Here is a 72089-nt window from a genome sequence, read left to right as displayed (position 1 = left end):
CCAAACCATCAGACATGTTGATGATTGAATGTCCACCGTTAAAAATTTATTAGTCCCACAAAAGTTTTGGATCAAGTTGATATTTTTGTTTTCTGCTCATCCAAGACGCATAAACTTATCAGCAGGTTGGATGGCAAATGAATGTGGATCATATAGTGACATAGCCAGCGGTGACTTGCTACTAGACGGTGCTCATAGGGCCCACTATGATAGATAGATTTTTATCCATTTTGCTAGCTCATTTTAGTGCATGAATTCAAAATAAAGCAATCCAAATATAAAATATTTTTTAATCAAAAACATTTTTCATAACAGTTTGAATTAGAGTTGGGCATTGAGTCGAGTCGAACCGAGTTAGGGCTGACTTGACTCGATCCGGTTTTGAAATAGGCATGACCCGAACTCGATCTAACTCGATACCGAGTCCAACATGCTTAACTCAATTTGAGTCCGGTCTGGCCTGGATTGATTCGCACCGAGTCTGATTCAGTCAGAAGTACCAAGTCGGGTCATGTTGGCACCGAGTCGGATTGACAGATGAGGGAGGGAGAAATCGAGAGAATGGGGAGGAGAGAGAGGAGGAGGAGGGTGAAAGTGGTGAGTGGTTGTCGGGCTTGGAAGATGAGGAGGATGAGGGAAGGAGAGAGAGGTTGGGCTTGGAAGATGAAGAGGATGAGAGAGGGAGAGAGATTTTGGGATCGGGTCAGGGTAAGGTTAGAGAGTCGGGTTTCGTATTGAGTCGGGTCTAGCCGGATCGAGTTTTGGATCGAGTTACTAGGTAACTCGAACTTGACTTGGTTTGAGTTCGGATTGGGCGAAGCCTACTCGGTTCGGACCAACTCACCCATTCGGTTCGGGTCGAGTCGGGTCGAAACGAGTCAGACGAGTCAAGTTAGCCGAATCGAGTCATCTGATGCCCACCTCTAGTTTGAATCATGAAAACATGAAGGATGTCTATATGTCAAGATAACACAAGCATGGAAAAGAAGAAAGTCCTTGGTTCTTTTATAGACCTTTATATAAGATGAATTATTTTGATGGATTTGTACCTATGACATAAAACCCATCCTACAATATCTCCAGCCATGAAGTTAAAGGATGTTTTGTGTCTAAGAACCCTAACACTAGCCAGTTAGTTAGTGTCAAAGCTTTATAAGTCATTTTTATAATGTATAAGTTTTATCCACCCCATCCATCCATTTCAGTAGCTTATTTTAGGACATAAGCCTAAAAATGAATTAGGTTGATGTTTAGGTGTATATGATTTTTTAAACCATTGGTAATACATTGCAAATGAGTAATAATGATTTCTTTTGGCAAATACCGTATTCCTACCAATGTTTGATTTGACGCTTATTTTTTTAGCATTAAAAATGAGGACACTGCCAAATATATGCGGGGCCCATCGTGATGTCTGTGGCTTATCCACACCGTTCATCTGTTATATTACCTAAATGTAACGCTTTGACCAAAAAATGAGGCTGACCCAAATCTCAAGTGGACCACACCATAGGATGTAGAGAATCAAACACCTACAGTTAAAATCTTCTTGGGGCACTGTTTCCTTTGGTGTGGGCCACTTGAGTGTTTGATCTATTTCATTTTTTGAGTCATGCTTCAAAATGCTATGCTAAAATGGATGTACGACATAGATACATCATATATATATCACGGTGGAGCCCACAAATTTAAATAATTCATTTTGGACAGATTTTCAAAACGAAAATAGAAGTGCATTTTCAACTAGGATGGTGGAATAATGATTTCTTATTTACATGAGATTTACATAAGATTTGGAAAATCAAACATGCCATTAGTGAATCAAATCACAAGAAATAGTGGGGATTGAACTATCAAGAACTTTTGAGGGCCACAAAAGTTTTGAATCAAGCTAATATTTATATTTTTCCTTTAACCAGGTATGTGTGACTTCATCAACAAGTTGGATATCAAATAAACATGTAGTGGACACTAGGAGGTTTTTAAACTCTGGATGTTCAATCAAAGTTACTTTCTTATGGTGTGTTCCACTCGAGATTTGGTTCTCCTTTATGTTTTTTTTTGGCTAATACTTTAAAATAAGCTGGCAAACTAAATACTGGTAGGCCCAGAGCTTTGACACAAACTAAACTAGTGCTTAGTGCTGAAAGAAATAGTTAGATTTAACCATCAGGTGGACCATCACAAATTTATAGATTTATGGATTGGTGCCTATTATTTTTAAGGTGGGGCCCACCTAACAGGACTACTTTCAAGTTCATCCCTTTTATTGTGTCATGGCTCACATGCAAGTGTATTAATTGGTCCCCACCTAAGAATAATAAACACCCATCCGTAATGCAAAGGTTGTATGCCACACATGCATCTCTGGTGGGCCCCACAATCGCCACAACACGCAAAGCTTAAACAGAGCAGGGCTGTCACCATTTAAAGGTGGTTGGCAGGAATCTAACAGTATTTTAAAATTTGAATTTTAAAAGGTTGATTTAGACATGGATATCATGATTCCCATCCATCATTTCACCGTTTCATGATTGGTTGGAGACACGTTTACTAGCTTCCAGCGGCAGTAAACCATCGTTTTCAAAGTGAAATCGGATTGGGCACTGACTACTGAGTACCTAGATAGGCTTTTATCTACCGAATAAACTCTGTTGGGCCCATCCACGCCGTCCATCCATTTTTCCAGCTCATTTCAGTGGTAGAACCTAAAATTGAAGCACATTCAAAACTCAAGGGATCCACACCATTGAAACCTTCCTACGGCATACAGTGATGTTTATTTGTCATCCAACCTGTTTATAATATCACAGACGTGGACGATGGAAAAACACAAATATCAGTTTAATATAAAACTTCTGTTGCCCCCAAGAATTTTTCAACATATACGTTCAATTCACATTGTTTCCTATGGTGTGGTCTACTTAAGTTTTTGATGTGCTTAATTTTTAGGCTTGATACATAAAATTATCTGATAAAATAGATGGATGGACTGGATAAAATTTATAAATCACAGTGGTCCCATAGAGTTTACTAACTATACAATCAGCTTCCTTTCAAAGTGGTGGGGATGCGACCACCTTACATGTGGTTCACATGTATGGTTATTCAGATCATCCAAATTTTGGGACACAATTTTGATGGAGCACAGCTCTGAAATTACATGGATCTGACAATCCTAGCCATTCAATTAATGGGTTTTAAATGGATGGTTAAAAGCAATAATCAACGGTTCAAATTCAGTAAGAAAATGCAGTTGGTTACTATCATGTTCTCTGATTGATTTTTGGGTCATGCTCCACTCACAAATGGATCAGCTATTTGGATGGTTTGGATTTTGACATGCATTTGCCATGTGTGGCATGATGAGCCACGTGATGTTTTGTTACCTTTTGTTGATTGAAAGTAATTGTGACATGATTGTATATATGGCATATATGCCACGTGTTGCTCATGTAGATATAGTTTTTACTGCTGTTTCTGTCTGAACGGATATAGAAATAACCGTCATAGGACAAAAAGTCATGTCCTTTCATGAGAGACAGTTGTTTGCTTGTACTGGGTATGGATTTCTTGAAGATGCACATTGGCCTCTCTTCAGGAAGAAATCCATAATCTTTCAATTGATATAAATCCCGGATACTATAATCCAAAAGTTAAACACTCTTAATTCTTAAGATTATATCACCTTTTGTGCAATTACTCTTGATCTGACCTCTTGCTAAGTTTTTTCTAAACGTCTTAAAAGCATATCGGTGTCAAAACTAGAGATTTATTCAACACTTAAATGTGTAAATTTTCGTGTTAAAATTCGGATTGAGAGTTCATTGTATCTTGAAGATAATTTGCAGATTTCTTTTGTTTGCACTTGCTAGAACTTCGAGAAAAAGGATAGCAAATTTGTCTTGAGAAATTGACTATTTAAGTTAAGCCCTGAACCAAATAGATCTGATCGTCTCGTTATCTTTTTCCTTTATCCACTTTGTGTTGTAGATTATTATTTTTCTAACATGGGTAAAGCACATATATCACAGTGAGCCCTGAGCTTGGGCTACGTTGTACCACAAGGACATCCTGTGGCGGTTGTTGTATACCGTCCCCTTTCGAAAATCTTGAGAAAAAATCTCATCAAATGGGTGGGAGAGTGACGTCTCATGATGTGTGCGCGCGCGTGTATAAAATCTACTCTCATCATTAGATATGTAATACCTTGTTAGGCCTATGGTAAGAAAATCACGCTAACTAAGGATTTAGATGAGCCACACAAAAGGAATAACTTAAGAGAGAGACATGTCACAAAAACATTTAAGCCTAGGGCTCAAAAGTTAGGACAATCTCTAATTCAAGTAGGCATATCGAGGGAAACAGTTTGGAGGGTGGGCATTGCACTTTATACTATTTTCAATTGTATGGTCCACTTGAATCAAGGATGAGGCTGGTTTTTTAGACTTGTGTCTACTTTTGGATTACGCAACAGGTGATCAGGTGAATTTCATAGACACATCGAGTTAGGACACACATGTAGTCGTCTTCATAGTGGTGGAGATTTAGATTCTGCTGAGTACTTCTAAATGTGAGAATTTAATGGCCGTTCTTGAATTACTATGGATTGGGAAGAATTTTTGGATAAAACTACTTATTTTTAAGCTTTTCTCTTTTGACTAAAGACTTAACACGAAATAAAATGGTGATTTTTGGTGTAAAGTTTTATGGCCAATTATGCTGTTGTTGTGTTGAGGTTGCCAAGTTCTTTGGGCCATCATTATGTAAGTGTCGTATCCACTCCATCCATCCATTCATCTTAGGATATGAGAGAAAACTTGAGGTAGACTCAAAGCACAAGTGGACCACGCCGCAGAAAATTGTGGGGACACAAATATCAACCTCGATCCAAAACTTTTGTCAGTTTTCAATTGTATTATCCAAGCAGTCCATCCATTTTGCTCGCTCATTTAGATCCAATTCTCAAGTGGACCACACTACATAAAACAATGGTGATTTAACGACCACACCTGAAATTTGGATCTACCTCAAATTTGGGCCATGCCTTATATATGAGCTGGCTAGCATGAATATAAAACATATACATCACGGTAGGCCCCATGGACTTGATCCACCAAGATCGATGGTGATGGCTCCTAGATCCACCAAATGGGTGTCTAAAAGGGTCATTGGGGGAGTGTGGATTTCATACCCCTTGGATTCCATAACCCCCTAGATTTGAAATCCTCTTATTGTGTACGGCACCCTAGATTGGGAATCAACTTTAATCCAAAAGAACTATATAGGATATTGTTACAGGGGTTTGAATTTAATTTCTAAATTAACTTTAATATATCTAATTAGTGAAAGTATGTAATGTTTGACAAAATGGTTGTAATAAGCCTACTGAGATATATCTACTTTAGCCAAAAATGATGAAATTTTAAGTCACTTATGGGCCACAACCACAAGGTCATGTACGAGTGACTAACCAATGATTTTTAACTGTAAATTTGGATCAAGATGATGCTTGTGTTTTTCCTTCATCCAAGTGTGCAACGCCTAATTAATATGTTCGATGGCAAATTAACATAGACCTTATGGAGTTTTTAATGGTTGTCGTTCAATTACTACTATTTCGTTTGGTGTGGTAGTGCACCTGAGATTTGAATTTGTCTCATTTCTTAGTCATGCCCTAAAATAAGCTGGCATAATGGATGGACGGCATGGATAAAGTAAACAAAGCATGGCAAGCTTTTCCAGCAAAACACAGTACTAAGGTTGTGAAATCCGGAGCAGATTAGCTGTTACCAGGGTAACTGCTTAGTGTTATCCCCTTACGGTGTGGGGCCCACCTTGATGAATTTCTTTAATATCCAAGCCCCAAAAGTGCTGAATGATCATTAGGGGGCGTTTGGCGCATGGTATTAGATGGGATTAGGTGGGGGTGGAATTGCATTCCGTCTGTGCCAATTCCACTCAATGTCTGGGAAGAATGGAAACGTTTGGAATTATATTAAGATGGAATTGCGTTGGGCCCATGCCAATTCCACTCAATGTTAGCAAGTTGTGTAGGTCCAACCATGATGTGTGGGCTATATCCACACCTCCCACCCATTTTTCGAGATCATTTTAGAGCATGGGCCAAAAAATCGGGTAGATCTAAAGCTCAAGTGGACCCTACCATAGAAAGTACCGGGATTGAATACCTACCATTGAAAACTTCTTTGGGGCCATATAAGTTTTGGATAAAATGAGATTACAAAACAGATGAACGGTTTGGATATAACACGTGTTATTCTCATTAGTTTCAAATGATGGTAGGTATATTCATTCAATGTACCACTGTGTTACAAATATAGCATGGAATTAAGGTTATCCTACAGTAACAGGGATAATCCCTGCAATGTGTAATAATTACGTTTTTTGAATCCCATCCCACCTAATCCTTCCCAATGCAATGCGTCCAGAGCTCTAGATCTACCTATTTTTTTGGCCCATGCTTTAAAATGATCTCAAAAAATGGGTGAACGGTGTCGATATAGCCCACACATCATGGTGGGACCTACACAACTTGCTAACATTGAGTGGAATTGGCACGGGCCCAATGCAATTCCATCTAATCTAATTCCAAGCTTTTCCATTCTTCCCAACCTAATCCCATCTAATACCATGCGCCAAAGGCCCCAAAAGCTATTTTTAGGCTACTAAAGTTTTGGACCTAGAGATAACAATTGTATTTTCATTTCATCCCATTCTGGTTGACCTTATCAAGTGGTGAGATGACAAATAAACATTCCAGATCTCCTTATCGTGGGCCTCGGGAGGTTTTTAATGGTCACCATTCAATCATCACTGTTTCTTGTGGTGTGGTCCACCTGAGATTTGGATATGCTTAACTTTTGGAATTTTCCCTAAAATGGGCTGTAAAAATGGATGGACGGAGTGGATATACAACATATGATAAAGGTGGGCCATACAGTAAGGGTAACACTCACTAAGTTGTTAATCCGCGCTCCTTACTCACACATAAGAGTGGGCCACGTGTTTTAATCCAAACATATCAATACTAATCAGAAAATCACATCCCAACCGTTCAAAAAAAACAAAAAAAAAAAACAAAAGCAATCCTTAAAAAAAAGAAAATACGATTTACACGAATCAACACAAACCCTAACGACAAGCTCTGTGCCCCACCCAAGGGGCGCACGATTAGCCATCACGGCCGCGATTGCCAACTCACGAACCGCTGGACGAGTGATTGTATGTTTACACTGAGGGGATCCGAAGGGTGGTTCCATGACTGTATCGTCCACCATGATGTATGTATTTTATAATCACACTTTCCATCCTTTTTGCTAGCTCATTTTATGGCACGAGCCCAAAAATAAAGCAGATGTAGATCTTAAGTGGACCACACCGCTTAGATATAAGTGGTGAATGAACGTCCATTGTTAAAAATTTATTGGTCCCACATAAGTTTTGGATCAAGTTGATATTTGTGTTTTCCACTCATCCAAGCGGACCAAACCATCAGATAATCTGATGATTGAAAGTCCACCGTTAAAATTTATTAGTCCCACAAAAGTTTTGGATCAAGCTGATATTTTTGTTTTCTGCTCATCCAGGACGCGTAAACTTAGCAGCAAGTTGGATGACAAATGAATGTGGATCGCATACTGACATAGCCAGTGGTGACTTGCCACTGGACGGTGCTCATAGGGCTCACTATGATAGATATATTTTTATCCATTTTGCTAGCTCATTTTAGTGCATGAATCCAAAATAAAGCAATTCAAATATACAATATTTTTTAATCAAAAACATTTTTCATAACAGTTTGAATTAGAGTTGGGCATTGAGTTGAGTCGGACCAAGTTAGGGCTGACTCGACTCGATCCGGTTTTGAAATAGGCCTGACCCAAACTCAATCTGACTCGATACCGAGTCCAACATGCTTAACTCAATTTGTGTCCGGTCTCGCCTGGATTGATTCGGACCGAGTCCGATTCGGCCAGAAGTACCGAGTCAGGTTTAGTTGGCATCGAGTCAGATTGACATATGAGGGAGGGAGAAATCGAGAGAATGGAGAGGAGAGAGAGGAGGAGGGTGAAGGTGGTGGGTGGTTGCCGGGCTTAGAAGATGAGGAGGATGAGGGAGGGAGAGAAGTTAGGCTTGGAAGATGAAGAGGATGAGAGATTTTGGGACCGGGTCGAGGTAAGGTTAGAGAGTCGGGTTTCGTATTGAGTCTGGTCTAACCGGATCGAGTTTTGGGTCGAGTTACTAGGTAACTCGAACTCGACTTGGTTTGAGTTCGGATTGGGCAAAGCCTACTTGGTTTGGACCAACTCACCCATTCGGTTCGGGAGAACGAGTCAGACGAGTCAAGTTAGCCAAATCGAGTCGTCTGATGCCCACGTCTAGTTTGAATCATGAAAACATAAAGGATGTCTATATGTTAAGATAACACAAGCATGGAAAAGAAGAAAGTCCTTGATTCTTTTATAGGCCTTTATATAAGATGAATTATTTTGATCAATTTGTACCTATGACATAAAATCCTACAATATCTCCAGCCATGAAGTTAAAGGATGTTTTGTGTCTAAGGACCCTAACACCAGCCAGTTAGTGTCAAAGCTTTATAACTCATTTTTATAATGTATAAGTTTTATCACCATCCATCAATTTCATTAGCTTATTTTAGGACATAAGCTTAAAAATGAATTAGGTTAATGTTTAGGGTGTATTTGATTTTTCAAACCATTGGTAATACATTGCAAATGAGTAATAATGATTTCTTTTGGCAAATACCACATTCTTACCAATGTTTGATTTGACGCTTGTTTTTTTAGCATTAAAATTGAGGACACTGCTAAATATATGTAGGGCCCATTGTGATGTCTGTGGCTTATCCACACCGTCCATCTGTTATACCTGCTGAATGTAACGCTTTGACCAAAAAATGAGGTTGACCCAAATCTCAAGTGCACCACACCATAGGAAGTAGAGAATCAAACACCGACCGTTAAAAACTTCTCGGGGCACTGTTTCTTTTGGTGTGGGCCACTTGAGTGTTTGATCTATATCATTTTTTGGGTCATGCTTCATAATGCTACGCTAAAATGGATGGACGACATAGATACATCATATATATATCACATATATATCATGGTGGAGCCCACAAATTTAAATAATTCATTTTGGACCGGTTTTCAAAACGAAAATATAAGTGCATTTTCAACCAGGATGGTGGAATAATGATTACTTATTCACATGAGATTTACATAGGATTCGGAAAATCAAACATGCCATTAGTGAATCAAATCACAAGAAATAATGGAGATTGAACTATCAAGAACTTTCGAGTCACAAAAGTTTTAAATCAAGCTAATATTTATGTTTTTCCTTTAACCAGGTATGTGTGACTTCATCAACAAGTTGGATAGCAAATAAACATGTAGTGGATACTAGGAGGTTTTTAAACTGTGGATGTTAAATCAAAGTTATTTTCTTATGGGGTGGTCCACTTGAGATTTGGTTCTCCTTTAAAATTTTTTTGGCTAATACTCTAAAATAAGCTGGCAAACTAAAAACTTGTAGGCCCAAAACTTTGACACCAACTAAACTAGTGCTGAAAGAAATAGTTAGATTTAACCATCAGGTGGACCATCATGAATTTATAGATTTATGGTTTGGTGCCTATTTTTTTAAGGTGGGGCCCAACTAACAGGACTACTTTCAAGTTCATCCTTTTTATTGTGTCAAGGCTCACATGCAAGTGTATTAATCGGTCCCCACCCATCAAGCTTGCACGTAATGCAAAGGTTGGATCCCACACATGCATCTCTGGTGGGCCCCACAATCGGCACAACACGCAAAGCTTAAACAGAGCAGGGCTGTCACTATTTAAAGGTGGTTGGCAGGAATCTAACAGTATTTTAAAATTTGAATTTTAAAATTTAGAAATGGATATCATGATTCCCATCCATCATTTCACCATTTTAAAAGGTCGATTTTACTAGCTTCCAGTGGCAGTAAACCATCGTTTTCAAAGTGAAATCGGACTGGGTACTGACTACTGAGTACCTAGATAGGCTTTTATTTACCGAATAAAATCTGTTGGGCCCATCCACGCCGTCCATCCATTTTTCCAGCTCATTTCAGGGTTAGAAGCGAAAACTGAAGCACATCCAAAACTCAAGTGAACCACACCATAGGAAAATTGGGAATAATGATCTCCACCATTGAAACCTTCCTACGGCATACGGTGATGTTTATTTGTCATCCAACCTGGTTATGATATCACAGATATGGATGAAGGATAAACACAAATATCAGTTTGATCTTCCCAAGAATATTTCAACGATATACACGTTCAATTCACATTGTTTCCTATGGTGTGGTCCACTTAAATTTTTGATGTGCTTAATTTTTAGTCTTAATACATAAAATTATCTGATAAAATAGATGGACGGAATGGATAAAATTTATAAATCACAGTGGACCCCATAGAGTTTACTAACTATACAATCAGCTTCCTCTAAAAGTGGTGGGGATGCGACCACCTTACATGTGGTTCACATGTATGGTTATCCAGATCATCCAAATTTTGGGACACAATTTCGATGGAGCACAGATCTGAAATTACATGGACCTGACAATCCTAGCCATCCAATTAATGGGTTTTCGATAGATGGTTAAAAGCAATAATCAACGGTTGAATTTCAGTAAGAAAATGCAGTTGGTTACTATCATGTCCTCTGATTGATTTTTGGCTCATGCTCCACTCACAAATAGATCAGCTATTTGGATAGTCTGGATTTTGACACGCATTTGCCATGTGTGGCATGATGAGCCACCAGTTGTTGCTGTGGTGTGGGGTCGATGAAGAAAGAATATAGCTGGAGGAGCTGGGGCCCAGCCCCCGTGATCCATGTGTGCTTACATCCAGATCGTCCATCTATTTTGAAAGGTTATTTTAGGGCATGATTCCAAAGAATGAAGCAAATCCAAATTTTAAGTGGACCATACCACAGGAAATAATAGTGATTGGATCCCCACCATTAAAAGAAATTCATGAGGCCACCGCAAATGTTGTGTGAATTCCTACGGTTGAAAACTTCTTAGGAAATTAACCTACTATTTGTGTTTTCCCTTTATTTCAAGTATATGTGACCTTACGAACATGTTGGATGGTAAATCACCATCATGGAGGGCCCTAAAAAGGTTCCACGGTGGGATGCGGATTGCGTCCTACCACCGCCGATCTCTAGCCATGATCAAACGGTTTTGTGGGCGGGCCCACCGCGATGTATCTATTTATCTATGCCGCCCATTTCTGATCATTTTAAGGTAAATGCGCAAAAATAAAGCACATCCAATGCTCAAGTGGACTCCATAAAAGATAACTCTTATATTTAGGGCATGTTTGGCTGGGTGCTGGATAGGGGATTAAGACGGATCCCATGGGTTATACTGTTTACATCCTCGTAAACATTGCCAGGATGCCGTCAATCTTGAGATATAAGTTTTCAACCCTGTGTAGGGCTCACCAAGATATCAATGAGATATCTACTCCCTCCATCATTTTCACCTGCTTTCATTCAGTCATAAAGTTGTTTTGAGGCAGCTAAAAAGCAGTAAATGGGGCACACCATGAGAAGCAATGGAGATGCAAACCCATCCATTTGTGACCATCCAAACACCCTGCTGGATATCCCATGGGCTATCGCAAACCCATGGGATCAATAGAAAAACACTGACACCACCGTCATTACCTTAAAATCCATTCCATCCCACCCAAATCCCATGGGATCGGTCCGGCCAAACACGCCCTTAATGCTTTGTGCATTTAATGCAACCCAAGTTTATTATTTGGTGTGATTTACTTGAGCCTTGGATTTGTTTTATTTCTGTGCACGTACCTTAAAATTATAAAAGAGAAGAGATGAACAAAATAGATAGACAGATACATCACGGTGGGCCCACTCACAAAACTGCCCGTTCATGGCTGTAGTAGGACTTGTCTTTATCTCCCCTCTTTCATTAGTATTGTTCACTTTACATTTGGATTTTACTCATTTTTTGAATCATGCCATAAAATGATACGATGAAATAAATGGACGTCCCGGATAAAACACACATGTCACGGTGGGCCCTACAAAGTCGGATTACCAGGCGCCAGGCAATCTGCGTCCGCAACAAACAAAGGTGTGAGGCATGCAATTTGATATCAGGCCCACTTATTGATTAGACGGTTAGGATTGACTCACCCCATAATTCAGTAAAGATGTTACACGTGATAGATAATGATTGATTTGCTGCCGGTAAAAGTGGATTGCCCACTTGGTAAATTCTGTGGGCCAATATTGATGTAGGTGTTTTATCCACACCGTTCATCTGTTTTAGCCCTCATTTTAGGGCAAGAGCCTGAATTGAATCATATCCAAGTGGACCACACCATAGAAAATTATGAATTGAACACTTACATTTGAAAACTTATCATATCCAAGTGGACCACACCATAGAAAATTGTGAATTGAACACTTACTTATTTTTTTTGTTAGCTTGTTAGTATATACACGGTCAGTTCACACTTCATTGTTAGCCACCCCCACTAGGGACTGATACCGAGACCTCGGTATTGAAACGAGGTATTTTTCACTCTGTCTACCAAGACCTAAGTGAATTGAACACTTACATTTGAAAACTTCCCAAAGTTCCACAGTAGTTTTCAATCAAGATGATACTTGTGTTTTCCCTTCGTCCATGTCTGTATTACATCATGAATAAGTTGGATGACAAATAAACATTTATCCACCCTGATAAAGTTTCAACGTTGGAAATCATTATCCCACTGTTTGAAGTGGTGTGCTCCACTTGAGCTTTGGAAATGTTTCAATTTTGGGCTCATGCCTGAAAATGATATGTACTAACCTATAGACGGAGTGGATAAAGCAGACATATATGTGGTCCCTACTCATGCCTCAGTAATAGACTCTGAGAGCTTCAATACCGAGAATATGAGATTATAGGTTCGAGCATTCATTTGTAGTTTGCGTGGGTAAAGCAAGAAAAACTTTAAAAAAAGAAAAAGATAAGACACTTACATCTAGTGGGCCCCACGGCTTTCCTCATAACAATTCGATTCTTTTATTATTAAGTTCTTGTGACATCCAATCTTCCTAATAGGCTAGCCTCACTGTGTGGATCACCCAGTCGAAAAATCAGTACTATCCACTCATCAAGTGAGTCACATCATAGAAAACGGTGTATGGCCATTGATAAATAGAAAAATACAAGTGTGGTCCACTTGATGAGTGGATAGGTCTGATTTTAGGATATTGTGTTCATCACGGTGGGGCCAATCTATTGAACAGAGTGGATTTTCCATGCACATAATAAATTAAAAGTTCTTGATGGGTATACCATAACCTGTGGTCCAATCGGCTGGACTTAAGACCATTTCTAGGATTGCCTTTTAACGGATATTTAGGGAGGAGAGCTACCGGTGCAGGGCCCACGTGAAATGTGCATCAGATCTAGATGTGGCTTTTGATGTAGGGTACGAGCGGTATGAAAACTCAGGTGCACCGCATCACAAAATACATTTGGTAGGGGATGCACATCCAACCGATAAAACCTTCTGTGGAGGTGTCCTGGACTGGGTATGGACGTAGATTTCCTGGAAAGCCTTTCCCATGAGTTTCTACGCTGTGAAACTCATGGACGTAGGTGGGGCTAGCTATGATGTTTGAGAGAGATCCACACCGTCCATCCATTTTTCGAGAACATTATAGGACATGCGACCAAAAATGAAGCGGATTCAAGACTCAAGTGGGCCACAAGAGTAGAAATTGGGAAAAGAAATGTCTACCATTGAAACCTTTTACATATTTATGCCATCCAAACAGTTTATGAGGTCATTTCCCAATGGGATGAACTGAAAACACAGGAAAACTTAGCTGGTTATAAAACATTTATGGTGATACAAATGTTTCAATGGTGGTCATTCAATCCCCACTATTCCTCTCATGTGGCCCACTTGATTTTTTAATCCACCTCATTTTTGTCAGAATATCCTAAAATGAACTCTCAAAACCGATGGACGGGGTGGATTTCTCACAAACATCATGGTAGGCCTCACCTATCTTCCAATTGCGAGAACTTACATATTACCATACGTGGAGGAATTTGATTGGATGGTTGGATTTATCAGGCATCACCCATGCAAATCACGTATGAAAGTTGTCTATTTCATAGGCCATGCAACCAAAGCTTATTTGAAAACTCAGCTGGGCCACACCACAAGTAAAATTTTATATGGGATGCACATATATCAAACCAATAAAACCTTCCCCACTACTCTTTTAATTAAATATTTCCATACACCGGTGTGGGGCCCACATCAACGGTCCATCAGATCTAGATGTGGCCTTTTGATGTTAGGCTGGTATGAAATCTCCAGTGGGCCACACCATAAGGAACATTTGGTAAGGGATGCACATCAAGAGCATAGAACCTTCCTCACTATTCAGCGTTCGGTACATGCCATCTAATCTATTTATAAATTCAGGTGGACCCCACCATGTGAATTTGAAAGTTCTAGGCATGATTTTACGTTGCTCCTTATGATAGAGGACGGACATCCAACCATTAAAACCTTCCCCACTCTTCTTTTAACTAAATAAGCAAAGCTAATAGGGCACCAGTGTAGGGCCCACCTCAACTGTGCTTCAGATCCAACGGATAAAACTCAGGTGGGCCATACAGCAAGGAACATTTGGTAGGAGATGCACATCAAATCCAACGGATAAAACCTTTCCTAGTATGTTGGGGACATGCCATCTAATCTATTCATAAATTCAAGTGGACCACACCACGTCAATTTATAAGTTTTAGGCATGATTTTATATTTTTTCATATGTTATGGGTTGACTACAAGAATAACACTTTTGCTGACGAAAAAAAAAAAAACCGTACGAAAATTTTTTTCATCGGTAAAATTGCACTTTTACCAACAATATATTTTTTTTTTCCATCGGTAATAATGTTTTTACTGACAAAAATTTTCATCAGTAAAACTATTTTAATTTTTAAGATAGAAAATTTTTGCACTGTTTTGAAATTTCCGCGAATTTTACTGAAAATTTCATACTAAAAGTTTTGGATCAGCTGATTTTTTGTTTTTATGGCTCATTTTGTGGACATCCTAGCCATTCAAAAGGTCGTTCTTATTGTGAGATCACCTGTTGTGAAAATTCAGGCTATCTTGCTTACTAGGTGGGCCCACGATGAGAAACATTGGTGATTGAATCCCCACCATTGAAACATTTGTGGGGCCATAGAAGTTTAGATCAGGCTAATATTTTAGTTTTGCCTTCATCCCAGTGAAAATGGTCTTATGAATGGTTTGGATGTCGTATTAACTTCATGGTAGGTTCCATGAATGTTTCACTGGTGGGTGTTCAATCCCCAATGTTTCTTGTTGTGTGGCCCACTTGGGTTTTGGATGTGGTTCGTTTATGGGCACATGTCCTAAAATGACCCTAAGAAACAGATGAACGGGGTGAATTTATCATGAACAAGGCAGTGGGTCCCACATAGCTTCCATCTACAGGATCTTCCTGTAGCTGGGAGGGCTGGGCTGGGCTTGGGCTTGATATCTAGGCCAATGTTGAAGTTGGGTTAGGTCGGGACAATGGTAGAAGGCTCAACCAACCCTGTCAGGCGCCAATTTTCCCAATGTATACTTAAGGGATTACCAAAGTATCCTAGTATATTGTTTTTCTTTAAAAGAAATAAATTTGAAAATTGTGGGGCCCATGTGGTACGTATATGACATCCAACCTATCAAATACACGCATTCAACTATGATAATCTTGCTGACTTTTTTTTTTTTTTTTTGGGGTATCAAAATCATTAGATGAGTTGAACATGCATTTCAAAAATTTTAAGTAGTGTATATTATTTTTTATGGTACGGATCACCTCATTTTTAGATCAACTACATATTTTGGTTCTTTTGAATCCCCCGAACCCCCCTCGCCCCGCTTCCTGTATTCATTTGTGGGTCAGGACTTGAGGGCCTTTTTTTTTTTTTTTTCCAAAGGTGATTTTGAGAATCAACCAACCGGACATCTGTTATTGATTGAATATCATACAAATATCACGCAACTCAATTCTCTACTCCCTCTTTCTAAGGCAAAAGAGCAGTGGGAATTGATATACTTCCCTGGTATTTTAGTTGGTAGAGTTATTATATCATAAATTCATAATTAATGGTATGTTTCACCCACAAAATAGTGGGAACAACAACATCCACCATTGAAACCGTCCTGGTGTTGACCGTGATGTTTATATGACATCCAAATCATTCATAGAATTATTATCACTCAAATATATTGTAGGAACAAATATCAACTTGATACAACTTCTGTCATTAGCAGGAGTTCAATCCTCACTGTTTTGTGTGGATTAGCCCACGTGAGTTTTGGATCTACTTAATTTTTAAAATCTTATACTATTTTGGTCTTTCAAAACAGATGTATAGAGTGGATTTATCATAGACATCTCTATGGACCCCACGCAGCCCCGGGATCACATGAGTGCAAAGTTATCATGTGTGATATAAATCACCTCTTCAATAAATCAATGTCAATCTTTCACCTCATAATACTTTTATTGAAAGAATTTATCATTGTTGATGCTTTTTCTCAATGTTGGCCACTGTATTTTGTTGGCCATTGAAGGCTTACATGATACTAGCCCAAAGATATTGGACACACACTACTCACCTCAGCGGTGTGTTCACATGGCAAAGTTTTGTGGGTCCACCATTATGTATGTGCTATATCCACACCATCTACCCATTTAAGAGACTATATTTTATAGAAAATATAATTGTAACTTTACATTGATAAGAATGACAAGAACATAAAAAAGAAGTGGGAGAATTGTAAAATTTTGTGAAGATCCTAGCATATGCACATGTATCTATGCATATAGCTATCTATAGTATATACGGTTATACATACATATCCTACGCTTCAACATATTCTAAAGCACTCCTCAATACATATAGCTCTGTGTTTAAAACCCCCAAATATTCAGTTATAAGAACTGAAAAAAAAAAAAAAAAAAAATGTTGATTTGGAGCATTTGGTGTCAACATGGTGTCATTGTTTATAAAAGAAAAACACTTTATGTTTCAATAAGATATTGATCGAAATGTTTGAGGAACTTTTAGATATTGGTTTAGTATGTCATTTGATCTCTTCTTGCAAATGCCTAACTCGTTTATAATAACTTTGACAAATAAACTTATGAGTGCTTGACACATAAACTTATCAATGTCACTTTAATGATATGATTCTTCAATAAAGCATTCACACAACAAACATCCAAGAGAGCAATTTTTATGAGATCCAACTAATATATTTTATTCGTTTTAACAATTAAAAATTGTACATGATATTTCATGATGAATATAGTGGTTGCATAATCTACATCAATAATGTGCGTAGTAGTGTAATATGTGAATATTTGTGATGTAACGTGCATGTGGATGTAATACATAAATAAATGGGGTTGACCATAGGTTGGAGTTTACCCGTACTCACCCCTCTATAAATTGAGCTTTAAAAAAAAAACCCTAAACCCATACCTAGGCAGAATTGGGGTATTCATTGGCCCACCCAGCCAAACATGGTTTGTAAATCGATTTTAGCATTGAGAATCATTCACCACTCATATTACGGGTTGTATTGCACTCACATTGCCGTTGTACTGGGTTATTTCGGGCCAATGCGAGTCGATAAGATCATTATGGCCTATAGTAATACATATTGGGCAATATGTACCGCTATCGGAACTTTGATTGGACTTCTTTTTTTTTTTTTCCTGAAGAATAAATATTATTTTGATGACTAATCACCATGATTTCTATTATACAATTACAATTTCCCAAAGAGGTTTGCTTAGATACATCCGGCGTATTGCACTATTTAGGGGCTCTGTCCTTTGAATCTGGATTGTCTTCTCAGTATCCAAATCATTTATACCATTAGTCTCAACATGTGTGGTGGATGTACAACAAATAAAGTCTCTTAACTCTGATTATTTCAACCATTTGAAATTTGGTTCTTTTACTATGATAGTGGAGGTTCACTATAACCTTTGTGTAATTAAATATTTGAAACATTCAATTTAGTAAATTTCTTGGGCATTCCCCTATGAAAGGAGCCCTATCACACAAATGATTTGGATTATAAAAAAAATAATTCAGTTCCAATATATAAATCTTGATGTACCATATTGCAATGTGTTGGGATGTACTCGAGCAAACCTCTTAACTAAAATGGATGAACTTGTATCTAGTGGCAACTGAATAGGGCCTTGCCATCAAACAGATTACCACTTAAAATGAGTTTATCTCATTTTAGTTAACAGTAGTTGTTATGCATTAGAGATATAACTGCTCGCCTTTAAGGTCATTAGTTTATAATCTCTTGATTTTTAAATATTTAAATTAACAAGCTTATGCTTTGCAAATACCAAAAAAAAAAAACAAAGGCTCCCATCTTGTACTTTGACCATCACTGAGTCATGAAAAAACTCCATTAAGGTGTGAAAAAAAAACATATTTACCCCATGTCCTTTAATTTTCACATTTATACCTTACTACAAGGGGTTGGGCATATAGAAGATTTGATGAAGCCCACCTTTTATCTGTGTGTGATTGACACTATCTATCCATTTTTCCAACTCATTCTAGGCCATTAACCATCCTTCAAAAAAGTTATTAGGCCATTAACTCAAAACATGAGTTAGATCTGAATCGCATGTATATCCCATCACACAGAATAATGGTGATTTAATGCCTACCATTGTAAACTTTTTGAGGGCTAATAAAAGTTTTGGATCAAGCTGATATTTATGTTTTCCCTTCCACCAGGTCTGTGTGACCTTATTATAATTGAAAACCAAACATGCCCTAAATTCTTTCCCTAATTGGAAATCCCTTCAATGTCTTTTAAAAATATGTTCATGCTTTTTTTTAAATACTATACATGGGTAAAATTGTCCACAGCAGCTTGCAATATATACAATAGAGACAATTCACAAGCAATTTTAACATATAAAAAAGGGCATAGTGTATTTAAATATGAGATTTAATACACTATACCTTAATTAATGCAGTGATATGTTCTTCAAGACTATCCCATGAATCAAGGGAAAACATTCCATTATCCTAATTGTTGATATGACAAGATATACCCTTGAAAATCTTCAAGTTGGAAGACTTTATACTTCTGATTAATTACTCACAAAATGACTATTAAGGGTATAATCCATGTTCAAAGGAAAAGAGTTAAATAATCCAAAAACAATGCACATTCTAATATAAAGTGTTTTTTGGAAATTATTCTTATTTATGAAATGGTTTCAAGTCCACTAGGTTGGACCATAACTAATGGTCCACCCAGCAAGTAATTTCCAACCTTTCATGGGTGTGCAACATCCAACCGTCCAATAGGTTGACACAACCATTGGAACTACCTTGTTCAAAAATTAGACACATCCACTCACCGAGTGGGCCACACTTGCATCTTATTCTTGATCAGTGGATAAATATTTTTTTCTATGGTATTTCCCTGTTAACGAGTAGATGGGGCTGATTTTTGCACAAGTTCTTCCCAGTATGCACTGTAAATTATGGTCCAGCTGGTTGCATTGCAACCTCCTGCAGTTATCTAACTATTAGATTCATGGACATTTATTATACAGTTCAAAATAGATAACATCAAATGGTCTTTAAACAAAAAAAAAAACCAAAAAAACAAACAAAAAAAAAGTGTCCTTGAATCCGAAGCGGATTGCGTGTAAGTACGCGACAGGGTACTGAGTAAACCTTGTGGGCCCTACTGTGGGAAACGGATTGGCTACTCCCCCTGACAGTCAGTGCACCCTGGTCCCCACCATGATGTATGTGTTTCATCCATGCCGTCCATCTAATTTTACAGATCATTTTATGCTATGAGACGAAAAACGAGTTATATCTCGATCTTAATTGGACCACATTACAGGAAACAGTGTTGAATGAGAGTCGACCATTAAAAAACATTTTAGGGCCATAAAAGTTCTGGATCAAGCTGATTTTTGTTTTTTTTCCGTCATCTGGGCCTGTATGACCTAATCAACATATTGGATGTCAAATAAATAGTACAGTAGGCCTTAGGAGGATTTTAATGATGGATATCCAATCACTACTGTTTTCATGTGGTGTGGTCCACCTGAGATTTATATACCAAAATTGGACATATCCAAAGCTCAAGTGGACCACACCCATGGAAACGGTGAGGATGGCCATGTCCGCCATTGAAACCTTCATACGGCCCACAGTTACTTGTATTTGTTATCCAATAAGTTCACAAGGTCACACAGACATGGAAGAAGGGAAAAAACAAATATCAACTTGATCCAAAATTTCCGTGGCCCTTAGTAAGTTTTCAACGGTAGGTGTTCAATTCAAACTGCTTCCTATGGTGTGGTCCACTTGAGCTATATACATACTTCAATTTTGGGCTCATACCGTAAAATGGATGGACGGCGTTGATAAGACGCATACATCAGGGTGGCCCCCACAGAGTTTACTCAGTACGCATTCCGCTTCCCCACGAATCGGAGCTCTGTATCGTTCAAGCAGTGCACCATTTGTAAGTGCCTTCGTATCAAGCATCATACGCAGCCAGAGTATCAGATAACTCCAATTTGCATTTTAGTCCCTTCTCTCTTTCTGCTACCATCTTTCCCCTTCCTCTCACCGGATCGTAGGAAAAGCTCCGCCAACCGCAGGTATGTACTCTCTCTCTCTCTCTCGATCTCGATCTCGATCTCGATCTCGAATCATGTTTTACTGTAAATGACCGTTCCATCTATTTTGGTTTTCATGGTTTTCCATGCGGCGTTTGGTTTGGTTCGAATATCAGCGCTTACATTCTTTGTAGTTGATTATTAGAGAACTGTTTCATATGCGGAAAAGGTGTTTGTTGAAATGTCTGAAAGAGGAGTTTCGGACTTCCCGTCTTTTTTCATTTCGTCTATAACTCCTGAAATTGGGGTATTTTGAGTTTTGTTGGTTTGATGAATGTCAGCTCAATTCCGTCCAAATATTTCTAGATTCAGTTCATATTGCCCACAGAGGTTGGCAAATTTCATCCAAGACCAATACTCCATGCCGCGCACCCGTCAACACACTTTCATGGAGACGCTAGCATTGTCCCCAATAGAACAAATCACTTACAGCCAGATGCATGCTAACTTAGCATGCATCCCCATGTTGCCTGCCAATGTGTCTCCTCCTTAGGACATCAGAGTGGTGGAAAGGGGGGGCCTCGCCATGAATATCAACTGGCACACAAATTAGGCTGGTCCACTTATCAGGTGAGCCACACTATTCAAATGAATGGACAGCCCATGAAGGTGGGGCCTGGTCTTCAAGACAGGTGATTGTCGAGGTGGGACTGAACTATTTTATAGGTTAGTTGCTCTACAGACATCACGCATTGGTAAGAAAAAGAGGGCTGTATGGCAAGTTATCATACAGCTGGTGGCAGGTGATCAGTTCTCTACCCAATATCCCAAACGTAATATCCCACCCCCCAACTTAAGCCCTAATCCAGCCCCTTCAATAAGGGTCGGTTGGATGCCTATAAAGTTTTAAGTTGTAAACACTTTACACCTGAAAGGACTTACAAGTGTAAACTGTTTACATGCTTTTCTGTTTGGCAAACTGGTAAAGTGTTTACAATGTATAAAGTAAGTATTCACACCACAGAGCTTGAGACCGTAAATCCCGCCAAAATCGGCAAATCACATAAAAAGGATTTTTTTGGGGGCCCTAGGAGAGGATCAAAGCATGCATGCACTGGACGAATTGGACATCCTCCACCCATCACAGTGGGCCATAAATGCAATCTGGAAGTTTTTAATGGTGAACGTCCCATCCTTCCCTCTCATGTAGTCCATTTGATGATCAATCAAGCTATTTTTTGGGGGCCGTACGAGAGCATCAAGGGAAGCACATGATGGAAAAATTGTATGTATTGTATGCAATACAGTGGGCCCCACACATCACGAGTGTGTATTAACCATTGTGTTATGTCATGTATAATGTCTTTTTAGCTGTAAAGACTTTACCTATAATATGAAGCATGAATTTTTGCTAGGTTTCAGATTGCAGCTAAAAGCTGTAATGTGCTAGCCAGTAAAGCCTTTATAGGCAAATGCGGGTATCCGAACAACTGCAATCCGATGTCCTGAAATCCCTTTATTACTTCAAGACTTTACAGGCATCCAAATAACTCCTAATCCAAGTCCCAAATCGGGTTTTTTTTTTTTTTTTTTTTAAATTAAAGGATAAGAAATTTTATTCAAAGAAACAACTATTCAAGAAAACAAAACTAGGGAATCCTGAACACCCAACAGCCTGGAGAATTCCATTAAACCTTCATTCCTAAATCAGTTTTCATACCCAACCACATACACATCTACACTAAGCCCCCTAAGTGTATTCCTAAATGTTAAGCCTTCTCCTATCAAAACCCCAATCCACATGCCATAAATAGATCCAAACCTAACCGCAGCCCTTAGTTCGTATAAAACCCTAAAACATAACCCGTAAACGTCATAAATCCTTAAGTCTCTCATGGTCCCTACACCCAAGCCAAAACACCAAAACAGCCCCTAAAATCCCAATTCTAAATCTAGGCCATATACATTAGAAATTTGAACCTCAGCTCGTCTGCCCTTTTCAAGTCGATGCTATTTCTGGCTAACATCTCTCCCTTCAAGATTCAGGCCAAGGTGGCGAAGAAGATTGGAATGCTTCAACCAGAATTAGAAGAGAAATTGGGCTCTTTTTTGTCTAAGTGGCAATGGAGGTTCAATAGCAAACTAGAAGAACTATAGAGGACGGTCATAACTAGTAGATATGGTGATTTGGGAGGTGGACTGGTCCTGGTTGGAGTTTGTTAGATTCGTTTATTTGGAAATCATCTAAAATTTTGGGGACACTTCCAAGGGAATGGGTTGTGCTTTCTCTGAGGGAGTAAGTGCAAGAGTTAGCAATGGGGGAGTGGATCCATTTCTGGGAGGATGTTATGGTGAGGGACAACAATCCTACTCTCATCTTTGTTTGTGTGTGATCTTGCCACAATATGATCGCAGTAAAATACTTCCAAGTGTTGGCATATGCAATCGCATAGGCGATTATTGCCATTGTATATGCCATTTTGGACTAGTGGACCACATATGCCATGGTGGCATATTCAATTATTATGTCATTGGGGCTTATGCAATTGCACAGAGAAGTACGCGGTCGTAAAAGTCATAGTTATGCTATTATGCCATTGCGCACACAATATACAGTTGCATAACTTCCTAACGGTTAGATTTGTGACCATTGAGATCTTTACCATTTCATTTTCTTACCTTTTAAATATAAATATTTGAAATTAAAACTTTCTCAAGAAAGGATTACAAACCTAAAACTTTCTAGCACCCAAAGAACTTAGAAAAGTTACTCTTGCATAACCCTAATTCAATTCGTATAAAATATTTATACCTCGGACATAGAAATATCCAAAATATCCTATTCGATTGGGTTGGGTCTCCGCCCTTTTAACTCTCTTCCTCTCTTACTCTCTTTTACACTCTATTGCTCTCATTCAATGTTGTCAAATGGCATGAGTGATCTTGTGAGCGACCCAAGGGGGTTGTGCGCTTTTATAATGGCACAACCCCTTAAACATTAGCGATCCCGTGCGCGACCCAAGGGGGTTGTGCGCTTTTATAATGGCACAACCCTTCAAACACTATTAAAAATAAAATTAAATTAAATTAAAATTAAAAAAACAAAGGAAAAATGAAAATTTATGTCAAAATACCCCAAGTGTAGGGAATTGTTTTTTTTTTTTTTTGAATTTATGTCAAAATACCCCAAGAGTTGTATTTTGAGAAATAGGTTCAAACATTTATAGGTAAAAGGTGAGAGAAAATGAGGCAAGAAAAAATCCCACCACAAATCTAACAGTTGGGAGGATGTGCCATTGCATACAGTGTACGTGATGGCATAACCACATATGATAACTATGGCTTACGCGGTTGCATACTTCTCAGTGTGATCACAAAAGCCCTAATGGCATATTAACTGAAGATGCCACCATGGCTGGCATATGCAGTCCACTGGTTCAAATGCAGTCCACTGGTTCAAAATGGCATATGCAACGGCATTAACGCTTATGCGATCACATATGACAACACTGCTCTTGTTCTCTCTTAAAATGACATTAATAAAATTTATGTTGTTTTTTCACATTTTTAAGTATATACATTCATGTAAGTAGTTATTAGTTGACTTGTTATAGTATGATAAAACTATTAAAAAACAATTCCCTACACATTTAGTATCTTTTTTCATATTTTTTCCTTGAAATTTCCTTTTTTAATTTTTCTTTTTTCAAAATTTTTTTAGGGGGCTGTGCCATTGCATGAGCTCACAACACCCTTGGGTTGCACGGGATCATTCATGCCATTTGATGACTGTTTTGAGGTATTGGAGTCAGATGGTTCGAAGTTTGGTTCTTAGGAGGAACCTTTGGGATCATGAAGTGGTTATGGTGGAAGAGCTACTAAGTATTATTATTATTACTACTGCTACTATTGCAAGAAGGTGGATGGTGCCGTCAGAGCTTTATTTATAAAAACTAAGATGAATACGATCAAAAGGAGCCTTGCGTCCAAAACAAACAAGAAACCGGGGAAATAAATAAAATTAAGCCCACCCAAAAGCGAATACATTCTTATAGTAAAAATCCCTTTTCTAACCAAAACAACCTTTTCTCTGATCGAACCCAACAAGTTTTCCATATCATGGAAAACAAAAGAAGACGTAGAAGAAAGTGCAAAATTTTCTCGTGTGTCTGCTACACAATTCACCTCCCGATAAAAATTATTCAAAGAGAAATCCTGCTGAGAGCAGTAAACATACACTTCCTCCAGTTCCACCCTTTCCAATCACTAATGGCTTAGAATTTATCATATCCATAACTGCCTTCAACTCCTTATGTGAGGTGATGGAGACATATCTCCCCTGAGGGAATGATTCCGGGTTCGAGTCCTCGCTACCTTACCGCACCACGCCTTGGAGGTTTCTACTTTCAAGGCTACCAAAAAATGTAAAAATAAAAGAAATAAGAAAAATCCACAACCACCTTTGAATCACTTTCCACCACTAGTTGCTGAACCTGTAAAGACATACAAATACAATATATTAAACAATTTGTTAGGGCTCTTATCTCCGCTACCATTTTGGAGCAAGTCCCATAAAAGTGAGAGGAACTGGGGATTGCACAATCACATAATACACGACCACCCCTTGAAGGACATGGATTTCCACTTGATGCACCATCTATGTTCAGCTTAAGAGTACCATAAGGATGCTTTAGCCATCTAACTAGAACTGGAATCCTCACCTTTGGCCTTTTGAAATCAAATCTTATAGGACAAAACATAAAAGGAGTAAATTTTCAACCAAAAAGCACTCTTGAGTAGAAATTTTCCTTCACAACTTGATCTCAACCATTTGAGGATGTTACTGATTACCCTCCACTATACATTCTCTTTCCATTATATTTGAGCAAGTTTCTCGTTCTCCAGATTTCCAACAAATGAATATAGGTGTTAGATCAATGCCATTTTGAATTTGTTATGTAATGAAGCCTTTTGGAGCCACTTTGAAGGGAATCTAAATGTTTGAATATTAAGAAGACGATTGAAAAAATTCCATACGTTTTGCACCACCTCACTCTCACAACATAGATGAGAAGCATCTTCCGCTCATATTATTATTGTTGTTGTTGTTATTGTTATTGTACCACAAATCTAAGAAATCTAATAAACAATAAAATTCAGATTTCAAGCTAAATCACTATCCCACAAAACTAAACCATCTAAAACATGAATTTCAAAGGATCAATGGAAGGTAGAACTTCCACTTTAGCATAGGCTTAGGTCTAATTCAAAGGGGTTGATTTAGTCTCTCTAGGGTTAAGGATATGAGAATCTAGAGTTAGGGTTTGAGTATGTAAGGTTAGGGATTTGGAATGAATTAGGGCTTTGAAAGGAATTGGGAATTTAGGATCTTGTAGGAAACGGGACTAGGGTTTCATAGGGAATTGGGGATTAGGGTTTTAGGCTAGGGTTTAAGGGATAGGAAGAAGAATCGAAGAGAGGGATGAAAGGAAGATAGGTGGTTGGCCGTACGGGAGACAGTGTAGGAGACCCAATAAAATAACCCTTTTCTTTTAATTATTTTCTGCGTTGACGAAGACTCAGGTCGTGAAAGAAATTTCATCAAATTACAATGGCAGGCCTATTCCCTTTCGAACAAAATCACCACATCATCAACAAATAGAAAATGTGAAATAAAGTTACATATCCTTCTTGCATGAAATCTGTCTCCAACTAACTAAAATGAAAGCAGTGCAAGAAACTCCTGCTTAGCACCTCCTCAGCAATAATAGAAAGGTGAGATGTCCTTGTCTTAATCCTCAGCTAACTGTTTCTCGATCTCCTCTGGCAAGATTGTTTGGAATGTGGCTTGTAGAAGGAACCTCCAAGATTGGGAGATAACCGAATATGCGGATCTTCTCCACTGCATCTACCAATCTTCACCCAATCATCTGATTGCAGATTCGCTGGTTTGGAGGCTGGATAAATCAAGTAAATTTTCTGTCAAATCTCTCTATGCCCACACTCTCAATCTATCTCTGTAACAGATTAGGCGACCCTCTACATCTGGAGATACTCGCCCCCAAGATAGCATGTTTTGGATGGCTGGTCGGCAAAAAGAGAATTCTAACTGTGGACAATTTGAAAAAAAGGGGAATGCAGCTTACAAACATTTGTCTATGTTGCATGGAGGACGAAGAAACGATAGACCATTTGCTGGTTTACTGCCCATTTATTTCCAAAATCTGGGCAGATTTCTGTGTGCGGTTCAGCCTCTCTTGGTCTATTACTGGATCGGCGGAAAGTCTGCTCCCAGCGTGACACGGGGTTAGTTTGGAAAAAAAAAAAGAAAGTGTATATGGAGAATGTCCATCCTTGCAATTTGGTGGTCCGTCTGGATTGAAAGAAACAAGAGATGTTTTGAGAACTTCTCAAACTCTGTGGAATCGATATTAGATAAGGTTATTTAATCATTGAATGGGCGGTTAATGTTCCTTTGTTGAAGGATTTCGATTTCTGTTTCCTTTTAGTGTAGTGGCGTCTGCCCTCTCAGCAGGTGTCCACTGCTTTTCCTGTACTGGTTTTTTCTCCCTCCTTTAATAATATTTAGTCACCTTTCTCAAAAAAATAAAATAACAACAGAGAACCTATTATTCTCCAATGTTATAGAATGAGGGAAATCCAAGCTTCACAAAACCCAGTTTTTGAAGAACCATGACCAAGATCTCCAATTAACTCTGTTGCTAAACATTACATTCCCTACTCTGCCTTAGAACCCAAATAGTGAACTCTCTCCAGAGCTAGATTAGTATATTCATTGATGCTTCTATCTTTATCTTTAATAGAGGTGCCCTGCTCATTTGAAATAATATTTGGAAGAAGAAACACCAGTAGACAAGCCATAACAACTTCAAAGGCAAATTCACCTTGACTAATAGGGTTGGACTTTATAAATCTTGCAACAATATGTAGTCAAGTAAAATCATGTAGGCTAATAAGGTTGGAATTGATGAGGAATTTTAAAAAAAAAAATGTCCGTTCTTCATTTCAAGAGCCTGTTCTTACATTTTCTGTGAATCTGCACACAGGTCTCTTAGGGAATGAACACAATGAATCTTGCAACACTATGCAGACGGGTAAATCTCAAGGAGCTAGTTACCAATGTTCCTGTATATGACAGTGTTAGCGGTAAATCCCATTATTGTTTTTTGTAAATGGTGCACTTTATATGATTTTCTTTCTTTATATGTTCTTGGGTGAAGTTTGTTTAATGAGGTTTATGCCGAATTGCAGATGCATGTGGAGGGGGACTGAGCTTATTGTTCAGGCGTTGGGCTACAAAAAAGACAGCAGGATCCACAAAGAATGGCCGAGACTCCCAACCAAAGAATCTCGGTGTAAAGAAATTCGGTGGTGAGGTGGGTTTATCTGTGCGAGTTATATTGAAAGGCATCTACTAATGAATCATGTATTTATATTATCAAATTTTACTTATTTTACATATTGGTTGCTGTTACAGAGAGTAATACCCGGGAACATCATTGTTCGTCAGCGGGGCACTCGTTTCCATCCCGGCGATTATGTTGGAATAGGGAAGGATCACACCCTATATGCATTGAAAGAAGGGAACGTGAGGTTTGAACGTAACAAGCTGACTGGCCGCAAGTGGGTGCATGTCGATCCCAAGGAAGGCCATGTGCTTCACCCCATCTACACAAACACAGCTCTCGAAGCTAGCGACAGCCAGTTGAATCCATCTCCTTGTTAGTACGGTGTCTCACCATGGGATGGGAGGCTTCTCATAGGTAGGCTTCTTTCTATAGTGCGTGTATGACCTTCAAATGATTTTATTTTTTTTAACCCTTGTCAAAGGAGGATTTCTCCATAATGCTCCTAGCCAGGATTCGACTATAAAATAGCAAATCGATCTGTGTTTTCTGTTTCTTTCATATACAACACATTGGTGACTTCATTTCTCTAAAAGGAATTGTAGAGGTATCCATGGACCAAGAAATAAGGTTTGATTTTAGAGCACATCGAGTCAAGTCGTCTGGATGGAGACATCAAAATAATTGGTGAATCTGTTGTAGAACCCTAGAAACACTTTGGCGTGTCAACATAAGCCCTTTTAGCTTGATAAACCTGAGCATGTGACCATGGTGTGCCGTAAAGGCTGTTACGTAAAGGTAACGGTGGCAACCGTTACATGTTATGGGGTCGTAACGGCCGTAACAGCCGTTATGGAAAAAATGACATGTAATTGCCGTTAACGGCATGTTACACCCCCTATAAAGGCCATAATAGCCTCGTAATGGTCTATTATGGGACATATACAGGTTTTTCATACTTTTTAATAAACATTACGAGGTAGATACAGGTTTTTCGGGGGTTTTTTCAATAAATAAATAAATAAGAGAGACCGTAATGGCTGTTACGGGGCCATAACAGCCGTTAGGCCCCGTATCGTAAAGGCAACGGTGGTAGCCATTACAGCCACCGTTACCGTTACAGAATACCTTGCATGTGACTGGCTTTCAAAGTAGCATGTTTAAGTTGTTAAGCATTGATCCAAAGCAATTAATGATAGGCCTACCTTCCAAAATTTCCTTTTTTTATGAGAGGTCTGGAAGTGTTTATTATCCCCATCATATATGTTCAAAACTTCAATACGTCTTGGGTGACGCTGGAAGCCGTTGAAGGCCTTTTATTTGAAGTCCTACTTCAGGTGGTACGGTTAATCCATCTGGGGTGGAAAAAGAGAGAATGATTCTGTGTAAGTGACAGCATCCAAACAGTGAAGGCTCCCCTGGACATGGACATCCATGTTCTAAGTAGAGCTTTTCACCCATCCAAATGGCCCTTAATTCCACAAAAGAATTTCTGGAGTAGTTTAAGATTAATACAGGTTTGCTTGTACCTCTCCAAAAATAAATAAATAAATAAAATACAGGTTTGCTTATTCTCTGGATCTATGCTCGTTCTTGGACATTCAAATTGCATTGCAACAACATTCAAAATTCAGCTATCAATTTCCCTAGTAATTGAAGAATAACACCCATTCTTCTTCTTCTTTGGGGAATTGACGGTTTCTATTCATTATAAAACAAGATGTTTTACATAAAGCAAGGCCCACTTGGGGTGTGACCCTCTCAGCACTGACAGGACCACCAACTCATGATAGGTGCATGAAAAGATAATATGCTAGTGAAGAAACCATTTCCAACTCCCCAACTTGTTGTTAGTCACGAGTTGTCACTTACAAGAATTCCCGACTCCCCACAAAGGCCTCTTTTTTGGAACATCTGTGAGACTTGTCCTTAATCATCGCCCATTCGACAAGGTGGAGCAGTCTTCTACTAATAATTAGATTATAAGGACGAGCTTTTGTTTTCAAAGATCCTTAAGATCCTTAAGGGCATGTTTGGGTACTTGGAATCTAAGACCAAGGAAAGGAAGCTATTGAAATATGGATTACCATTTTGAGTGTGTTTGGATAGCAAGTGGAAATCTCATATTTCTCTCAAAATATTGACCTGGTTTCTTGTGCCAAGAATCTAATTTGCTTTGTTATCCAAACGACATGAACATGAATTATCACAAGAAGGAAAACCCTTTTCCTTTTCCATTATTTGTCATAGAATCTATGGTTTCCAAGCATGGTCTAAGTTTCTTCTCTTTCCATAGACCACAGAATTGCATAAAAACAGTTCCTCTGTAGTGACTTTTTCTGCTGCTTAAATGGCCTTTTGAATCATTCCACCAGTGTTCCTGATCAAGATGTTAGAAGTCCATCGAACCTCAAACCAGGAGAGGAAGTCACACATCTCCCTCACATTCTTTCAATTGTTCATTTTATTTTTATTAAGGTGTTGGTCTATTGTCGCACGCACTTGTTGCGTGCACACCTCACTTCTCTCGTGACTACACCGAATGATAGGTAATGAAGTACTCATCTATCATAAAGGAATAGCAGCATAATGGTGATGGATGAAAATACATAGAGACGAGGCAATGTTTGGATAGATGGAATCCAGGATGTGAAAATGGAAAAAAAAAAAAAAAAAAAGGTTGATGATTGTGAAATGATTATTTCCATTCTCTTGTACATCTGTGGCCCACATGATTAGTAGTAGACTAGTCTGATATTTGGGCCAGGGCATCTTATGGTGACAGCCTTGATCTCACCCAGATGTTGCAAGTACCATGGATAGCAGCTCTGCCTGTTTTTCCTCCTAAACCGAATGAAGAAAAGCCTTTTGTTATCCTTGCAAAACTCGTTCATCATCCAATCAATGGTGACTTCCCGCTCTTGTAAACTTCATGCGACTCAGACCCATGATCTGCGGCAGACTCGTATCCATGCTGTGGTTTTGAACGATACCCAAATCCCACTATGGTGCTTGCAAGGAATAGTCAATAGTCCATAGTGCAGGCAAAAAAAAAAGGAAAATGAAAGAGAAAAACAAAGGTTAAGAAGCTGAGGAAGCTAACCAAACACCTTTATGGGCGTGTAAAAGCGATTTTCAACATCAAATCACCCAAAAGCATTTCAAAAATCAAAGCCAAAACATGCCCTATGAAAGATTTAATCCTTGTTTGCGTTTCTCTTTTTGCATATCTTGAATGGCAAGTTGTATCTTTCGAGTTCCCTTGGTATTCAGATCATAAAAAGGCACTGTTTGGCAAATGTCTGGTTCGACATTGAATGGTCGAAAGGCTGAATTGAGATTTCAAAAACTGTTTGGCAAACCATTGTTCAAAAACTCGAAAACCCGACTTGACTCAATGCCTAGCGGGGTTGTGTCAACTGGAAGACTTGGTCCAAGACTTGACCGAGTCTTTAATCGACCGACTCGATTTTAATAATTAGATTTTTACTATTTAATGCATTTAAAACTTTTGGAAACCCATAAGATAATTTAAATACCCAAATAAAACACAAGTGCATATTATAGCATGGTGGTAATGTTGTTTTCTCCTTTTAGATGAGGACTGGGCCGGTGACTTGATCGAGTCATGCTGAGTCTTGTCGAGACCTGACCCGAGTCATGCCACTCAGCGAGTTCCCATGAGACAGCTAGAGATTCCTCTGAGTCGAGTTGGCTCAGCTGAGTTTCAAGTCGACCCATCGAGTTTTAGAACTATGGTTGAAATCAGTTTCCCTTGGGCTGTGTTTGGATGCACTGATGAATTAAATTGCAAAAATTTTGTTTAAACAAGTGGAAATGAGTGAAATCTTTCCTAGAATTCATAGGGCCATGTCGTATTCAAATTGCAGTTACTATCATTTCATGACCAACTCGAAAATAGTATAAATGAGATTTGGATCCCACTCTTTGAATTTTAATGCTAATGAAGCTTAATTGCAATTTGATCATTCCCATTTTATTAAGGGCGCATTTGGGTGCACTAAATATCACTAAATTTCATGATATTTGGCACCAAATTAGACTGATTAATCATCAAATATCATGATATTTGGTCCAACCAAACGCACCCTAAACTACCTATTGTGATTAAATTTCCACCGCGCATCCAAATAAAGATTTGTAATCATGGTATATTCACAGTGGGGCCCATTAGATCAGCAGCCTGATTAGACTACTTGTGGGCCCCACTCAGGGCAGAGAGGACACCTTACAAGTCTACATATCCATGAGAGGACTTGATTGGAACTGCTGCAGCAAAACCAGGACGGCCTATGGATTAATCCCATGTGTGGGCCACCAGATCAACGTCTCTGGTTACCAATGGTGGGACCTAATTGTTTTTCAATACAGTATCATATAATACCTCTTTGTGAGATTTTCGAAAATCTCAACTGATTTTAAGCCGTTCATCTGGTTCCCTACTGTGGATGAAGTATGCCCCAAAAAGAGAACTAATAAAATTATGATAAATTCGAAAAAAATAAAATAATGGAGTGATTTGAAAATAACAAATAAATTATGATAAAACTGAAAAATAAAAAATTGAAATTGAGTTCTGAAAATTGCAAAGAATAAATAGACTTACAATTTTGATTAATGGAGACATTATTTTAAAGAAAATAATAATAAATTTTTAATGAAATTGGAAAAAAATATGTTGAATAAAACTTGAAAATAACAAATACAATTCTGATAAAATAGGGAAAAAAAAAAAACAAATTTAGTTCTGGTAAAATTAAAACAATAAAAAGTGGTCCCGGCGGGGCTCGAACCCGCGACCTTCGGCTCATAAGACCAACGCTCTAACCAACTGAGCTACGGGACCATATATTTTTATTTATTATATATAAAATATATATTCTAATTAAATAACGCTGCCCCACACTATATGAAATCTAGCTAGATGCAGATGAAAAATCCACTCCGTCCATCAGTTTCTAAAGCTAATAATAGTGTGGTATGGAAAAAAAAAAAAGATAGACCCAAAACTCAGGTGGACCACACTACAAGAAACAATGGGGATTGAACACCCACCATTGGAAACCTTGTGGGGGCCACGGAAGTTTTAGATCACGATTATATCTGTGCGTAGAGTTTATCTCAGTGGTAATAACCTTATGAACGGTTTGGATGGCATAAATATCATGGCTGTGAGCTTACGAAACTGATGGACGGAGTGGATTTCTCACGGTCACGGACATCTTTGTGGGCCCCACATAGCTTCACGTTGTTTTAAGTTCAAGTCGAGTGGGGCCCGTCTTTTCACATGACCAGATGTCCTACCCCTGTCCTACATAGGCAATCTGGACCATTCGTATTAAAGGTCCAACCATATATCCACCGTTCATCTAAAAGGTTATGATCTCGCGTGATAATCGAGACCATTCATCTAAAACGTTCCACCACAGATACACCCCGTGCAGAAATACAAAGGCGACTTGGAACGTGTGTGATCATTCCACGTGGCTAACAGTCCAGAAACGTTAGTTTCAACTCACCGTAGTTTGAAGAGGATGGAGAATCCTCCGTCGTACACACGTGCAAACCTGAATGGTATGACCCACTTCTTTTTTTTCTTTTTTTTAAAGTTTTGGAATATTATGATTTTTGGGTATCTTGATGAGGCACATCAGATGGATGGATTGGGCATATAAACATCATCGGTGGGGCCTACACATATCTCACAATAGGGATTTCATCCCAACATTTTCCTCTGTTGTGGCCTACTTGAGTTCTGAATGGTCGTGATTTTTCGATTCCAAGGTGAATATCAGCGATGCGACGGACCAATCAACCAGTAGGGCCGCTCGTGTGACCGACGGTTTAGATCAGATGTACATGTGCATATATGATTGCATGGCTGACTTAAGGTTTTCTTTTCTTAAACTGAATTGTTGGTGCCCCACATCAAGATGGACAAATTGGAGACTGGATCGAGATCCACAGTCCTCTCAACCACAACGCGCTTCGTATCCAAGTGATTTGTGGAAGGGTACATATGAGTTCTTTTTGCCTTTGTTGTCTTACGTAGTATCAGCGAGTTTGACTTTAAATTACACTAACGCTGTAGTAGTATTTTTTTAATAGAATAAATGATTTATACTTAGAGGAGTATAAGCTAGACTAAATACAATTAATTTTATTAATATCTTAGTCCTATTATAACCATCATGCTTTACAATCATATATAAATAAAAGCAAGAAACAAAATATGTACTTGATGTACTTATCAGAATAGGCAATCAAGGCAGGTGGTCAACCAGATGTGATTAAGATATAAATAATTAAATTAGAACTCAAATGAATATGGTGATTTGGCGACTGAAGGTCATAAATATTTAGCTTACTCTTAATATAAATGTGATGAAGCGAGGGCTGCTAGACAGTAGCAAACTAGACTAAGAAAAGTAAGAATACATGAAGTAAGATAAGTGTAAAAGTAGATAAATGTGCTTAGTGTAAGCCTTTAAGCTATTTTTCTTGTGCTCCTTTTATAGCATTCCCGAGATGGTGAGAGCCCCTCATTGGGCTTCTAAGTCATTTGTGCGAATTTTTCGGATACGTAATATTTTCCTTAACAAATTGGGACTTATCATGGAAAGAAATAGCTATATATTTGCTGGCTTCTCAAATCTTCTTCCGTAGTTCTTCTTTCGCGAAGATGTCCATGTCCCACTAAAGATTAGGCCTAAGACCACCAGAGTTTGTCTAATGAAGACAACTAGACCAAAGTTTGAGAACCGCAAAGGCTATACATGGACCAATCATGATTAGTCAATATCTTTGTTGATGGCCCATCTTGTCAACTTTGAGGTATTGGATGATCCGGATCAAACCTCATCTTATGTTTAACTGCCCCTAAGGTGATAGTATGGAGTGAGATGGGATTTGACACCCGATGCCAATTTGTTATCGGACTAAGTTGGATGTAGTTCTCTCGTACTCTTTATTCTGATCATCGTATAGAATGGGACCTAGTATAGGTTCAGTCGTCCCTTTACGATTTGGGTTTGGGACCATATTCGGATTAGCTCGGATGTTAATTCGACCTCTTGGCATTCAGAATTTCATGAATTGTTGCTGGTTCTCCGAACGTCTTTGAGAAAATCTCTCATTTTAGAAGGATGGTGAGAGACGACATCGCAAATAAGATCATAATTAGTTACGAGATCGGATATGCTCATTCAACAGGTCTTTTATAAATATGCTATGCACATTCCTCATTTAGTGGGTGCACTGATTGTGGCCATATGGCATGGAACAATTCATCCCCTTGAAGAACCTAATAAGAGTTTGTACCATTATATTAATGACAGAATACGTAACACCAAGGTAAGATCAAACACAAATCTCTTCACATGTGAGTACAAATTTTGCATATGTAAACAAGTAATCTCCACATGGCATCCTCCTATTAGTCCAAAAACAGTCCATTCATGCATTCATCAGTCAATATTCGTCCCCAGCCAAATACTTTGCAAAGCTAGATCTTAACCCACCATGCGACGCTCGGGGCCTAGCATTATTCATGACATCCAATCCGCCCATCATGTCCACCCTCACACGTTCTCCTTGCCTCCCAAAACTCTGATCGGTCTCAAACTTAGGTGGGCCACACCATGTAAAATGAGGCTGTTACTTGTGTCCGGACTGACCCAATCTGAGTTAAGGTCCGCTTTTCAGTGTCATCTGATTGGGTTATGGCTGGAAAATTCCAACCAGATTTGAAATTGGGTTGGGTCCGGGTTCAGCAAATTTGGGTCCGGTTAGGTCATGTTGGGAATAATCACATGCAAGTAAAATCATGTCCAAAACCTTTAAAATCACCTGGTGTGGCCAACCTGCGTTTTGAGATGGCCTTATCTTACGGGTGTCCACTCATCTGGTGGGGATCATCTTTTGATGGATGGGATGGCATATACTACATACCATCTGAAAGGTTTTTAATGGTGATGATCATCCCATTCCAATTATTCCATGTGGTGGGGCCCATTGTAGTTTCCCAACGGCTCAATTTTCAACGAGGACAACCTTATGGTGCGCACATGATGGGCGGCCTGGATGACATGTACACATCATGGTGGACCCACACATTGCATTCTAGGTTAATCTTAACCAACAAAGCTTTGTAGTTGATCCGGTCTCTCTATCCGTAAGTGGATGCATATGAACCGTCAAATCCTAATGAAGAATGGATTAACCGCTGAGATTGGATCAACTTAACAATTCGTGCACTGTGCAAATGGCATTTACAGGTGCCGATCTACACAATCCAACTTGTGGGCCTCATATGGATGAAAGAGCAGCCTAAAAAGATAACATTGATCATCTACTGATGATTGTGTTCTTGCTAAGAATCTAAGATGGGGCCCATTTGAAAGGCTAGATCCAACAATAAATGTCTTCTTTTCCCTTACATATCATCTTCGTTGAATGCTGCCCACGTTCCATTCTGTCGTGGGCAGCTGATGGGATGCCCCCCCACAATCCAATCCATTTGAATTGTAGGATATGACATGTTTGGCCATGCACAAGTGACCAAAGTTGCATGCAGTTAAGCTTTTTTCATTGCCAGTGGCCCCACCAAACGCGCCCACCTGTTATTTACTTTGGAGGTCTCAATTCATGCCCATTCTACTGCCATTTGATCCTCTACCAACAATAGCATTGACGGGGCACACCTGTTTGGATTTGGAATTACTACGGTGATATAATAGAAAAGTAATACGATTTTACCATTGGGAAACCAAATGCGGCAATCGTCGGTCAAATGCACGAAAGTAATTAATTAAATGTTTCCAGGAGACAGGTAAAAGAATTTATAAGTAATGCGCTTTTCAATTACATTATCCTGAAAATCTCGAATCCAAACAATGATTTGACATGTAAGTACTGGAGAAGTGCCATTATTACATTTTACAGCTGATAAACCAGCCATTATAGGTTTTTTTTTTTTTCAATTTAAGAAAAAAAAAGACTAACAGTCATTACAGCCTGAATCGTAAAGGTAATGGTAGCGCCTGTTACGGCCACCATTATCGTTACGAAATACCTTGATCCTAGGTCAAATGCAGATATTTTAAAAAGATCAGTATAGGAATTTGTAATCATTGCACATTTCCATTACATTATTGATGAAAACAAACAAATTTTCATCAATCGGAGATTATGTACATCTGAGTCGTCTTATTTTAGGTTTGTAACCTATCTACACTGGATGCCATGATCTGGACTGTTTAATTTGAGTTTACACATGCACAAAGGCAAGAGCTTGCATATCATCTATCATACTCTACCAAAGTATCAAATAACCTTGATTCCTATTCATAGCAAGGAAGTAGCTCTCAAATTGCAGTTGTATCTGTATCAATTCCAACTTGAAAGTAACATCAACATGAATAGGAAATTACCAATATTATAATTTAGTAATTTCCACTTTTTACTAGGACAAATAATTGCAATTACATTCTATAATGCATCCAAACGCATGCCCAAAGTAACCCTCTCAGTTGACAGGATCTAAATCCTCATGTATTTCTGCTCTTTCATTTATTCCTTATATTCCACTATCAAGGTTTACAACCATAGTTATTGAAACTGGACTGCTCATCTTGTAGGCCGCCCTACTCTGGATAGCCGACAGTTTTAAAAAAAACAAAACCACATGAAACACATCATCCTAGTTGTCTGATCTGTAAACTTTGAACGAACAGAAAGAAAAAGGAAGAAAAAATTATAGTAATTAGCTGTCCACATTCAAAAGCTAAAGTCCATCAGTCAAAGGATTGCATCCAATTCGTGGGCCATGAGCAGCTGGAAAATGCATCCAATGGCTAGAAGTCCATCGATCAAAGGATTGTATCATACGTGCGAGTCATGAATAGCTGGAAAATGCATCTGCAGATATAAGAGGGGTCGCATTCATTTGACGTGAAGTGGAAATGGTCAGCTCCACTCAAATTTCTGTTAGGAAATTGAGAATCCAAAGAACCCAAAAAAAGATTTGAAAGAAACTGTTAAATGGTGTCAAAGAGATGGGACCACAGACCTATTTTCACATCCTTTCCAATGCAGCAGGGCTTATACAAATCACGCCGGTTGGGGAGACGAGCGCATCCACAGGAACATCATTGGGAGTAACAGGGATGACTTCCTCATCCAATATTTGCAAAGAGTATGACAGTGCAACTGTAGAAAAACATGAAGAACAGCACATTAAGGCATGCCAACAGATCAGCCAACATGACAATCGCAGGGGGTGAGCTGCCATGTAAATCTCCTGGCCTAAAATCAGGTGGGTCCTGACCTTATTGGCCAGTGACCATTTTCCTTTTAACTCTGTTGCTTTCATACATGTGTGCCACCCACCTGATGAGTGGACCTGCCCTGTTTTTTTATCCAGGCAAAGCTAAACTGTGGGACCCACTATATGAATAGCCCGGATCTCACACACTTGCCATGTTCACAAGTGACCACACACCTCTCTTGTTGAATTTAAACAATGAGGCTTATAGCAAACAAAACATCAGAAAAGTATAAGAAGAACCTATGCATTGATGTGTACCTCGAAGGGGCTGCTTCCATTTTCGCTCGGTAGCAAGCGCCTCGTATTTCCTCAAGAACGTATCATAGTAACTTTGGAGTCACCCATATACAAAGCCATATTAACAATTTCATAAGTACAATGTAGAAGGCAAGAAAAAGATAATATAAACATTTGATGCTATAATACATAAGGTTTGCTCGAATATATCCGAGGTATTGCAATATGATACATTGGGACTCTGGCCATTGGATTTGGGTCTTCTTTCAATGATCCAAACCATTTATTTGATAGGGATTCCCTTGGATGGGGATGCCTGAAAAGACTCTTCGATTGAATATTTCAACCCTTTTATTAAATAAAGGTTATGGTGACCGTTCATGTTCAAAGCAAAAGAACCAAATTATCAAAGGCATGAAATAATCCAATTGAAAGCTTTTGTTTGAGGACTTTCAACCATACAAAGTGAGACTTGCATATATAAACTGTTTGAATCATGGATAGATGACCCAGATTCAAAGACTACAGTCCCGACTTATCATATTGCAATATGTTGGGATGTATTCGAGCAAAACTCATCTTACATGCTAGATGATACTGTTTACATGCCAATCGAATAGTTCTGTTTTTAGAGGCTGAATAACAAGTCTTGATAATATTTATTCCATCAAAATGCAATACTGTCAAGTCTTGGTGAGTCGAGACGACCAAGTCTTGATCAAATCGAGTTCTTGTCAATCTAAGATAAGACTGAAGTAACCCCACTCATCTGAGCTAATTCCAGCTTTTTTCATGTTCTCAGACTATAGTTTTCCTGGTAGTGTGCCAACTGTGTGGCAACCAGCTAAGATATGCATGACGTACTGGTATAAGCATGATATGTTACCAACACTTGAGAATTGAGATACACATGAATAGGAAATAATTTAATTAAATCTTGTTGTATTAGGTTGTTACTCTTTGTAACTCCTTTGTTGAAAAGAATATATAAATGGAATGATATTAAAACAATTGCTAAATTTTGCATACTAGAAAGAGACTAAGCAATACAGTGTTTGCTAAGATAATTTTTTTTAAGAGTTTGATAATCCCACTTGCATGTATAGCGTACCTTCATACATGCCTTCACATCAAGGTATTAAAAAACAGCTACTTTAACATAAAGGAAACGGTCAACCCCATTACATAATACGGGTTGAATCAGTCTAATGAAAAAAAAAGAGCTGTCTCAGCACCGTTGCTATGGAGCCGATACACTGCTATAGGCCAACATGACCATAAAGGGCCCCTCTATCCAAAAATTATTTTTAATTTTTCTCTCGTTTTTCCACTTCTTTATTCATTTCATCCATGAAGGAAGCTTATAAACTAAGTTTAAACTAGATGTAAGACTATTTTGAGGATTGAAACACAAAATTTGAGTGGAATTCGATGAACTGAAGTGAAGTTAACCACTTTAGGAATTATCAAAAGAGATAAATTATCATTGCTTTTCATTTTTCCATCTTTGTTTTGTTCTACTTAAAATGTAATGGCCCCTAATCCACCAAATCATACTTGACTTGTTTCGATAAGGGACTATTTAGTCAAACTTTTAGCATGTCAAGTTGACACTACACGACAGGTGGCATTCTTGCCAAAGAATGGTCCATTAAACCACCAAATACATGTCCAAAACAAAACAAAATAATAATGATGATGATGGCAACGATAATGATGATAATAATACATATCAAGGATCCTAGCATTTTTTAGAATTCTACCAATAATTGTTGAGATTTTTCTTTTTCAAAAAACTTCCGGCCATACACTGGCCATTATCGTTATGCCATACCTAGTTCCACATGTGCTAGTGTGGCAGGCATGTGAAAATGTGAAGTGCCGACAAGGTAAGCATCACCTTGTATATGCCCTAGTGCAAGGGTCAGGACAGTCAGCTCATCAAGTGGGCCACAATGTAAAAAAAACAAAAACAAAAGGATTTTTCTTACCTTTTGTTACACCACCATTTTTTTTTAGAATTCTTGCTTTTTGTCAACTTGGCCTCATCAAGTTAACACTACCCGGCATATAGACCATTCTTACCAAAGAATAGTCCATTACACCAAATACATGTCCAAAACCCAAAAAAGAAAACATATCAGGGATCCTAGCATTTTTTAGAATTTTAAAAATAATTGTTGAGATTTTTCGTAAAGAAAAATGTTTCAGCCATTACAGGGCCGTATCAGCAAATACAGCCCGCATGGCCAATACACTGGCCATTATCGTTATGTAATACCTTGCTCCACATGTGTCAATGTGGCACACATGTGAAGCGCCGACAAGGTGAGCTGCACCTTGTAGATGCTCCAGCCCAAGGGTCAGGACAATCAGCTCATCAAGTGGACCACAATGTAAAAAAATAAAAGGATTGTTAAGAAAATCTTCGCCAACAGTCCACATTCAGCGTACATGTGTGCCCCACCTGACAAGGGAACCAGGCTGATTCATTGAGCCCGCTGAGGGAAAGGCGCACACACACTTGAGATTAGTGAAACTCAATTTTTAAATGATAAAACTAAAACGGGTACCATGTTAATAATGGTAATGGGATACCCCTATACTTAATTGCCCGGAATCCCAGTCTCCATATCAATATCCATATCTGGGCATCAGAGGCAACAAGCTCTGCAAGTTGCTGATAAGAATGAGAACCCGCTAAGAGAGTTATCTATCCAAGAAGACTTTTGTTCAAAGATAATGCTCAAACATTAAAAGGATTTGTTACTTGAGGAAACATGCAGTCTCTTGCTAGATAGAAGCATGTGGCTGTGTTTGGATGTTCACTTGAACCGAATTGCAGACACTATTCAACAAAGAGTAAATGATAAAAGCATAGCTAACCCCGTGTAATAACCCAAATTAATTCTGACTGACTAATTTTAATCATTGATCGACGTACCCAATTAGTCTGATATGACCGTTGATCTACAAGATCAACTGGTCCAATCTCAATCATTGATTTGGACTTATACAATCCAAGTGTTCATTAAATAATAAATTCAACTATGCATTTAACCATCCATCCAATGATACAACCATCAAACCGTCGATATGCTGAAAATCGTTAACACACTTGTCATCCATCAAAACTCACCGTCCATCTTGTTGGTCATGTAGCCACCTACAATTCTAATTATCTATCTGACCACATATCCAATGTGGGGTCTATACCAAAGGTGTGCACATTACTTCTAGAAACCACCATTCATCATCATTTTATCTAACCCATCCTCATATCATACCCATCCATCTCATCTCCAATCCACATGTACATTTGAAGTCCGGTCACCGATCACACAAAAGTCCACCTAACCATACCTCTATCAGTCCATCTAACCATACATCTATCATTCATCCATCCACACCATCCATCATGCATGCATTGAATATTACACACCATGTACACCCATTACATGTACACACACATTTCACACATGTGACATGCATGCATCATATGCTCCTCATGTCCATGCACATGCGCACACATTGGGCACACATGCAACACATCAGTGTAAGCTAGACATGTGCTTGGACATGTTTTAAATGAGAAAAACAAAAGAAAATTTATGAGAGAGAAACGTAAGGGCGTAAAGGTTCTCTTTCACATATGTTACATGTGTGAAAGAACCAATAACAGCAAGAGAGAAATTTATATATATATATATAAAGGATTTGGTTATTCATGTGAGAGAGAGAGAGAAAGGAAGAAAGAAATTGAGGAGAGAGAAAAAGGAAGAGAGAGGAAGAAAAGAAAAATAAGAGGAAAGAGAAAAAAGAAGTTTTTCTTTTATAGAAGTGAGTTTTTTTTTTTTTTCACTTAGTTTATTTATTTGTTTGTTTGTTTGTTTAATCCTTAAATTAAATTCATTCGATTTCCTTAAAAATTTCTTTTATTTCTATATGAATGATTTAATATCCTTTTTTTTTTCTTTTTATTTATGTACTCATCTTAGCTATGATTGATTCATCAGTTTGATTCTTATTTTCGTTTACTTAACAAATTTTTAATTATGTCATTTAGATTTTCTTATTTATTAGTTGTCTTTAATTTAAGTAGCAGGCTTTAATTCAAATTTAAAATTAGATTATTGTTAACCCTGCATTAATAATTCTTTTATTTATATTTTTTTATATAAAAATAAAATCAATATTTAGATTTTTTTTTAAAACTATTACAGAAATTTCAAATTTATATAAAATTTTTCAGACACTTCAATCTGATGGATTATGTTGCATTTTATTTTTCTACATGTAATTTTGATGATATACGAACAATTTATAGTAATTAGAAATTTTGTTTTATAAATTATGTACACCACGTGTCATAATAAATTCAATCGAGGAATGACAATCATGAAAGATTTTATATATATATGAAATATTTGGTCCATGAAATTATTAAAATCATGCACCATCAGAATAGATTTTGAAACACTAGAAAATAGTTGGGGCGATCAAGTCCTCTGGGTTGAAAATCCCTAAAGCGTAAATATGTAAGGTGATAAGACTCTTGGGTTGAAAGTCCTAGAAACCCAAACAGTACCTCTTGGAACGTCTACCATACCCTTTGGGTGGGTGAGCATGTTAGGATTGCAAAAGATTCCTGTTGTTAGGTTCAGTAGGGTAGTAGTCTGACCAGTTAACGTGCAAAATGGGTCCCTCACCAAGTGTCATTTGGATGGGTGAGCATGTCACGCAAAAGGTTCTCATTGCCATACTAGGTGTTGTATTAGCGCAGGTGTTGGCCAACCGGTGTAAATTGGCCCTAGTGTTTATACAATAAAACATATTAAAAAAAAAAAAACTACACTTATTATTATGGTTGTTGATTTCATTTATTCATTTTTCTTTGAATTTACATTGAAAAATAATGTTTATTAATGTACATTTGTTTGCTTTACCCAAATAGGTAGTGTATCTTTTAATACATTTTGTTCAGATTATATGAGGTTATTTTTGAAACCTGTGTTAAGATTACTCACCAGGCTTTATAACTTACCTTGTTGGGATTTTAAAATTTCAAGATCAGGAGCTTAAAGAGATTTGATTTTATATTTAGATTTATTTTTCAGTTCTTTAACGTTTTCCGAATAAATTATAATGAACATTTAGGATAATAGCATAGTGATGACATGTGATGAGTCATGAGTTTGGTGATAATCTTCAATACTTGAGACATGGATATTTTATTTTTAAATAAATGTTTATTTATTAAATTTTTATATGGTTATATTTTATGAATGAGAATCATTTACATTTCATAATCCACACATATATTGACAAAATGACATTTACATCTCATAATCTACACAATATTTGTCAATACATGTGGATTGTGAAATGTAAATGAGTCACATGCATAAAATATAACCATCTAAAATTTTAATAAATGACTTATCACATGTCATCATTATACTATCATACTAAATATTTATTACAACTTATTCGAAAAATGTTAAAGAACTGAAAAATAAATCTAAATAAAAAAGCAAATCTCTTTAAGCGCCTCCACGAGATCCTGATCCTGAAATTTTAAAATCCCAATAGGGTAAGTTGCAAAACCTGGTGAGTAATCTCAACATATTTTTCAAAAATAATCTCATATAATTTGAATAAAATGTACTAAAAGAGATACTACCTATTTGGGTAAAGATGTAGATAGTAATAAACAATAATTTTCAATCTAAATTCAAAGAAAAATGAATGAATGAAATCAACATATGCTATAATCCATAATAATAAATGAAGTTTATTCTTTTTAACACAAGGGCCAATTTACACCGGTTGGCCAACACACGCGTCAATACAATACCTAGTATGGCAATGGGAACCTCTTGCGTGACATGCTCACCCATCCAAATGGCACTTGGTGAGGAACCTATTTGTACGTTAACTGGTCAGACTACTACCCTACCGAACCTGACAGCGGGAAACTTTTGCAATCTTAACATTCTCACCCACCCAAAGGGTACGGTAGAGGTTCCAAGAGGTACTGGTTGGGTTCTTGGGACTTTCAACCCAAAGGTCGTGTTGCCCTACCTACTTACGCTTTAGGGATTTTCAACCCAGAGGACTTAATCAACCAACCTATTTTCTGGTGTTCCAAAATCTATTCTGATGGTGCATGATTTTAATAATTTCATGGACCAAATATTTCATATAATATATATATATATATATATATATATATATATATATATATATATATATATATATATATATATAAATCTTTCATGGTTGTTATTCATCGATTGAATATATAATATGTGGTGTACATAATTTATAAAACAAAATTTCTAATCACTGAAGATTATATGTACACCACGTATTATATATTGAATCGATGAATAACAACCATGAGAGATTATATATATATATATATATATATATATATATATATATATATATATATATATATATATATATATAAAATCTTTCATGGTTGTTATTCATCGATTGAATATATAATATGTGGTGTACATAATTTATAAAACAAAATTTCTAATCACGGCAAATTGTTTGTACATCATCAAAATTTCATGTAGAAAAATAAAATGCAATATAATCCATCAAATTGAAGCATCTAAAACATTTTATATAAATTCAAAATTTCTACAATAATTTTAAAAAAAAAAATCTAAATACTGATTTTTCTATTTATTATATTAAAAAATATAAATAAAAGAATTATTAATACAAGGTTAACAATAATTCCATTTTAAAGTTGAATTAAAGCATGCTACTTAAATTAAAGACAACTAATAAATAAGAAAATCTAAATGACATGATTAAAAATTTGGTAAGTAAACGAAAATAAGAAGAATCAAACAGATGAATCAATCATAACTAAGATGAGTACATAACTAAAATATATATATATTAAATCATTCATATAAAAATAAAAGAAATTTTAAAAGAAATCAAATGAATTTAATTCAAGGATTAAACAAACAAATAAATAAATAATAAAACTCAAGTGTTTAAAATAATTTTAAAAAAAAAAAAAACCTCGCTTTTAGAAAAGAAAAATTTCTTTTTTTCTCTTCCTTTTTCAACCTTTACTCCCTTACATTTTCCTCTCATAAATTTTCTTTTGTTTTTCTCATTTAAAACATGTGTAAGCACATGTCTAGCTTACACTCACGTGTGTTGCATGTGTGCCCAATATGTGCCATGTGTGTGCATGTGTATGGACATGAGATGCATATGATGAATGCATGCCACATGTGTGAAAGGTGTGTGTACATGTAATGAGTGTACATGGTGTGTAATATTTGATGCATGCATGACGGATGGTGTGGATGGATGGATGATAGATGTATGGTTAGGTGGACTTTTGTGTGATCGGTGATTGGACTTCAAATGTACATGTGGATTGGAGATGAGATGGATGGGTAGGATATAAGGATGGGTTAGATAAAATGATGATGAATGGTGATTTCTAGAAGTAATGTGCACACCTTCGGTATAGACCCCACATTGGATATGTGGTCAAATAGACAGGTAGAATTGTACGTGGCCACATGGCCAACAAGATGGACGGTGAGTTTGGATGGATAATAAGTGTGTTGACGATTTTCAGCATATCGACAGTTTGATGGTTGTATCATTGGATGGATGGTTAAATACATGGTTGAATTTATTATTTAATGAACAGTTAGATTGTATAAGTCCAAATCAATGATTGAGATTGGACCAGTTGATCTTATAGATCAACGGTCATATCAGACTGAATGGGTACACCGATCAATGGTTAAAACTAGAAGGTCAGAATTAATTCGGGTTATTACACCCAGCTCCACCCATAATGACTAATGAGTGATAGACAAGCCCCCAAATTTGAATTACATGGGTTGCAACTTGCAAGTCCAATGAAATGTTTTTGAGTTTTTCTTGGGGTTGTTGTCCCTCTTTGAAATTCTTTATATCTTTTAGCCTTGTTGGCTCTTTCTAATAAAATTGTCACGTTTCAAAAAAAAAAAAACTTGCAAGTCCAACTTGAGACAAATGAGAATCCTGATCATGATTTTCATTCCTATTTTGAATAAAAATGGTGCCACCCCCTCTTCAACCATTCCATCCATAACGATTTGAATGAATTGCAACTTATGCCCATTGAGCATCCAAACACAGCCCAAAAGAGTTCTATAGTCAACTCATCTTGGTAAAGATTAATCCTAAGCATTAGACAAAAAAATAGAAACCTACCCTCCACCACGGCCCAAGCGTCTTCCAGATCTGTTGAAGGCAAGCCCTGTCGACAAAGAAGGGAATAAACAACTATCCAGCTACAGTTATGCACCTATCTTCAAAATTCAAAATTGTGCTATAGATAATTAAGAAGGAAGAATTCAATTACCTGGTAAGAGGAGCAAATCAACTGGATGAGTTGCCAGCATAACTGCGACAAGAAAAACACTTCAGATTTATATAAAAGCATTTGAACTTGGCAATATTGAAAAAATGCACCCCAAAATCCATCAGCCTCTGAAAGAAGAGATGATTGATGTTGACAGAAAAATAAAGTACCCCTTTACAGAACATAATTTTTCTATTCAAATACTACTTCCGAAAGTCAAAGATTCAAGTCCATAGGGTAATGTAAGCAAAGATCTTCTTTGAGAAATGATCTAAAAGGCTAAGTGTGTGGAAACTTTCCAATGCACATAGTTGTATTTGGACTCATTGGCATCCACAACAACAATCTGGACCCACCATCAGGTCGAGTCCACTCTTCCTCTGCTACTGTGCAATACAGCAATTGGATGGTCCTAAATATCCATGGTTGGACCTATCTTCTATTCATGATCTTGTCCATCCATTTTGGAATGCCATTGAATGGATGGTCTGGATCATCCATTTAGTAATGGTTCTTTTAGTGCAGCCTATGAAGAATGGACTGGACCTGATGGGCAATCCCTATAGGTGAGGTGGATACCAACAAGTTCATATGCAACTATGTACACAGGAAGGTTCCCATGCACTTAACCCACTAGATCATTTCTCAATTAATGTTTCACCAATCACAACTTTTTATTTCACTCACCAAAATAGGGCATTGGGATTTTTTGGCAAAAGATGACCCCAAATGGAAAGGACAAGGCTATGATGATAAACAAATGATTTTGTAGTTATAAACAGCCAGCAATGATCAGGAAAGAAATAAGAAATAAGAACATAATGTAAGGATCATACCGTCTTGGCGTTCATTTCCATCGGCGTCTACTGGGGCTGGTTCCAAGATATTCATTGAATTTGCAATTAGATCTTCCATACTTGAAATGTTGAGCATCCGCATGTGGCTATTCTTGTCTTCCACCCGTGGAACATAAAGCTTTTTCTTGGTTTGTATATGACACTCTTCACTTGAAAATGAATAGTAAGAATTTCCCACAGTAGTAGCTATTTATTTCTTCAATGCATGCTAATACATGAAAGTCACCAGTAGGATGTGTTTGGGGTGCTCCAGAAATGGGAATTGCATTAGGTGTTTCACCTCAAATCATGAGTGAGATAAGAATAGATCCTCCCTCACTAGCAATTTGCAGGGACCACATTCCATCCATTGCCAAAACCCAACCTTCGAAACACAGTCTAAGATGAATATCAAAACAAAGGGAAGGATCAGGAAAATACATATCAAGATTTATAGTGTCCTGCTGTGCCCACTTCATACATGTGCCCCCATGGTCCGGTAATCTAGACCATTTATGTGAGGAGCCCCACTGTGGATGGGACATGCTCGGGAAGTCTTCCAATTTAGAAGATCCTACCCAATCTTTGTACTTTTTTCTGGACCTTTGCTTTTTCTTTCTTGTCTTAAGCATCCATTTGTAGTCCACTGATCTTTGGATCTTCAAATCTGGGAGATTTTTGGGGCAACCCCCCATCCACTCTGGAACCATCTAATCAAAGTCTGGATCACTGACTCGTAGGTGCCGACTGTATGGACTGGGCACATCAGGACCCTATACATGTCTTGATGCATTTCATCTCATCATTAATGAAGAAGCAAACCCAAATTATATGATGAATTCAATAACTTTACAAGAAGAACCCGTATATCGTTGCATGACATGTCACATCATAAGCACTGAATGTGGAATTTAACGCACCATTAGTTGGACCACTTAGAACTTCTGACAAAATCTTTGATGTATCAACTTCTCGTAAGGCATCGCAGCTTATATAAGCACATAATCCAGTGCTAGCTTTAAACCATGAAGCTTCCAAAACAATATTCTGAATCGCAATATCTACCAAAAAAAAAAAAAAGTAGGTGAATCACGTTGCCTCTAGGAAATTAAACACAGGTAAGGGCATGTTTGCATGTGTGGCAGCACTGATCAAATTGGATAGGATAGCCCAATTGGTTTCCTTACAAGTGGATGATTGATTTCCTAAGAGAACCAGACCACCCATCACCATTGATGGGCAACTGAACAAAAATCATATCGGATGGGAAAATTATTAGCAGTCTGATTTCCTCACAGAACATGGACCATTTGTGATTTTTTAGCTGTCAAACTGAAGGTTGTCAAATCATACATATTGGAACATCCATCCAATGTGGTGTTCTTAAAATCCTCAACATTATAACGCCTACCTGATGGAGTGACGATCCCGTCCGGGCAGAGCTCTGTGGGGGCCACTGTGCTGTATCCAGGCCGTCCATTCCTATTAACAGATAATTTTATGGCATGATCCAAAAAATGAAGCAGGTCCAGATCTCCAGTGGACCACACCAAAGGAAGCCGTGGTGATAATGACACCCACCATTGAAACCTCTCTAAGGGCCATTGTGATGTTTTTTTACCATCCAACCTATTCATAAGGTCATGTAGACCGGGATGAAGTGAAACACAAATATCAGCTTGATCCGAAACTTCTGCAGCTCCCAAAAAGTTTTTAATGGTGGGCCTTCAATCCCCACTTTGTGGCCCACTTAAGCATTGGTTCTGCCTCATTTTTGGGTTCATACCGTATAATGATCTGTAAATAGGGATGGACGGCGTGGATAAGACGTTTATATCACGGTGGCCCCCACAGAGCTCTGCCCGGACGGATTACCGTCAGAGCGGGGGTAGGACGCAATCCGCTTCCATTTCTTTCGCCCCAACAGAACCTGATGGACGGAGTAGATTTTATATATCCAACATAGTGGACCCCACAAGCTTGGGTGTTCCGTTCCAAATCGCAATCCAAATAGATATTGAGATCCAAACGCGCCCTAAAAGAGAGGGAAATTCAGGAAGGGAACTGACCTTCATCTCTTCTCTGCGTAGGGCTCATGGCCTTTAAATCCTTCCGGACTTTGGAGCGGAGGGCGCGCTTCTGCTGATATGCAGCCTCGAGATGGTCCGGAGCTTGGTGCATCGCGACGGACGGTGGCTGCTGCAGCTGATGATGTTTGGGGGAGAGAAGGGATTGAAGGAGTGGGGGTATGGAGGACATCAAGGCATTTCTAGCCTTCTGTATGCTCTCTCTTCTTCTCAGCATTTTTAAAAGATTAGAAGGGAGCCAGCCCCAGGTGGAATAATGATCGAGTGGTGTCATTTCATCAGGACCGTCCAGTATGCAAAATCTGTAATTGGATAATTGTAATCAATTGGCCAATTAAATGGACGGTTAAGATCATTTTATTAAAAGTAGGACAGTCCAACTACTTAGCTATTCTAAAGAATTATTTTTTATTGGGCAATTTCCAACCATCCCATCCATGGGAAACGGATTAGGTGTTACCCGGGTAACACCCACCCTTACTGCGTGGGGCCCACCTTGATGAAATTTTATACATATCCACACCGTCCATTCGATTTCTCGTATTATTTTAGGAGGCAGTCACAAAACTTGAGCAGATCCAAATCTCAGATGAACAAGACCATTGGAAACAGCAGTGAATGACTATTAAAAGAATTTTGTGGGCCACAAAAGTTTTAGATAAAGCTGATTTTTATATTTTCCCTTCATCCAGGTATGTTTTAACTTATCAACGGTCTGGATGGAAAAGAAAAAAAATACGTTGGGCATTATCATGGGCTTGGGAAGTTTTTAATGGTGGGTGTTTAGTCACTACTATATTCCTTTGGTGTGGTCCACCTGAAACTTAAATCTAATTAATTTTTTGGGAACACGTTCTAAAATGGACTGAAAAAAGGGATGGTTTAACTTATCAACGGTCTGGATGTAAAAGAAAAAAAGTACGTTTGGCATTATCATGGGCTTGGGAAGTTTTTAATGGTAGGTGTTTAGTCACCACTATATTCCTTTGGTGGGGTCCACCAGAAACTTGGGTTGGTAAGCATGGTGTGCGAAGTATAAAGGCCAACAACTTACCATATGGATTCCATCAGCTGATGGATGATTTTGCCCACTAGCCCATGGAAGTGTTTGGTGGACCTCATCTTGCCATTATTGCATTTTGTGGGATGTTTTGATCAATACCATTGGTTGTGATTTAAACAAATTCACAAACTCCTTTGCATGCACAAACGACATAAAATAGCTAATAATGTCACGTAGCAAATACAAAAAATTAAAGTAGAGGCAAAATAAAATAAATGAATAAATTTTTTGTAATTCACTATAGCATATTAAATATATGTATAAAACGGCAAGCAAATAAATTTACTATCAGAAGTAAATTATAAAAATAGCATGCATTGCATCTTCTACCATACAATCATTCTTTGCAAAAATTAAATAACTTATCACACTACCAATTGCAGTTCGCGAAAGATGTTGTTCAGGAATCAGTTTTTCTACCAGGATTTTAATTAAGAAAGGTAATCATTTTCTCACCTCACTTTTATCACACTCTTACCACCTTTGGATTATTTTTTTGACAATTTAGCCCATATAAAGCCTTGTAAATCAGTAACTTATGAGTTGTTACCCATGAAAGATATACTCTAAAATCTCTCTTACACACTTCCTCTCTATTTTCTTTCTATAGGTCACTTTCCCCTTTTACGTAAAATCTTATGATGAGGGATTAACAACCTACTCCAGGTCAACAAGCTGTTAAGATTAGATGAAATCCCAAACTAAACTTTCTCCTAATCCAAACCTTAGACATAACCCCCTAAACCCTATAAGCCCATACCCTATGAATCATAATCCTAAAATTCAAACCATAAACATAATCTCAACCCAAAGCAAAATCCCAGTCAACCAGGCCCAGCTAAACCCTAACCCTAAAACCAAAGTTTGAAAGCCTAACCCTATTAAAAAATTAAGTCAAACCCAGTTTACTCACCGAGTTAGCTGATCAAGTCAACTTATTGAGTCGACACATTGTTGAGTGGCAAATATTGCATATTTTCTCTCATTTATATCTTGGTGTTATGAACATTATACTGCTTAATGGTATATTTTATACATGTTTGTGTTAAAAGGTGAGTTTAAGAGCTTAAATTGAAAAGAATGTTAAAAGCATGAATTTGATGCTCAAGAATCACCAAAGCAAATAATGGACTTTTGGAGACTGAGATTGAAGATTTCAAGACTCCAAGAGTCAAGAAAACTAAGGGAAGTGTAGAAATTCGCAAGATCTGAGCTTAGATTCATCGAACTAGTTTCGATGAATCGAAGGATCTTAAATGACATCAAAGAATTACAGGAAAATCAAGTTTGGTCGCTGGACAAATTGGATACAGTCTTCGATGACATCAAAACCAGTTCCATGAATCGAAGTTAGTCTTATATGACATCAAACTAGGTTCGATGTCATCGAAGGGTTTACACGGAGCGTACATGGAATGAGAAATTTTGAAGCGGTTTTCGAATTTTTCAAACCAATTTGAAGGAGGGAATTCCCCACTTATAAATAGGGCTTCTCAAGGTATTCATAAGCATCATTTAAGACATTTCAAAGCAAGATTTAAGTTTTTTAGAGAGTTTTATCCTGGGTATTTTGAAAGTTTCATAGTTTTAATTTGTTTTTCTTTACAAGTTTTTGAATATTTAGTCATTCTTGTTGTTTTTTTTAAAAAAAACATAGTTAAGTTTTTCCAATTCTCTCTAGCGCAAGCTAAAAGGGAAGCATATTGGTTTAATGTTTTCATAATTATGAAGATCGATTGTTTTAATGATGAGAAGAGTGGTATATACATGTTGTTAATTGTCTAAGTTTAGTTTTTTAGCCTCATATGAGAATCATATATTTCCATCATATGAGATCCACATTGATAAATAAGCTTAACCCGGATCAATTAGATTTCCTAGATAGGAGGGGTTCTCAGCCTGCTACATTTCCTTGATATTCATTATTTTATGGATATGAATTCTTAAAATCACTAGTGCTTGAGAATATATATCAATGGTGCAAATCCATGATTTTCTAATATTTTATATCATTTTATAAAAATGTTTAAACTGTTTTATTTTCCAATTAGGCCGATTATAGTGCTCAGATCCTAGTTGTATTATCCAAGTCATCATGATTTTGGAATATTAACCTACGTGTGGAACTTTGAAGCTTGGGTGTTGTTTTAATTCAGCTGAATTACATCCATTCAAAACTCCCAAAATCAAATCATCAATTTAATTTTTATTACTTAGTTTATTTTGCATTTGATTTTCTCATTCTCACAATTCATCTCCCTGTGGGATCGACCCTATATTCACGGGATATTACTTACGAACCTCTGCACTTGGAGGCAAACAATCACACACCCAATTAGCCTTCCTTATCAACATACCCAGTAAACTCACCTAGTTAGGCAAAGCCCTAAATCGAGCTTAAACCAAACCATTACTTAAGCCTCATTCGCGAGATCAGGAGCACTAGCAATGCATCATCCTTTGGAGCAGAGCTAGCACACATGTAAAGGAGCTCACTTGCAAAAAGCATGAGGCATCATGTGATGCCGTGTAACGCCTTGAAAATCGGGGGTCGCGCATACGCTCAACTCCCGAGTTCCCAAGAGTCACCATTGACAGATTTTTATTAATATGCGTTAAATCTGTTTAAATTGCGCAGCCTGAAATTTCCTGAACATGAAACATAAACACGCAAGTCTGCTGAAATGAAAGAGGTCTGACATGTATATACAGGACCAAAATATAAATGGGTCGCACAAGGCGTTGCCTAACCAAAACAAAAAAAGAATATTATGTCCAAAAAGAATAAGGCTGAGCCCACTGCCCAGCCATCCCAACCCTGCCCATCATGCCAATGGAGAGCCTCCCATCAGCTGGAAATAAGATAACTTGTCCTCCTCGTCGAGGCTCGACTCGTCAGGCTCCTCCAGTCCTGAATCACCTGCATCTATGAACGAGTCTGGTTGGTGTTTTAAAACACCGTCCCAGAGTGGGAGTGAGTGATCAACTCAGTAGGTGCTATTATTATCAAGTTATCACAGGCATCAATTATAATACGGTCTTAATGAAAAGCAAACAATCACATACGTTTAAGTAATCTTATTAATGAGCATGTATGCAGCATGACATGATGCATGCCCTCACCACAACGCTCCCTCGAGCGACACCATCTAACGATTGCAAATGACAACACTCCCTCAATGCGACCTCGACTACTGAGTCGTCACCCTAACTAGTGTGATGCAATGCGATCGTGTTAGCCGAGTTATTAGTTAGGTCCATTCATCCAGCAGATATGGGAATCTGGTATACCCCACGTATCAACGCCCTAAACGGGTTGCGAGGCCAAGACCCCCCAATGCGTGAGGCCGAGACCCCGCGGTCCGTGATCCCGTCGGGTTCCTCATCCCCGACTTCAAGCACATGAGGAGTGCGGTGAGAAAGGGATCGCTTGCGGTCACTACGGGGAGGCGCGGTACCCCAGCATTGGCCGACGGCTTGGACACAGTGTCTCATTCCACCATACTCGGCTCACGAGGCTGTGGACCAATTACAAGCGGGTTATTGATGGGCTATCACGGTTGTAGGGTATTCCAGGTTCCATACCTAGGTGAACAAACAGAGTTAACAATCAAGATTGGTCAGGCAGTAGGCTAAATCGCACGAGTCAGGCAAGCGTGAGACGAGTGACATCGGGCACCAAGGACCCATGTAGTCAAACTACAGCCACCCGAACACACCCGCCCAAACCCACAAGTCTAGCCATAGCATAGTCCTACCGATGGGACTACCGTTTCTCATCATGTTCCTGACCAACCCATTAGAATAAAGGTGATCCATAATATGCCAACTATCTAAATCATCAACTAACATAATAATATCATATTCTCATGGATCTCAACCATACAAGCGAATACTCCTACCAAGCAAGTAAACATTTTCAAGAAACAAGGTGTGTGTGAGTGTGTGGGTTTGTGAGGAAGTTGAGCACTTCCTCCAACTAAAGAAATCATGAGCACGATGGTAGTAAATCATTCACCCAATAAAGCACAAATATGAGGGAAAAGAATCTACACCCATGAGCAAGCTATCATCTATACATAATATCATGCAAGAGGCAAAATCCACACCAATTTGAGAGCTAGGCATGCAAATCTATACAATTCCTAAGGTTCCTCTAGACCTTCCAAATATAGCATCCAAGCATTCACAATCATTAAACTCGTATTAGAATTGGTGCTAGGCCACCTAAGATCAATAGTCTGCACCTTTGAATTCGTTGGAGGCTTATGAACGACTTAGGAGCGGGGATTTTGGGATTGAATCGCCGAAATCCCTAAAGCATACATTTGTATGTTAGAATCCCATGTAAGCCTCTCCTCTATACAAGGGTTTCAAGCAAAAAGGATGAAAGATCTTACCTAGACGATCAACGAACGATTCTTGAGGTTGTAGTGTTGGGTTTTCCCTTTGGAAGAAGGATAAGGAGATGCAAGATCGGCCACCTTAGTCCCCTCCTCGATCTAGGATCCACCTTGAATCTCACTCCCTTTCTCTCTTTCTTCCCTTCACTCTCCTTTACTCTCTTTCTCCCTTGGTGGTTGTAGGAATTGAGAGTGTTATGGGAGCTAGGGTTTATTCCCTAGACTTAGGCCCTTTGGCCTTAAGTTTCCTCAAATTTCCAAAATAGCTTACTAGGACTCACTTTTGGGGTTGGTGTGGCTCTAATACTCCTTTGGCCACCAAATTTGGTGGGTAAGGGCCCTGTGGCCCGATTAGGGCCCATGTAAAATTTGGAAATAAACGGATGGACGGTTGTGGGGTTTGAGTCAACGGTTCTGATCTTTAAACGGCCCTTAGGGGTCCATTCTGGTGATTGGAGTGGTTCTGGTGGCCCTATGGCTATGAAATTTCTAGGATAGATGCTTCATGACCCGATGAAGGGCCATGCAAAATTTGGGGACGATCGGATCTGGGGTTTGGTCGTACGGGTTCGATTTGTGATCGACGGTAACCGTTCCACGATCGGGTCCCAAAGTTGGTGGACGGGTGTAGGAAAATTCATTAGACCTCCACCGTAAATGTGGAATAGATCTGACGGTTGGATAGTCTGGTATCTCAGTTTCATTTGCAAGCGCCAAATTTCAGTCCTGGCATTGGTGGGGTGCACTTAGTTAGTGCCAGATCCCACTTATGGGTGTCCGCTGGGTCTATGGTCCGCGATGGTTCACAAGCCCAATGAGATTGATGGTCCCCTTTATTTTTAGAATTTTCTGACCTTCCTGTGTCACGGTGTAGCACACACGGGCTGTCAATAAGGGCAAATGAGTCATCTGGCTAGACGGCCCGCACCGGGTCCTGTCATGTCCCGACCGGCTTATTCTAATGGGCTAATCTTAGGTTGATTTGCTTGTGGTACCTCACCGCACATGGTTTAAGTGATCGGTCTTGTGGAAAATTCTACGTGGACACCCCAGGACACTATACTGGTTGGACGGGTTGTTACATGCCAGCAGCCCCCTAGGAGCTCCACACATGTGGGTCTACTTCAAAGTTGAGGTCAACACACATAGCGGCATGAAATGTCTCTAGTACCCCGCTCATTGACCCATATTTATCCTTTTACCCTCCAATCTAACTATTAAGACGTTACCACGTGGTAATCTCAAATGTAAACCCTTTTAACCCCAAACTTTTCAAGAATTACTAAAAAAACTAGGCTAAAATGTTATAAATAGCCCCATTCCCTTTTCATTTTAAGCATATTGGAAAATCATTTCATCCAGAAATGTCTTCTTTCTTAAGTCCCCCTTAACCTAACCATTTCATCCCTTCACTGAGAAGAGGAAAGAGCAGCAGAAGAGAGCGTAGCTCAGGTTTAGCCTATAGCGGTTAGATCCTTAGCCTCTCGAGCAAATGAACCAAGTCCTAATCCAATCCACTTAATCAAATCCTTGCGACATTACGATTCATCCAACCATCTAACTTCTGAAATCAACTTCACCAACTCTTATATTAGCACTGTGTAACATTTTGTCCTTTCTCAACTCCATCGATTACGGCATCCATTAACATTGCATCGTATAGCATTATGCACCTAATCGATTCGAGCGTATGCTCCGTGGCTTGTCGATATAATTGAATATTGCCCATAAAAAACTCTAATCAATTAGTCTATGCACGGCAAGTGGGCTATAGCCCATAGTCTGCATTGCATTTAAGACAATATTGCATACACCCTTGCATCATTAGTATGCAATAAGTAATCCTATTATCAAGAGTTTGAGAGATCTCGTGAAGTAGAAACTATACATTTGTACAAGTAGGGTGGGTACCTAACACCTTACTTCTCTGTAACTATGGTTCTTTACTAATAATGTTCAACCGCAGATTGATGAATCATTTTAGGACGGGGAATCCTCGGATCATTTATCTTAACATTTTACGGGGTTTACCCGACAATGAAATTGGAATAATTGACTAGTAGTGACTTCGGTCAAACATAATATATCTACAATCACACCTAAACATTTCAAAATCCGCTTCTCATGAGCGTGATCCGCCGGAGATCTAACATTCAAAGGTACTACACCATCTTGCAGTTTTTCAGAGTCCCTCTGCACAAATGGAAACACATAAGTTGCCCCATCTATGTATGTACTTATGATGAAATCCATCCATTGTCATAGCCTTCCACCAAAGAGTATATGTTGATGTTGGTTAGATGGTATATTATTAGATCTGGACCATCATCTCATCATCAAGTACAATTAAAACAATTGTAATAGTAAAAACAAAACTTTAATGGTTGAAAACCCTGGCAAAATACCTTTAAAACTTTTTAAATGTTGGCCCAACAGAAAACTTTTATAGTCCACGCTATAGCCTTCTCAAAGAGAGCTGGCACACATACAACTAAAATCCCAACTCCTCATATCCTTAGGTTTAATGATGAAATAAGTTCCAATGTCTCATTGAGCATGACATAATCTAGACTAATGAGCCCTCAGACTAGCAACTTGATCTCAATCCTTCACCCCACTTGTCTTACCAAGGACCTGTTCACTTCATTATTGAAGTTAGTAATGTAAAGAAAATACGCTATGATTATGAATTACTTTATCTATCTCTTGACAATATTTATATTTAACCACCATTTTTTATTTGATTTAGGATGGTAAGATCAACATTACTTTTATGTTAAATAATCACCAAATAAAAAAATTTCACAATAATACCATAAAAAATACAATAAATTTAAATTCTTTTACTTGTTACATTTGAATTGGACCAATTATTACTATGTTGGGCTTGGTGGTGGTAAAAATTGAGGGTAACTGGAGAAACTAACAAGGTATGAAACAACTAAGTCAGAGTCCATATTGTACATATAAAATCTAGGGATGTCAATGGGCCGGGCTAATGGTTCGCCTCGCCTGGATTTTGATTTTTTTAAGCCAATTCAAAATGTTGAATTTTATAGGCCCGGGCTCAGCCCATTAACCACCCTAGACCAAAATCCACCTAGTCTATCATATTTCATACTACATGTTATGTTCTAACGGGAAGCAAATGAATTCACTAACAAAATTAAATGATTTGAAGTCAGCTACATGGAATAATGGATATGGAATGCCAACCATGGGTATGCTTGTGCAGGCACCGTTGTGTGCATCGCTCGTGAAATCCGTTATCAGGTGCAACAAAACCTTTGAAGATAAATATATAAAAATCATTCTTATACAAAACTCACGCAGACCGCACCGTGTGAACTTGCTTTGATAATAACTTTACACTGTTCCCATTGGTGTGGCCAACATGAGTTTCCAATTCAGCTTATCTTATGTATCTACGGTCCTAATAATAGTTTTCACTGGATGGACGGAGGAGATTCTACATATGCAGCATGTTTTACCTCACAGAGCTTGGGTGTTTTAGGACGATTGCGTCCTACCCTGCTCTGTGGGGCCCAACGTGATGTAGGTATTTTATCCACACCGTTAATAGTTTTTATATGATTATTTTAAGGTATGAGAAAAAAATTGAGGTAGTTTTGGGGCTTGCGTGCATCACAAAGTGGGGATTGAACGTCCACCATTAAAAACTTCTTGGGAGCTGGAGAAGTGTCAGATCAAGCTGAAATTTGTGTTTTCACTTCATCTAAGTTTCCATGACCTTATTAATAGGTTGGGTAGTAAAAAACCATCTCGGGGGCCCTTAGAATGGTTTCAATGGTGGGTGTCATTATCACTGCAGCTTCCTTTGATGTGGTCTACTGGAAATGTGTATCTGCTTCATTTCTTATATGATATCTTAAAATGATATGAGAAAAGTGATGAACGGTGTGGATAAAATAATCAAATCACGGTGGGCCACACAGAGCCCTGCCCGGACGGATCACCGTTTGAGCGGGGGAGGACGCAATCCGCGTCTGGGTGTTTTACCCGAAATCGGATTGCGTACTGAGTTACCGAGTCCGCTCTTCTCGTACTTAGTAAACTCAGTTGGGTCCACCTTGAATGTATGTAGTCTATCCATGCTGTCCATCTGTTTTTACATATAGTTTAAGGGGTTGATCTCAAAAATGAAGCATATCAAAAGATCAAGTGGTTCATACCACTGGAAACAGTAGGGATAATAAATTCCACCGTTGAAACCTTTCTAGTCCTCACAATGATGTTTATTTGTAATCCAACCTGTTCATAAGATCATGTAGACGTGGATGAAGGGAAAACACAAATATAAGCTTGATCCAAAACTTCCATGGCCCTTAAGAAATCTTCAACAGTAGACATTCAATTCAACTATTTCCTCTGGTGTGGTCCTTTTGATTAGTGGATATGCCTAATTTTTGGGCTCAAGCTCTAAAATTATCTTTTGAAATGGATGAATAGTGTGGATAAAATAAATAAATCAAGGTGAACCTCGCGGAGTTTACTCAGCACGCTAAGCGGAGTGAGTAACAAAGAGTTTACTCAGTACGCTAAGCCCAAGTACTGACTTGGCTGAGCGTACTGAGTAAACTCTGTAAGGGCCACTTTGATTCATTTATCTTATTCACTCTGTCCAACCATTTTTTTCAGATAATCTTAATGTTTGAGCTAAAAATAAATAAAATAAAATGTTCAAATGTAACACACTAAAGGAAACAGTTGATTTGAATGTCTATCGTTGAATTATTTTTATATGCCATAGAAGTTTTGGATCAAGCCTGTGTTTGTGTTACCGTTCGTACATTTCTTTACGATCTCATGAACAGGTTGGATGACAAATAAACATCACTGTAGGGCTTAAAAAGGTTTCGGTAGAAATCATTATACCTACTGTTTCCTGTGGTATGATCCACTTGATCTTTGAATATGCTTTAATTTTGGGATCAACCCCTTAAATTAGATGGAAAAACTGATGGACAGCGTGGATAGTCTATATACAGTCAAGGTGGGCCCAACTGAGTTTACTCATTAGGATGAGCGTACTGAGTAGCTCAGTACGCAATCCGATTTCGTTTTACCCAGCGCCTAAAACAAAGTGTTGTAGGTAATTCCGGTCCTCGTCTACGCAATTGTTTTACAGCGGCCTAAAATACCCAAACACTGTGGAGTCTATAGTGTTTTACAAGTAAATCCACTCCGTCCATCAGGTATTAATCATTACTTTTACCGTACAAAGGAAAAAAATAATAAATAATAATATCTAATGGACCACACCAACTGAAACAATGAAAAACTGCTACTAGAATCTCCAAGTTCACAAGGTGTGGCCCACATGATAGTTGGATCAGTCTGATTTTTTTAATTCCACTCAATATTAGTGATTTACACCTGATTAACGGGTCTGATGAAAAATAAATACCATGACGACCCCACACACAAACCTATGGTTGGGATCCTATCCCTATCGTTCCTGCACCTGATCTGTGGATCCAGATGGTTTTTTGCTCAGAGCCCTAGATTCTAGGATAGAAACTAATGGACGGAGTGGATTATACAAACACAACATGGTGGGTCCCACTAGCTTGGGTGTTTCCCGTCCGAGCGGGAGACGTTAGAAAGGAAGATCTCATCATCTCTTCTATTTTATTTTATTAATAAACGTCGAAATAGATATCCAAATCAAAACTCGGATTTCTCTTTCTCGTAAATTGGCTCTCGTATTTCAGATCGATTAGGGTTAGGGTTAGGGTTTTGATTCATCTGAGAAAGAGAGAGAAAGGAAGGGAATCGAATAAATCATGCCGCAGCGGCACTCGAAGAACAACAACGACCTAGCCTTCTTCACATACGATGAGAAGCGGAAGCTGGGATACGGAACTCAGAAGGAAAGGTTGGGCAAGGACTCCATAAAGCCCTTTGATGCTTGCTGTCTTTGCATCAAGCCCTTCATCGACCCTCTCTGCTGCCAGAAAGGCCATGTCTTCTGCAAGGAATGCATTCTCGAATGCCTCCTCTCCCAAAAGAAGGACATCCAAAGGTTAGAACGATCTCTCTTCCATTACCTTCCTTTTTAAAAAATAAAAATAAAAAATTCTTGACTTCTCTTCGCCTTGTGTTCGTCGAGGGCTATGTTTATTTGCATTGATTATTTGGGAAATTCCAATCTGGGTTTTCGGCGGTTTTTGATATATCTTTGTCTTTGGTATTCTCATGATTTTGAAGAGCTAAGGAATTGATTGGTTTCGCTAGAAATTATATTCAAAACTCCATGGTAGTCATGCAGAGGTTTGCTAATTCTACCTATACATGCCACTACATGTGCGGCCATGGTACTCATGCACGGGATCCAAGCCATCCGTCGTGATTTCTGAAGAGTGATGGAATTGATTGCTTTTGTCAGGAATTGTATTCAAAACTCCATGATGGTAATGTACAGGTTTGCTAATTCTACCTCTACACGCCACTGCATGTGCTTCCATGGTACTCGTGTGCTGGATCCAAGCCATCAGTCGTGATTTCTGAAGAGTGACAGAATTGATTGCCTTTGTTAGGAATTGTAATTAAAACTCCATGATGGTAATGTAGAGGTTTGCTAATTCCTCCCCTACATGCCACTACATGTGCCGCCATGGTATCCCCTATAGCAGATGGCCTGGACTAAAAATTTGGCTGTGGAATGGAATTAAGAGGATGGAAGATCCAAATGAGGCACCTGTGGGAAAATGGATCTGGCGATTTAGCAAAGATGGAAGCTTTTGGGGAGAGGCGATGAATGTGAATTTGGTAGATGGGCAGATTTCTAAGTGTCTTAATGCAGACAACCCAGCATGCTGTGATAATTGCATGCCTCAGTGAAGTTGACAACTATGTAAAAAATGTAACCTCTTGCCAGTACATTTAGCTTGCTCGCTCTACAAAAAAGGACACTAGTGGTGCCTACATGGTGGTACATTGATATGGGCGGAAACAATGTTGGTGTTTGGGCGGTTGGAAACAAATGATAGGATTAGTGAAGGTTTTATTGTTTCCATTGTCTAGGTTCCTTAGTGCTAAATCAGGGCTTGGGTTTGTGATTAATTAGAGAAAAGAGTGAGGAGAAAGAATCATGCATTGTTTTGTTTTAAGGAGGAAACTTTGGTAATCCAACTTGAGGAGTTGATAAATTTGATAGGAAAGTCAGGGAGGATCTCCATTATTTCCATGTAATGCAAGTTAGACCTGTGGTTGAAAATGTTTTCTACATGAATTGGTTTCTTGAGAGTCCGATATGGTCATGCGAATGATATATTGGCCGATTTTTAATTTTAATTTTTTTTGAAAATCGTTATACACAACATCATCAAGAGGGTGACAAGAATGACAAATTTTTCGAAGGAAGGAGATTATGTGGAGGCAAAGGTCCAAGGTAACTCGGCTCGAAGAGGTCTGCAAGCAAACCAAATTCTACAAGGGTTCGCTAATGCTAAAAGGACTAACAGGATCCAGACTTGTAGAGGAACGGTTGTGAAGTTTATTCATTTTATATATTATTATTATTTTTTGACGGATGATGGACGGAATCATCCAACCTTGATAATTTGTATTTCAAAAGGACTTGCAATGATGCAAATTCGATGCGGAAAGCCGATAAAGGAAGATGAGATCAAATAGGCAACTGGGAAAAGATAAAGCTCTTTGTCCAGGCAGACTCTTGTCTTAAATGGTGACTTCAGTTCAATATTCAATCCTTGTGGATGGGTTTCCTATTGGCTTTTTCAAAGGTTCCAAGGGCATAAATCAAGGTGATCTGCTTTCTCCCTTTTCATTGTTGTAGTGGAAGCGCTAAGCAAAATGATTGAAGTGGTGTCTCATGAGAGCCTCATTAGCGACTTTGAGGTGAACCAATTAACCCTCTAGGTATACCACTTGCAATACATTGATGACTTGATTCTTTTATGCTAAACAAACCACCCAAATTATGAATATGAACACGTTTCTAAGATGTTTCAAAGCAGTCTCAGGTCAGAAAATTAATCTTGCTAAAAGCGAAATCATGGGGTCCAAGCTTGATATGAGGAAGGTGTGAAGGCTCCAGCCGGGGTGTTTGGTTGTAGAATGTGATGTTTGTCCAATCTGCCATTTTCATTACCTGGTCTACCACTTTGTGTAGGAGAACTGCCCAAACACTTGTGGGATAAGGTGGTGGAAGGGGTAAAAGATAGTTATCGGCATGGAAAAGAAAATACTTGTCCCTTGGGGTCGAATAATGCTGATTAAGATTGCCTTATTCAGCATGCAAATTTATTTGATGTTGTTTTTTCAGTGTGCAAGGCATTCCACTTGGTGAAGTTGGGAGAGGCATGCAACCTTCAGGGGGGATGCAGATCTCGAAGATCTACACATTACGATAAGTCCCTATTAACAAAATGGTTGCTGAGATATTGAACCAAGGAAGATGGTTTATGGAAAGACATACTAATATATAAGTAAGGAGAAAGTAACAGAGGATGGTTCATTATGACATCCTCTTGGCAGAGATCAGAACCCTCGTTTATCCTGTGTGTCCCACCACCTCAGCTGATCCAAGCCATTGAAAGCTTTGGGTATGTCTTCCATTGGTCCACCTTCGTCAACAATTCACATCTTCTTAATTGGTTGCCTATCCCACCAATCAGGCTTGCATCAAAGATACTACCAAAATTTCTATTGACATGGTTGATTTCTATCCAAGTTGTATATTTTAGAGAGTGCTCAAGGCTAAAGCTTGGTGGTCTCAGTTTCAAGAGGCTCTCCGCTGAGATAGCAGAGTGGCTTGCAAAGGACTTCTAGGAAGAGATCTGGACATGAATAGAGATAAAGCGTTGGGGCCTGATGATGTCACCATGGATTTCTTCCAAACTTGTTCGAATGTCCTAAAGGAGTACCTGATGCGGTTTACATCGAAATTCAAACTAGATCCAAATTGAACAAGGTCTCAATGCCACATTTATCACTCTTACTCTGAAGGTCAAAGAAGTGGCAGAAATAAAAAATAAATAAATTCAGACTGATTAGCCTAGTGGGGAGTTGTGAGATCCTGTCAAATGCCCTATTGGTTTGCTTGAGAGAAGCAAATTTCGTCATTTCTCCCAAGGAACTTTTGTAAAAGAGGGGCATATTCTCAATGATGTCCTAGTTAGGAAGGAACACAATGCTTTAAGCATGATGTTGTGTGGGGCCAGCAGTTACTGTAGATGGAGACTAGTGGATATGGCGTGTGCAATTCATGTGGAGTGGAGAGAGAATCTGGAGGGACAAGGTGTGGGTTTACATGCAGAGAGAGATAGGGGCATGAACTTAGTGTAATACTGGAAGGCAATATGACCCATGCACCAGAGTTTTGGATAGTGAAAGTAGTACAAGTCGATAGACCAACATTATGAAGAGGAATTATAAGGTTTTTTTCATCAAGAAACATATATTTTACGCATGCTGGATTCTGCGCATGTGCATGTGCTGCCCATGCTGGATTCTGTGATCCAAACCATTGGCATGATGGGATCCACCTTGGATAATGGATTCCTTGGAGGTATCCCAGGACGAAATATTGTGTTCAAAATACCATTATTGTTACATGTATCAGAGACGTATGACACGGAAACATTTGTCGATTTCATTGATAATACTATAGATATCAGGGAATGTATCACGGTCAGAGGGATACCTTGCAGAAACATTGTGAAAATGGTGGAATATTTTAGTGGAACTTCTTGGAATGATCACTATGACTCAAAATATCACAAAAAAAAACAATTGTAGATGATAGGTTTCCATTGTATAGGGACCCAAACTATGCACTATTGGATAAAATATTTAATTCATAAATATGATTTTAATGCACTAATTTTTAAGAAATAATGTAATAATTCAGCACATATGATGCACTAATTTAAAACACCCCTAGGAAGAGATTCCCACCCCCATTTTTTTATTTTTTATTTTTTGTTGAAAAAACTGATTTTTTAAAAAATAAAAAATAAAAAAATTTCTGGAGTTTCACAGGTATTAATGTTGTTAGCATTAATATTATTGATTATGTCAGCAATATTATTGCATCTATTGACAATTTGACAATACAATGTATTTATTTCAAAGGGTTGTTGCGATAATCTCGCGGCATGGAAAATATTGTGCGACGTTGTTGATAATGGTTAAGATAAAAGATGGTACAACAACAGTACACATGATTTGGAGAAAAGGGCGCATTGAAGGTTGCCCTTGGGTGTTTTAGGGAATTGGCCATCCATGGAGTCTTGCATAAGACACAATGGTTGGCTCACCAACCTGTAGGCCCTACATGTATAGTCTATAGATGAGCTCCTTACTGATTTTTGCATCCAACTACTCAAGCATGACCCTCCTGGTGCGCGTCTCGTGCTCAGCCGTATGTTAGGCAGCTACCATGGTCGTCCTTTTCTTGCTTTTGCTCTTCAGGACATGTGTATTAGTTGGATGCATTGATTGATGACATGGAGGAGTCTCTTCTAAATTGACTCCGACTCAGGACTTGGTCCGACCTGAATCATATCAACACTTCGAGTCACCCCTGAGTCGGCCAGTTGCAATTCTACTCAAGACCGACGAGTTGGCCAGAGTCGCGAGTTTTAACTCCTCTGTTGGATGGGTGTTAGTAATACGTGTGATTGTGTTGGTATGTGAGTGTTGTCAATGCCAGCCTCTATCATTGGCCAGTTTCAAAAACCCAACTTGTGCCTATCTGCCTTTTAAAAGCTGTTTTGAGGAAGGCAAGATGATTACAAGATTCGTCTTTTCATTTTCTCAGAGAAAACAAGCTGACCAGCTTTGAATTTTTGCTGTGCTATTGACTATCATTTGTTATTTCCTAAAATTGCAGGAAGCTGGCTGCCCATGCTCTCCAACAGAAGCAAGAGAAAGAGGAGGAAGAAGAGAAGTTGATGCTGCAGAAGGCGAGAGAACTCGATGCCTTTGATCAGCAGAACCACGGTGCAGTTCCTCAGTACAATGACCGGAGCTACGCCCGAGACAAGAATGGCTTCCACGGGGCTAACAGCGTAAGGGTGACATCATACGAAGAGGAAGCGCTCCGCAACATGAAAGCATTTTGGCTGCCTTCAGCGACGCCTGAAGCACCTGTGAAGGTTGAGGCTCCTTCGATCAGCACAATCTGCCCAGAAGGCAAAGAGAAGCTCAAGCTGAAGACCCTTTTCCCGATCCGCTTCACGGAGGAAAGCAACGAGCAGAAGACATCCAAGTCGGCTGATGGGGGCGGCTTCATCTGCCCCAGCTGCAAGGTGACCTTCACCAACACGCTTCCGCTCGTAGCTATCAACACGTGCGGGCACGTCTTCTGCAAGAAGTGCGCAGACAGGTTTGTAGCAGTGGATAAGGTCTGTTTGGTTTGTAACAAGGAGTGCAAGGAGAGGAATCTGGTGTGCTTGGAGAAAGGAGGGACAGGATTCGCTGGCCATGATGATCATCTGGAGGCAACAGATTTTAAACACTTGGGGAGCGGTTCGGGATTGGGGTTGGTGAGACCTGCTGCCAAGACCTGAAACTCAAGAGGTACCTCTCATCTTGCGGTCGGTTGTTTACTTTCAATGTTTGTCCATGGTGGTTGTATGGAAGCAGGCATACATACTGAAGTTACGATGAAGTTACGATATGTTAGCGCACGCATATGGTATGCGTCAATTGTCTTCCATTTCCCTTTTATTGTAATACAGATCCTCATAATGAGAGGATTTAAGAAATCCTCGTCTTCGGTGCTATGCTTGGGTTTTCATTATGCAGAAGTGGGGTCCATGGTTTGGTGAACCAGACCATTGGTTTGTTGGGCCGCACTGTGAGTGAATTGACTGTGGCATGGACCCGAAACATCCTCATTGGATGGCACTAACCGTTCAGATTGTGGTCTTCCGATATGCGAGGGAGAGATGCGGTGATGGTCCATGTTCAACCAAAAAAAAATGTTCTAGTTGCTAGGATCTTCCAATGATCCACCTCAAGGGTTGCATCATACATTGGTCTTTTATCACTGAACCATAGGCCCCCGTTGAACCAACTGAGATTTTGAGCATGCAATTCCTCTCTTTATAGAGAAATGCTCCAGTGCTCTGAAGATTACTACAGGTTACAGTGCTCCTAGTTGCATCGGGTAAATTGGACAGTCCCAACTAATCAACATAAACCGTCCATTTTGTCTAGAGCACATATCAAGGGCTGCGATGTAAAAGTAAAGACTGATTGGGCAATCAAATAGAAGCAATTCTTTAGAATCATAAGCAATTCAAGATGGGAGTTATCAAATAGATGGATCTAATTTAATGAATTCTTGCGTTGCTTCTAAAAAAAAATAAAAATAGATGGATGTAATTGTTGTTTTGACCTATTTTATACAATGTATCTTGACTGTCCATATTAGTGGCTTTGATTAGATGGCTAAGATCATTAGATCAGTATGATATTTTATACAAGTTTGGTTTAGGTTTAGACGCGCAATAGCTCGGGTTTGGCCCTAACTTAAGACCTAAGGCCTGAGCCCGGCACAGGCCTAGCACAGATGGCTAAGGTTTAGGCGTGCAATAGCTCAGTTTTGGGCCCTAGCTTAGGACACAAGGCCTGAGCCTAGCACAACAGGCTCAAGCCTGAGAATGCCTTTTTATTGTATTTGGTCCTCTGGAAGGAAAACAACACAGGAGAACTCTCTTGAGAAAGAGATAAGGGCCATTTAGGTCTCATTCTCTAAGGGTGCATTTGGATTGTAAGTTACTTTAGATAAGCTACTTAAGCCATAAGTAGCTTATCTTGATTATGTAAATAAGCTTGTTTGGTAAACAACATAATTGCCAACTAAAAAGTAGAAAAACTTTATTTTGTTTCCATCATAGTCAAGTAATTTATCCTCTAGTTTGTTTGGTCCACCCTCATGTTCACAGTTCATGTGGGGCCAACCTTTGTTGTGGATTGTTCATTGTGTGGGTCCCAATTTTGATGTGAGCCGTCCATCATTCAGGGCCCACCGTGGATGTAAGCCATTCATCATTAGGGGCTGACCTTTAATGTGCACTGTCCATTATAATGTACGACCCAATATTGTCATTCATCATGTGGAGCCTACCATCAGTCCATTATTATGTACGGCCCAACATTGTCATCCATCGTGTGGGGCTCACCTTTAATATCCACCTGCCATCTTGTGGACCTTCCATCATGTGGTCCCCACATCTGATGTGGACTGTCCATGTGGGCCCCACCTCTCATATGGGAAGTCCATCATGTGGGGCCTGCCTTGGATGTGGGCCATTCATCATTAGGGCTGCCCTTTGATGTAGACTGTTTATCATGTGGGGCCATCTTGATGCTGGTCATCCATCCTGTGAAGCCCACCTTTGATGTCGACCATCCATTATGTGGGTCGTCCATCATCCGAGGCTCACATTGGATGTAGGCCATTCATCATCAAGGGCCAACCATAGATGTAGATGGTCCATCATGTAGGGCCCACCATGATGTGGGCCATCCATCAATGTCCACCGCCACTCATGTGGATCCCAACTTTGATGTGGATTGCCCATCATGTAGGCCCTACCTTTGAAGTGACTTTGAAGTGGGTCCTCCGTCATACTGGCTTGCTTTTTATGTGCTCTATTTATTATTAGGGGCCGACCTTTGATGTGGACCATTCATTATGTGGGCCATGTTCCTATGGGGTCATCCGTCATGTGGGGCCCTCCTTTGATGTGGACTGTCCATCGTGTGAGCCCCACCTTCGATGTGGACAGTCCACATGGGTCCACCTTTGATATGGACCATGATAGAGAACCTCCCGACCATCCAGCTCAGGTTCAAGTCATTTTATGTTGGGCTTGGGTTCAAGTCACTTTAGTCCGACCCCACCCAGCCCAGTCCAGCTCAAGCCAACTTTATATATACACATGGCATATCTTACAAATATGTGATTACAATCGTTGGCTGGGCAACCAATCCATCTTGAATGTAGACCGTCGGATTCATTCCTTTAAAATATATTTCTTGGTGCGTGGCCCACTTGATCAGTGGATAGATTAAGAACATTCAATTGGGAAATAAGGATTTTATCAATTTTCGGGGTCGGGCTCAGACCAGCTGTGCTAGACCCATCCCACATTTGGACTGGCCTTGTGCTAGACCCAACCCATTGCCACCCTAGTCTACAAGCCACCTACCATTGAAACCATAATATAAGGTGTAATCATTGATGAGTTTTCCCTTTTAAAATATTCATTTGTGGACCACCTATTAAACAATTTATCTAAGCTCCTTCCATATAAAGACTCCAAACCACTTAAAATGTGAAATAACATAATCGAATAGATCTCATTAAGAGAGAAAACCGTCCAAATTAGGACAGCCTCTGTAGATGTATAATGAACAAAAAAAATTAAGATTATTTGATTGTCTGACTATTGGATTCATGGACTTTATTGGACGGTTAAAATGAAAAATGTCCAACAGTCTTATTTCCACAAACAGGTGCCATGAATCAGAGATTAGGATGATTCAATAGTGAGCTGGACAACAGTTGGTTTTATTTGAGTTAATCGATGCCACATGTAAATCTTATGAGTGCCTGTGTATCAAGCATCTTACACAGCCTGAATATCGTATAACTCATAGCCAATAAATCTCAAAACCATGTTCACCCTCGACCTAGATTACTCAAAGACTCAAAGTCTTTCGACTTTTGAATTCTTTTTGTGCCCTAATTTAGGACTCGAGAACTAACCCAGTTGGGTCGACCCATGAGATTATTGAGTAGACTCGTTAATTTCCTTTCTTCTCTAAATACAGAACCTAATAGAACTTTGTTTCATCACCCCAATCTCTTAATAAACTCCATAACCTCTTCTATTTACAAATGTTGTACAACAGCAATTTGCAGATGAAATGTTAATCATCTACCAGACGGTTCATGTTGATCAGGATCGAAAATTATATACAAGATATACAAGATCCAACAAGATGTAAATGGATATAACACCCAACACATAAATGCGTGGTACAGATTCAAAAGCAATGGAAAGGGGGCCATGTACTCACGAATTATGACACACCCTCTTGTATAAAGTGCATTTGGCATAGATTGGGGATCCAAAGCCAACTGGTTCTGCTACCCTTCTTGATTGGGCTCAGTTGGGTTTGATGGCAAAGCAGGCAGCCAAAGTTCTATGCGTGTCCCGCCAGCTCCGATGGCAGCATTGGGTGAACGGGGCGATATTACTCGGATGACACAACCGTAGCTTTCCAAGATCTCACGAGCAACCGTCAATCCTGCAATGAAGTTCCATGTCATGTTGTCCTCCACCATTCCGTCTGTGAAAAGATTTGCCCCGAATGGTGATAGAGAATGCATTTGTGTCTGCAAGTGACAGACCATGAAATATTCAGGGGAAAAAAAATGAAAGAAAAGGATAGCAAGATTTTCACGCATGAACCAAAACACTTTTTAAGGTGTTGGTTGCATCAAATATCATGAAATTTCATGATTTCTCAGTCTAATTTGCTTCAACCAAACATGCACTAAAGCATATTTCCCAAATTCAGTTTTGACTGTTGAGGATCCTGATGCATCATATTACATGAACAGTACCAATACTGCACAATCTGTACAAATGGGGCACATGATTCATTGATCCAGACTCTGACAGGAAACACCATAACTCTTCCAGATAACAAGACACTAGCCATCAATCTCTGCCATCATGGAACTGGGTCCCATTTAATGGTGCACCAGAACAGTATATGTGCTTCCATGCTTCAGAACCCATAATTTCTATTGATTTTATATGATTGGAAAAGTCTGTGGGAGTTTTGGCTCTCATTGCTGGTCCCATACCTGGAAAAAGCTTGTGTCAGGTTGGCAGCCAGCATGAAACTATGCCACAACTTTTATCATGAATCCTGACAATCTGTCATTTGAGTGGAATGGGGGAGCAGGATTCATGTAGCTGACCCCAATTAACTGAGATAAGGGCTTAGATGATGATGATGATTACAAACGCTACTTGAATGGGGGAAAAAAAAAAGCAAAAAGAAAGAAGCAAAGCTAATTATATTATAATGTCATTCACATCCGTTAGAGAGCTAAGTTTGGACCAGAATTTTTAGGCACTTCCTGCAAAAAAAATGAGGATGGAACCTGCCCATAGAATATGGATGGAATCTCTTCAAACTAAGAATGTACGATGACATGCCACAGCCACGCCCATTATCATCATTCTCATTCTAGGTGGTAGACACTGGATTTCCCCCCTTCTCAAGTGTGGTCTGCCCTTGAGAATCAGATATGCATCGTCCGCAACATTTTTCTCAACTCCGAAACAAATTAAGGTGCTATTATAAGTTCGTGGATCACTGGAATTGCATGGATGCATTTGCCATACCTAATTTCAGGACAGCCTGAATATACATGGTTATATGAGATTTTCTCACCTGTGAGCAGTACCGCCCAAAGGCATTTGTGTAGTCCGCTTGGGATGGGCCCAACCAAGATGCATTTCTC

General features: G+C 38.8%; 4 protein-coding genes and 1 non-coding gene across 6 annotated transcripts in view; 2 read left to right on the top strand and 3 right to left on the bottom strand.

The window, feature by feature from the left end:
- The first annotated feature begins 20685 nt into the window (after positions 1–20685).
- LOC131226286 (uncharacterized) lies at positions 20686–28808 on the top strand. 2 transcript variants are annotated; one of them, XM_058222092.1, is made up of 4 exons: positions 20686–20837; positions 27863–27962; positions 28068–28192; positions 28294–28808. In XM_058222092.1, the coding sequence occupies exons 2-4, from the start codon at positions 27875–27877 to the stop codon at positions 28540–28542; spliced, it is 462 nt and encodes a 153-aa protein (XP_058078075.1). In that variant the 5' UTR covers positions 20686–20837; positions 27863–27874; the 3' UTR covers positions 28543–28808. The 2 variants fall into 2 exon arrangements, with proteins under 2 accessions (XP_058078075.1, XP_058078076.1); XM_058222093.1 differs by having other exon boundaries at positions 20703–20828; positions 27861–27962.
- Positions 28809–32955: 4147 nt separating this feature from the next.
- On the bottom strand, positions 32956–33029 carry TRNAI-UAU (transfer RNA isoleucine (anticodon UAU)). Its single transcript has one exon. It is a non-coding gene; the product is annotated as a tRNA-Ile (tRNA).
- A 4684-nt stretch (positions 33030–37713) lies between these two features.
- Positions 37714–50307, bottom strand: LOC131226285 (5-formyltetrahydrofolate cyclo-ligase, mitochondrial). The gene is made up of 8 exons (XM_058222091.1): positions 50057–50307; positions 48908–49048; positions 47988–48152; positions 47152–47193; positions 47001–47046; positions 38769–38839; positions 38253–38392; positions 37714–38101 (listed from the first exon to the last, which is right to left on the bottom strand). The coding sequence occupies exons 1-7, from the start codon at positions 50289–50291 to the stop codon at positions 38259–38261; spliced, it is 834 nt and encodes a 277-aa protein (XP_058078074.1). The 5' UTR covers positions 50292–50307; the 3' UTR covers positions 37714–38101; positions 38253–38258.
- Positions 50308–61205: 10898 nt separating this feature from the next.
- On the top strand, positions 61206–67317 carry LOC131226284 (E3 ubiquitin-protein ligase CSU1). Its single transcript, XM_058222090.1, has 2 exons — positions 61206–61586; positions 66423–67317. Exons 1-2 carry the CDS (start codon positions 61348–61350, stop codon positions 67099–67101), a joined length of 918 nt encoding a protein of 305 aa, XP_058078073.1. The 5' UTR covers positions 61206–61347; the 3' UTR covers positions 67102–67317.
- A 3383-nt stretch (positions 67318–70700) lies between these two features.
- Positions 70701–72089, bottom strand: part of LOC131226283 (chloroplast sensor kinase, chloroplastic) — a 19506-nt gene continuing 18117 nt past the window's right edge. Inside the window, 2 exon segments of the mRNA XM_058222089.1 lie at positions 70701–70886; positions 70889–70946. Of these exon segments, the coding sequence (XP_058078072.1) occupies positions 70840–70886; positions 70889–70946 (105 nt within the window). The 3' untranslated portion in view covers positions 70701–70839.

The sequence above is a fragment of the Magnolia sinica genome, chromosome 14 (assembly GCF_029962835.1).
Source record: "Magnolia sinica isolate HGM2019 chromosome 14, MsV1, whole genome shotgun sequence".
Taxonomy (NCBI): domain Eukaryota; kingdom Viridiplantae; phylum Streptophyta; class Magnoliopsida; order Magnoliales; family Magnoliaceae; genus Magnolia; species Magnolia sinica.
The sequence above is the reverse complement of the archived record's forward strand: the minus strand, read 5'-3'. Positions and strand labels throughout refer to the sequence as shown.

Bases quoted from the DNA above. Each gene is read 5' to 3' on its own strand.
- LOC131226286 (XM_058222092.1), top strand. From the start codon at position 27,875: ATGAACACAATGAATCTTGCAACACTATGCAGACGGGTAAATCTCAAG. The intron at 27,963-28,067 runs GTAAATCCCATT...GCCGAATTGCAG, and splicing joins TGTATATGACAGTGTTAGCG to ATGCATGTGGAGGGGGACTG. The intron at 28,193-28,293 runs GTGGGTTTATCT...TTGCTGTTACAG, and splicing joins TAAAGAAATTCGGTGGTGAG to AGAGTAATACCCGGGAACAT.
- LOC131226285 (XM_058222091.1), bottom strand. From the start codon at position 50,291: ATGCTGAGAAGAAGAGAGAGCATACAGAAGGCTAGAAATGCCTTGATG. The intron at 47,194-47,987 runs GTATGATCCTTA...TTCTTGTCGCAG, and splicing joins TGGAAATGAACGCCAAGACG to TTATGCTGGCAACTCATCCA. The intron at 38,840-47,000 runs GTAGGTTTCTAT...GTGACTCCAAAG, and splicing joins CGCTTGGGCCGTGGTGGAGG to TTACTATGATACGTTCTTGA.
- LOC131226284 (XM_058222090.1), top strand. From the start codon at position 61,348: ATGCCGCAGCGGCACTCGAAGAACAACAACGACCTAGCCTTCTTCACA. The intron at 61,587-66,422 runs GTTAGAACGATC...CTAAAATTGCAG, and splicing joins CAAAAGAAGGACATCCAAAG to GAAGCTGGCTGCCCATGCTC.